This window comes from Mesocricetus auratus, unplaced genomic scaffold (genome assembly GCF_017639785.1).
Source record: "Mesocricetus auratus isolate SY011 unplaced genomic scaffold, BCM_Maur_2.0 Super-Scaffold_100018, whole genome shotgun sequence".
Classification (NCBI taxonomy): Eukaryota; Metazoa; Chordata; class Mammalia; order Rodentia; family Cricetidae; genus Mesocricetus; species Mesocricetus auratus.
This window is the reverse complement of record NW_024429199.1, coordinates 3,530,834-3,602,158: the sequence shown is the minus strand read 5'-3', so window position 1 is coordinate 3,602,158 and position 71,325 is coordinate 3,530,834. Positions and strand designations below refer to the sequence as shown.

At 44.7% G+C, this 71,325-nt stretch overlaps 2 protein-coding genes and 1 non-coding gene across 5 annotated transcripts; 1 reads left to right on the top strand and 2 right to left on the bottom strand.

The window, feature by feature from the left end:
* Positions 1 to 13,499: 13,499 nt before the first annotated feature.
* On the bottom strand, positions 13,500 to 36,370 carry Rpf2 (ribosome production factor 2 homolog). The gene is made up of 10 exons (XM_040728161.1): positions 36,247 to 36,370; positions 34,324 to 34,456; positions 32,938 to 32,975; positions 30,966 to 31,005; positions 29,341 to 29,422; positions 27,310 to 27,386; positions 25,270 to 25,369; positions 20,035 to 20,137; positions 16,105 to 16,249; positions 13,500 to 15,127 (listed from the first exon to the last, which is right to left on the bottom strand). Exons 1-10 carry the CDS (start codon positions 36,267 to 36,269, stop codon positions 14,948 to 14,950), a joined length of 921 nt encoding a protein of 306 aa, XP_040584095.1. The 5' UTR covers positions 36,270 to 36,370; the 3' UTR covers positions 13,500 to 14,947.
* Positions 36,371 to 45,056: 8,686 nt separating this feature from the next.
* Positions 45,057 to 54,901, bottom strand: Gtf3c6 (general transcription factor IIIC subunit 6). Of its 3 annotated transcripts, XM_040728173.1 has the most exons (6): positions 54,744 to 54,901; positions 54,319 to 54,399; positions 50,749 to 50,812; positions 50,615 to 50,659; positions 47,741 to 47,854; positions 45,057 to 45,478 (listed from the first exon to the last, which is right to left on the bottom strand). In XM_040728173.1, exons 1-6 carry the CDS (start codon positions 54,891 to 54,893, stop codon positions 45,180 to 45,182), a joined length of 753 nt encoding a protein of 250 aa, XP_040584107.1. In that variant the 5' UTR covers positions 54,894 to 54,901; the 3' UTR covers positions 45,057 to 45,179. The 3 variants fall into 3 exon arrangements, with proteins under 3 accessions (XP_040584107.1, XP_012971196.3, XP_040584108.1); XM_013115742.3 differs by lacking the exon at positions 47,741 to 47,854; XM_040728174.1 differs by lacking the exon at positions 50,615 to 50,659.
* An 814-nt stretch (positions 54,902 to 55,715) lies between these two features.
* On the top strand, positions 55,716 to 55,928 carry LOC121132941. Its single transcript, XR_005869659.1, has one exon. It is a non-coding gene; the product is annotated as a small nucleolar RNA U3 (small nucleolar RNA).
* Positions 55,929 to 71,325: the final 15,397 nt, after the last annotated feature.

The window sequence follows — 71,325 nt, the reverse complement described above, 5'->3', positions numbered from 1 at the left end:
GCATGTAGTCTCTGAAGGTGCCAGAAGAAGGGGCTGGATCCCCTGCACTGGAGTTAGAGATGATTGCTAGCTGTCATGTGAGTGCTAGGAATTGAATCCCAGTCCTCCTCAAGAGCAAAAAAAAAAAAATCTTATCCCAGCACTTGGGAGGCAGAGGCAGGAGGATCTCTGTGAGTTCAAGGCCAGCCTGGTCTACAGAGTGAGTTCCAGGACAGCCAAGACTACACAGAGAAACCCTGTCTGAAAAAAAAAAAAACTAGACCACTCAAAGCCCCGGGATCAACCCCCAGCACCACCACATAAACTTGGCACAGTGCACACACCTGTAACTCCAGCTCTTGGGAGATAAGGCAGGGAGATCAGAAGGAGGGTCATCTTCAGTTACATAGCAAGTTTGGGCCCCACCTTGTCTGTGTGAGACCCTCAAAAACAGCAAAAACAAAACAGGGGGCTGCAGAGATGGCTCCGGGTTGAGAGTGCTTGTTGCTCTGGCAGAGGACCTGGGTTCTGTTCCCAGCACCACATGGTGGCTCAGTCATGTGTATCTCCAGTCCCAAGGGATCTGAGACTGTCTCTCTGACCTCTCTGGGCACCATGTGCACATACAGTGCACATGCATGCATGCAGGCAAGACGAAAAATAAAATAAAATGAATAGATGTGTTGGGGAAGTCCTGTTATTTGCCTGTGCATTTGTCAATAAAGTACTGTCTGGCCAATAGAAAACCTAGATAGGAGGGACTAGGAGTCGAGGAGGATTCTGGGAAGGGGAAACACAAGAGAGTTCGACATGTGACGCCATGGGGGTAGGACGCCGGGAACTATTCTCCGGTAAGAAACATACTTAGATTAACAATTATGGGGTAATTACTTAAGGCAGAGCTAGCCAGTAAGAGACAAACAAGGCCAACAGCTTCATAATTAATATAGCCTCCTGTGTGTTTATTTGGGACTCATGCGGATCTAGAACCAGGCTGGCTCGGCAGAGCCCAGGCGACTGGCGGGGGATAAACCAAAGCGGCTAGCAAAAGAAAAAGCTTCTCTTAACACAGATGTAATAATAAAAAACAGAACAAGCAAAAACCCAACAAGATAAAATCGTAAAATACTACTAAAAAATATAGTAGAGAGACAGAAAGGAGATGATTGTGTAGAGGAAAAAAAGAGGGGGAAATTAAAATATTATCCAACAAATTATATGAATGTATAAATAGGAGTAAAAAGATTAAAATATTTTCTTAAATACCACAGAGTAAAAACATTGTTAAAAGTGCAACAACTTTTAAAGGTGGAGAGCACAAAGCGAAGAAGATGAAGTGTTGACACGGCCGTTTTCTAGAGTCCTCAGAAATGAGAGGCTACTGTTTATACGCTCGCGTGGGAAGGTAGCTGACTTGAGCTTCTTGCCTTTCCTACAGTCTAGGCTGGCCTTGAGCCTCTATTAGGTTAAGTGTCCACAGCCGCCAGAGCAGACACTTCTTGGGTACAAGGGCCCTCTGCTGGCCATACTTAGCTTTACAGTCTGTGATCCGGGCCAGTTTTTCTCACACCCTTGAAATCCTCCACGTCGCACCCCCTGGTGGCTACTGTTGGAGCTAGCGGTGGCTCCCAATTTTGTTTCCAACATTAACAAATGCACCTGATCGTGATGTCTCCCACCTGCCATTCCGGCACTCAGGACTCTGAGGCAGGAGGAATGAGGCTAACCTGAGCTACCTGTGAGTGCTAGATCAGCCTGCTCTACAGAGTGAGATCCTACCTCAGAAAGGAAAAACAAAGCAATTCACCTTTATGCGTTTAATCTAAACATTCACTTTCTTGTTCTATCTTTGTAAACGTCAAACAGAGGGCGGCCGAGTCTGAACTTGGTGCTAGTTAAATAGTGTAAGGTGGGTGTCCTCAGCCCAGCATGAGAAGTGCGAAGGGTCACATCGACAGCTGGGACCGTCTTCCTTTGTAACACCCCCCTCCCCATCATTTTATTCGCTTTTTACAAGGTCTCACCCTGGGACAACCTTAACTTCCTTGGTTCGAGGAATCTTCCATCTGTCTTAGCCTCTCCCACCCGGACGGGCTTCACCTCGTCTTCTGTCTCCCGTAACCCACCCCCACCCCCCGGTCAGTCCTCAGACGCCAAACAGTAAAGTCTGGTGTCTGGCACGCCAGCTTGCACATCCTCACTCTACCAGAAAATAGAAGGCTCACTCCTGTGCCTCCCCTTTTTCCAAAACCTCCCATTTTTACCACCGGACAGCTGTTACTTAACTACTACCACACTGGACTTTTAACAACATCTGAGCAATGAATTCGCACCCATGTGCAAACCCTGGTGGCAATTCTGTGAATGCGTCCATGGGAGGACGTCCTGTTGAAGGCTCACCTAGCGAATTCACAGTGAGTGCACGCTAAAGGACTTACGTGTCCCACGAATTTCCCTTCGCTCCTCGCCCCACCCCAGCCCCGCTCCAGTGGAAGGAAAAAGAAAGGAAAAGCATAGAGACAAAGAGACCAGGGGAAAGGAGAACAAGGGCGAAGCAAGCGGAAGACAACATGCTTTGAGCTGAGGAGCTCAGTTGCTACCGTGTTTTTCCGGCTTGCACCAGGCTCCGGCTTCGCGCCCCAGCACTACGGGAGCTGGGATGGTGATTGACCCACGGAGGAGGCAGAGTCAGGAAGACCATGATTCAAGTTCATCCTCAGCTACATATTGCCTTAAGGTCCAGCCTGGGCTGGAGAGGGGAAGGGGACTGGACAGTGGTGCACACCTTTAATCCTGGCAGTGTTGGAAGCAGACACAAGTGGACCCCTAAATTGGAGGCCCCTAAATTGGGTCTGTAGAGGAAGCAAGTCCAGATCAGCAGGGCTACACAGGAAAAAAATCTCAAGGAAGAGGAAGAGGAGGGGGGAGGGAGGGAGGAAGGAAGGAAGGAAGGAAGGAAGGAAGGAAGGAAGGAAGGAAGGAAGGAAGGAAGGAAGGAAGGAAGGAAGGAAGAAGGAGATCCACCTACCTTTGCCTCCCATGGACTGGGTGGGATTAAAGGCATGTGCTACCACATCCAGCTTGTGCTTGTTTTAACTTTATTAATAGTTATTACATGTATTAAAGTGTGTGTGTGTGTGTGATGTTTAGGAGTCAGTTCTCTCCTTCCACCATAGGGATGCAGCTCAGGTTACCTGGCTTTGTAGCCAGTGCCATTGTTGGCTAAGCCATCATACCAACTGGTTTTTTTTTTTTGTTCTTGTTTTTCCTTTTTTAAAGAAATCTGTCATACTTCCCCCTTAGAAAAGTGATGGTGCTTGTTGCCCAAACTTAAGCGTAAATAATTTCTCCTGCCCTATTTTATTTAAGTGAATTGTAAACTCTCAATGTGTGTCCCATAAAACAATCATTCCTAGAACATCTTTTATTCCTAGAACTTGCTGCTGCTGGGAACAGGTTGTTTTCTTTCCTTATATTTCCTGCTTGCTTGCTGACATAAAAGTAAGCTATTTATTATCAGATACAGCTTTTCAGGAGGCAGAAGTAGGCGGATCTCTGAGTAAGTTCCAGGACAGCCAGGGTTACACAGGGAAACCCTGGCTCAAAAATAAATAACTTAGTTATTGTAGCTAAAGGCTGGGAATTCTAAGGCTTAGGGGCCCACATCAGGTAAGACCTTTGTGTTTCATCATCCTGGATGGAAAACAGGACAAGAAGCTGAGAGATCTAAATTTACTTTAACTCTGTTTGGCTGTTTTGTTGCTTTTGGAGATTGGCTCTTATGATTTATCCCAACCTGGCCTCAAATTCCTGATCTTCTTGTCTTGGCATCCAAATATTGGGAATTTCAGGTACGAACAACTACAGCTATCTCCCTAAGTTCACTTTCATAACAAATCCACTCTCACTATAATGAATCCATTCCTGCAAATAACGCTAGTCTAGCTCACTTCTCCACTTGGATACACTGGAGCCTAGGTTTTAACACATGAACTTTGAGGGATGCCTTGGCCATGCCATCGAAGCAGGGATATAGCTTAATGGGAGAGCACTTACCCAGCATGCACAAGACCCTGAGTTTAATTTCCAGTACCAAAAAATAAAAGTCAGAGATGGAGAGACGGCTCAGTGGCTAAGAGCACTGGCTGCTCTTCCAGGGCTCCTGAGTTCAATTCCCAGCAACCACATGATGGCTCACGGCCATTTATAGTACGATCTGATACCTCTTCTGTCATAAAGGTGTACATGCAGATAGAAAACTTGTACATAAAATAAATAAATCTCTCTTAAAAATAAGAATAAAAATCACAAGTCAAGACCTTGTTAATCAGATAAATGGATAAATAAGATTATGATAACTCTGAGAAGTACATGCAGTGGTGTGTTATTCAGCCCTAAAAAGGAAGGAATTTCTGACACATGGTATAATGCAGATGACCCTTGAGGACATTACACTAAGGTGAAATAAACTAATAACACAAATACTGTAGAATCCCACTTACATGAGGTGCTATTGTGGAGTTATTTAATAGATTTGCTTTTGAAAATGTGAGAGAGAGAGAGAGAGAGAGAGAGAGAGAGAGAGAGAGAGAGAGAGAGAGAGAGAGAGAGAGACAGGAGACTGGCCAGTACTTAGGGTGTAGACATAAGAGAATCAGGAGTTCAAAGCCAGCCTCAGCTATATATTGAGTTTGAGACCAGTCTGGGCTATATGAGGCCTCAAAAAAAAATTATCACCATCAACAACAAAAACCCACAAATGCCCCAGAAGATGCAAGCAAATAATACCAAGACCTTCATCCCAGCTGAAGCTGTCAAACTCTTGAAAGGCCAAAGTAGTTAAGCACAAATCCCAATAAATCCCAGTTAACAGCTTGCTAGACTTGCCAAAAAACTCTAGATACATGTGCATGCCAAAGACCAGGCCCTGGCTCAAACCCCAAAAGTAAAAGAAAAGAAAAAGACACAATTCCAAAACAAGCCAAGTGTTAACTGGGGAGGTAGCGGATGCCTGTATCCCAGCACTCAGGAGACAAAGGCAGAATCCAAGTTCATCCTTGGCTACATAGCTGGCTCAAGACCAGTCTAAACTACATGGGACTTTACCTTTTAAAAAGAAAGTATTCCCCATGGAAGATATATGAATGGTTAACTAGAAATTAACATCACTAGTCATCAGAGAAATGAAACCCCACCCCACAGTGAACCATTTCCACCTCCTAGAAAGGGTTAATAGCAGCTGGGGAATAAGTGGACAAGTTAGACCCTCATACATGGCTGTGAGAATCTCACCTAATGCAGTCACTGCAGAAAACTGGTTCCCTGCTGCTCAAAAGGCCAGACACAGAACTGCCCAGTGACACAGACATCCTGCCCCCTTGTACATCCCCCAAGAATTAAACCTCATTCACACAATGCTCATGAAAGATCAAAGTTCACCTCTCACAGTAGGAAACGGAAACAATCCAGGAGCTCATCAAGAAGATGAGGCTAATCCATACAGTGGGGTTCAACCGAGCCCTAAAAACAGTGAAGTCGCACAAAGCGGAAGACTCTTGCAAACACGCTGTTTTCGTTTGGTTTCCGTTGCTGGGATAAACACGGAGACCAAGAGCAGCTTGGGTAGGAAAGGGCTTGTTTCGTCTTCCAGCCCTCGGGTCACACTCCATCACTGAGGAAAGTCAGGGCAGGAGCCTGGAGGCAGGAGCTGGAGCAGAGGTGATGGCGCCGCCCACTGGCTGCTCCCAGGTCATGTTCAGTTACCTTTCTAATATAACCCGGAGCCACCTGCCCGAGGGGGGGGGGCGCACAACCCACAGTAGGTGCGCCCTCCCCCATCAGTCTTTAATTAGTAAAATGCCCCAGAGACTTGCCTACAGACAGTCTGATGGAGGCAGTTTCTTTTCTTTATTTATTTGTTTTTGTTTTTGTTTTGTTTTGTTTGTTTGTTTTTTTTTTGGTTTTTTTTCGAGACAGGGTTTCTCTGTAGCTTTGGAGGCTGTCCTGGAACTCACTTGGTAGTCCAGGCTGGCCTCGAACTCACAGAGATCCGCCTGCCTCTGCCTCCCGAGTGCTGGGCGTGCGCCACCAACGCCCGGCTGTATTTTTTTTAATTTAACTTTTTGCACATGTTTCTCCTGATTCCCTCTCCCTCCCCTCCTCCCCCAGCCCCCCAGTCACCCCAACATCCCACCCCATTCCATGCCCCCTCTGCTCCCCAGGGAAGGCAAGGGTTTCCATGAGGGATTTTCAGAGTCTGTCATATCATCCCAGGCAGGGCCTAGGCCCTCCCCCATGTGTCCAGACTGAGAGAGCATCCCTCCATGTGGAATGGGCTCCCAGAGTCTATTTGTATGACAGGAATAAATACTGCTCTAGGCCGGGCGTTGGTGGCGCACGCCTTTAATCCCAGCACTCGGGAGGCAGAGGCAGGCGGATCTCTGTGAGTTCGAGGCCAGCCTGGTCTACAAAGTGAGTTCCAGGACAGCTTCCAAAGCCACAGAGAAACCCTGTCTCAAAAAAAAAAAAAAAAAATACTGCTCTACTCTCCAAGGTCCCATAGATTGCCGAGGCCTCCTCTCTGACACCCAGGTTGTGAGGGGGGAGGGGGTGTCTGGATCAGTCCCATGCTGGCCTCTCAGTCATCAGTTTGGGGTCCATGTGTTCCCCCTTGTTTAGGTCAGCTGCCTCTATAGGTTTTGCCAGCAGGGTCTTGATGCCTTTGCTCATCCCTCCTCTTTGCAACTGGGTTCCAGGAGTACAGATAGGTTTTTAGGTGTGGGTGTCTGTCTCTGCTTCCGTCAGCCACTGAATGAGGGTTCTAGGATGGCATATAAAATAGTCATCAATCTCATTATCAGGGGGAGGGCATTTAAGGTAGCCTTAATGCCCATTGGTGTCATTCTTGTAGACCTCTGAAAATCTCACAGTGCCAGATCTCTCCTCCAACCTATAATGGCTCCCGCTATTATGGTATCTCTCATTGTTCTCTCCTCTATTCTTACCCTGACTCAACCTTCCTGCTTCCCCATGTCCTCCTCTCCCCTCCTCTTCTCCCCCTCTCTTTCTCCCATCTCCCTGAGGGAGGCAGTTTCTAACTGAGGTGCCTTTTCCCAGATAACTGTATCTGTGTCAGATTGACAAAAAAGAAGCTAATCACAGATGACCAGATATTTTACCATACAGTCTGTGAAAAGGAAATATTCAGATTAGGAAAAACCCTAAGAAATAGAAAGTAGGTTAGTGGGTGTCTAGTTTAGAAAAACTGGAAGATGATAGATAAGGGGATGTGTTAGACAACTTTCTGTTGCTGTGACAAAACAGCAAAGATAAATAACTTAACAGGAAGAATTTATTGAGAGGTTTCCACTCAAGGTCATCCGGCCTTTGTCTGGGTCTGGACGGACCAGCTTGTTGTGGTGGGAGCATACAATGAAGGGGACCTATTCCCTTCATGGTCCCCAGGAAACACAAGAGAGAAAAGAGGGGAGGTCAGGGTCTCAACAGCCGCTTCAGCATCATGCCCTCAATGGCTTATCTCCCACTAGAACTCAACCTCTCACAGGCTTCACAACCAAGTCTCCAAACACACAAGCCTTTGGGAGACATTCCAGCCATAATAGAGAAGAGAGCAATGAAAATGTTATAACAATGTTAGAAGAACTGACTGTGGAGACTGGAGACAGTTATGAGTACTGCCTGCTCTTCTAGAGGGCCCAGGCTTAATTCTCAGCACCCACAAGGTACTCACAACCATGCGTAAGCAGTCCAAGGGGATCCCATGCCTTCTTCTGGCCTCCAAATCTACTACACAAATGTGGTACACAGACATACATTCAGTCAAAACACCCGTAAACATAGAATCATTCTTTTATTTTAAAAAGAAGCAAACATACTTTTAAAAACAGTGGTTTTGGTAAAAGTTATGCAGTTTTGCAAATATACTAAATGTCACCAACTTATACTCTTTTAATAGATGAACTGTGTGCTATGAAAGTTATAGCTCAAAATGTGTTTTGAAGACTGACTTCAAACACTTTTTAAAAAACCAAATATTATCATACAAAAATATTGTAATTACTTCTGGTACCGAAACCAGAGGTACTCCCACTGCCAATATTCCTGAAGAAGGAAGACAGTCCTGACGCAGCAATAAATTAACCAGAGACCTTCTTAGAGTTCCTCAATACAAGCAATGTGCCAAAGGAAACACAGCTTACGCCCAGAAAGACAGCAGATGGCTAGAGCAGGCGGCCCACATTCACCAGCAGCAACAAGAGCAGCTTTCATCAATTAGCTCTTCGCTCTAGAGACATAACTCACCCCCCACCCCAAGTGGGACTGGCCCTTTTGAACATCCACAGGTGGGTTCTGTAAACTCACAGCTGTGCAGCTCTCAACACTATTTTTGGTTTTGTTTTTTTTTGTTGTTTTTTGTTTTTTTTTACGAGACAGGGTTTCTCTGTATTGTTTTGGAGGCTGTCGTCTCAACACTATTTTTAAGAATATTTTCATCCCAAAGGAAATCCTATGCCCAGTTGTCTTTTGGCATAAATTGAGGACCCCAGGGGTCAAGGGCTGAAGTGAGCAGACCATCTTCCCCAGGGGTGACTGGGTCACGGGTTGAGGAACACCTGAGTCTTACCCCGTTCTGGCTGTGACACACATCTCTCATGATGAAGACTGTGTCAATAAGTTCCTCTTGCTGAGAACCCTAAATATCCTGCATTTTACATAAAAAGAAATCAGTAAAGACTCCCTTGAGTTAATATACCTTGAAGTTATACAATATGAAAACTGTCAGTACGTTAGCCAGGCGGTGGTGGCTTTAATCCTTTAATCCCAGCACTTAGAGAGGCAGAGGCAAGCAGATCTTTGTGAGTTCAAGGTAAACCTGGTTTACAAAGCAAGTGCCAGGATAGGCTCCAACGCTACACAGAGAAACCCTGTCTCAAAAACAAAGCAAAACTGTCAGCATTTTGACATGACAACTACTGAAACATTAAGGCAAGTACCAAGGGAGTCATGGAAGAATGGAGTGACAGGTATCTCATGATGGCAAAACTGCACAGCTTTCCACCCGACTTTCTCCTTTTCTTACATTATTGTTCTCTTTTCAGGAACTTTTTAAAACTTTTTTAAAATAATTTATTTTTTAACACTCCAATCCCAGTTCCCCCTGCCTCCTCTCCTCCCGCTCCCCCCAAATCCCCCATCTCCCATCTGCTCCTTGGAGAATTGCCCACCCCTACGAAGAAGACTACTAAGTCTGTCCCATCATCTCGTTGAGGCAGGACCATGGCACCTCTCCACCCCCACATCCCTGTGTCTAGGCTGAGCAAGGTATCTCTGCATATAGAATGGGCTCCACTAAGTCAGCTTGTGCATTAGAGTTGGATCTTGGAGACAGGACCTCGTGTGTACCAGGCTCACCTTGAACTCCTATACCGCAGAAGACACCCTTGTACTTCTCTAATCCTCCTGCTCTACGCCTGCGAGCTGGAATTATAGGCGTTTGTTACCATGCCTGGTTCATGTAGCACATGGGATCAAAACCAGGACCTCATGTACACTTGACAGGTGCTCTACCCAACGGATTATCTTGAGCTTGCCTAATAATTATAAATTGTTATAAAATCAGATATAATTCAGTCTTCTAGTACATGTTCTAGTTTGTTTTTGTTTTGCTTTGGTTTTCAAGACATTCTCTCCTCGAAACTCAGGCTGAGCTTCAACTTGTCACCCTCCTGTCTCAATCTCTGAGAACGCAAATTACAGGTATGTACTGCTATGTGTAGCTCCTAGCATATATGCATTGTGTAATTACACAATTAGCCTTGTATCTGATTGATGAAATTAAATGATACCTACCAAGGATTGACACCTTGGTGTTTATCACTTAATTTTATGCTATTATTATTGTTAACATCATTTTAATTTCATGGTGCTGGAGACTAAATTCAGGGCTTCATGTACTCAAGGAAAAGTGACCACTATAAGGTACAACCACTGTGAACCACAGCCTCATCTTTTATTTTTTAGAAAGATTTTATTTTTTTATGCATGTATGAGTATTTTGTCTGCATGTATGTCTGTGCACCACATGCCTTCAAGGCCAGAGAGGGCATTGGACACCCAGAAACTAGAGTTTTTGGGGGGTTTTTTGGTTTGTGTTTTGGTTTTTCCAGACAGGGTTTCTCTGTGGCTATGGAGGCTGCCCTGGAACTAGCTCTTGTAGACCAGGCTGGTCTCGAACTCACAGAGATCTGCCTACCTCTGCCTCCCGAGTGCTGGAAGTAAAGGCGTGTGCCATAATTGTGAGACCGTGTGGGTACTGGGAACTGAACCTGAGCCTCTACAAGAGCAACTGGTACTCTTAACCACTGAGCTATTTCTCTAGATCCCATTTTTATTTTTAATTTTTTTATTATACTTTTTGGTGTTTTTCGAGACAGGGTTTCTCTGTATTGCTTTGCAGCCTGTCCTGGCACTCACTCTGTAGACCAGGCTGGCCTCAAGCTCACAGAGATCCACCCGCCTCTGCTCCCGAGTACTGGAATTAAAGGTGTGTGCCACCAACACCCCGAGCATTTTTATTTTTAGATGAACAGGTTAGGTAAATTCCAAAGGATCATACCCTGGGTTTTAAATTTTACTTTTTAAAAACTGACATAAAATTATACTATTCATAGGGTCTTTAAATGACTATTTTATGTCTGTGGGTGATTTTCCTGCACGTGTGTGTGTATGTCATTTGCATGCCTGGTATGAAGGAATGCCAGAAGAGGGCACTGGATTCCCTGAAATTAGAGTTACAGGTGGTTGTAAGCTGCCATGTGGCTGAGAATAAAACCCGGGTCCTCTGGAAGAGCAGTCAGTGTTCTTAACCACTAAGCTATCTCCAGTCCATGATATACACACATATCTTAATGTTCAAATCTACCTAAACACAACTATCTCCTACCTTCTGGTTTTGCAAAAAGTGCAGTATATCATCTACAGTCAGCACACTGTGGGGCTAGGACACCAGAACCACTGACTCCTTTCATTCAATACCCATTAAGCAACTTTTCCCAAGTCCCTCTCTTTTCCTTGCCCTACAGAAAGAAGCTGCAGTCTGTCAGAGATTGCATACACTGTCATGACTAGGATTACAAATGTGCATGGCCACCTTTTCCCAAGGATGCTGGACACTGAAGACAGGTCCTTATGCTTCCTACTTTCCAGACTGAGCTATCCCCCAAGCCCCTCCTTTATTTTGAGAGAAGGTCTCAATTCTGTAGCTCTGGCTGGCCTTGAACCCATGACAATCCTCGTACCTCAGCTTCCACGATATACTGGGGCTAACAGCATAGGCCTTCTAGGAAAAGGCTGTTAGCTGTGATGCTGCTGTCTCAACTCCATGTCATCCGCTGGCGTTGCCCATGGTTGTGTTCTTCTCTTGGGTTTGTGTCTTAGCTTTGCTCTGAGAAAGAGGGTGTGTTGCCTGCACTCCTCTCCGTGTGCTGGACAGCCCACCGCTCCCCACACCCACACATTCCCTGGGCCACATTGAGATTGTCTTTGCGGAACTTTTATCTCACCAGAGCGTTACTGCCTTCAAGACTGCCTAACGTGGTGTGCCCCTAATTGAGAAGGTGCTGGAGACAAAGTCAGCATTCCTTTAGTAAAGGTAAATGAGGAATGGGTAGAAATAAGGAACTATAAACAATTCTTACTCTGATCTAGATGCAACGACCTCAAGGATACCTCTAAAAGGCCCAGCTAGAAGTGATGGTGCAAATTGGCATCTAAAGAGATGTCCCTACTCAGTCTTCCACCATTGCTGTCAAGTAAGTGACCAAGACGTGGGACTATAGGATGTGGTAGTTTGAAAGAAAATGGCCCCTATAGGGAGTGGCACTATTGGGAGGTATGACCTTGTTGGAGGAAGTATGTCACTGTAGGGGGTGGGCTTTGAGGTCTTCTTTTTTTTTTGTTTGTTTGTTTTGTTTTTTTGTTTTACGAGACAGGGTTTCTCTGTATTGTTTTGGAGGCTGTCGGTCCAGCCCGGCCTCAAACTCACAGAGATCCGCCTGCCTCTGCCTCCCGAGTGCTGGGATTAAAGGCGTGCCTCACTTCCTGTTGCCTTCAGATCAAGATGCAGGACTCTCAGCTCCTTCTCCAGCAATGTGCCTGCACATCACCATGGCCCCATGGGCCACCCCATTCAATGTTTCCCTTTGTAAGAGTTGCCCGTGGTCATGTCACCACACAGCAATGAAAACCCTAACTAAGGCATAGGAGATGGGGGAAATAAACTCCAATTGGTGCGTGTGAATCTTCAAGGACTATTTTTGATTGCAGTAATTACACAGGAGCCGGTTCCTATGTGGTTCACCTTTAGTATTTGGTAGGCAAAGGGACTCCCAAGGTCAAGGACGATCCTTAGCCTTGGCTGTGACTCTGGTTCACCAGAGGAAAGACACAGAGGGAAGCACAGCGTCCAGCATTTGCTTTGCCAGCACTGCTGACCTGTAGCTGAGCACAGACACATAGGGATGGGGGGGTGGGAAGCTGGACATGAGACTGCAAACATGCCTTGTGTCTCATGTACATACAGATGTGCACACACACCTAAGCTTTTTTGTTTGGGTTTTAAAGACAGGGTCTTGTTTTGTAACCCAAAACTTGCTGTGCAGACCAGGCTGGCCTCAGTGAACAGCCCCTGCTTTTCTGATGCTGGGCTTACAGCAGCCAATCACAATGCCCAGTTGCTTTTTTGTTCTTTTGCAGTGCTGAGGATTGCTCAGCTTTTTTTTTTTTTTTTTCTTCACAACAGAACCAGCTTGTATGTCTAAGGAGAGCTTACTGGGCTCAGTGGTTAGAGCAAAAAACAAAAAACCAAAAATACTGTTCTTCCAGAGAAACTGAGTTTAGTACTAGAATCTATCCATATCCAGCAGCTCACACACAACTCCAGAGAAGCTGACATTCTCTTCTGGCTTCCACTGATACCTGCAGTCATATGCATATGCTCTCGCTCTCTCTCTCTTTCTCTCTGTCTGTCTCTGTCTCTCTCTCTCACACACACACAATAATGAATGAATAATAAATGTGTGGTGGCATATACCACTGATCACAGTACTTTGGAGCCAGAGGCAAGTGGACCTCACAATACGTAAATCCTTTTGGGCAGAGAGAGAAAGGAACAGACTCTATACTTCCTTTGTTAAGGACTAACTTGAGGAACCTAAGTTTACTGTTCCCTGGAAACAGATAACACTAGGAGGCGGTGGCAGTGCCTTCTATCTTCTCACTGACGGGGCTGATTTACTTCCTCTTCTATCTACAAATACCCAGGTTCTCCAGGCAGCCTTTCACTTCCTGAGGAGTCTTTCACCTTAACTTGCCAGTTCTGGGCTCTACCCTTCTCAAAGGTACCCTGCTGAATTCCTTTGTGGGCTGGGAATGGCTCAATGGTGAAGCCCAGCACATCATCCGAAGCTCAGGGATAAAATAGGACAGCGCAGGACCACATCAACGGTCACAGAGTCACTTTAATAACCTGCTTTAAACCACGAATCCAGATTCTTTTGAGATGGGGTCTCACTGCATAGCCCCTCCAATTCACAGGCATCTGCCTGCCTCTGCCTCCCTAGCGGTGGAATCAAAGCCATGCATAACCAATCCAACCCTGATAAATCTTCTAGTTAGTAAGATTTCTAGCAAAACAGTAAGAGTAAAACCAGGTCAAGCTGCAGCTGTGTATTGGAGTAGGGCACGCATTCCCTGGGATTCACACTGCTGCCTAATATCTAATGTGAGGCAGGGACCAGCACAGGAGGTCAGGGCTGGAAAGCTCTCGGTCTGGATCCACCACCTGTTGTTACTAGAAAGTGTGCCTGTCTTTCCCTCCCGTCCACTCTCGTCAGTGTGTGGTGCCATTCCCTACTTGAGTGATGTATGGCTGTCCTCAACCCCCACTATATAAGGACCAGCTCCACCATCAAGAGCAGGTGTACTATACTGTAAGGACCCCAGGGGCATCATGTCTCCCAGGACAAACTGGCCACTGACTGGCATCTTACACAAGGCAGCTCCTCCTAAGAATACACACTACACCACAGTTACAACCAGTGGCGTGCGTGCGTGCGTGCGTGTGTGTGTGTGTGTCCATCCCCATCTCTAACAGCCTCTCAGCTCCTCCTAAGAATACACACTACACCAGTTACGACCAGTGTTGTGTGTGTGTGTGTGTGTGTGTGTGTGTGTGCGCGCGCGCGCGCGGTCGGGGTCAGCCTGATCACTCGGTGTGGTAAGCCCTCTCAGGAGCCCCCCTCCCCCATTAAAGCCCTGCCAAGCACTCACACCGACTCCACCTCACTTCTCCTATTGCCCAAGTTACTGCAGTCAGCACCACCTGTCCACAGATGGGGTGGCCCCCGGTTCTCACACAGTCAAAAAGAAGTACTTGGAGAGAGGGCTATCACCCCAAGCACAGGCAGCAAGTACACTGGGACCCAATGGCACAGGTAAAGAAGCCTGTTTTAAACTTGCAGTGTTACCGTTCATAACGATAAGTAATAAATTGGGCCAGTGGAGAAACTCAGTGGATTAAGGTACTTACTGCGGAGCCTGACAAACTGAGTGACCAAGTTCAATGCCCACGGGGACAACCGAGTCCCCAGCTGGCTTCTGACCACACACAAACCATGACATACGTGCTCCCACACGCATATTAATTAATTTTGTATAAAATTTAAGTAATAAATTATGTTACAGAAATATACAATCTGCTGAGTATGGTGGTACACGCCTGTAATTGCAGCACTCAAGTGCTGGGGCTAGCCTGGGCTACAGTGTGAGGTCTTGTCACACCTCCACCCCTCCAAATAAACACCAATTCCTATGAGGAAACTGAACAGACTCAGTTGAACAATTCTCAGTAAGCAACCACAAGAAAGTGGTCACTCTCAGTTAGGTTCCACTAGTTTTTCTTCATTCTCTTTGATTTTTTCCCCTGGTCTTCTGTCCCTGTCTCTGCAGGTCGCTTCTTCAACCCCTTCATTTTCCTGGTCTGTAGTTTGCTTAGGTCTTGCTTCTGCATATGAATCCTTCCAAACGTTGTACCAAAAGTATCCTGGGAGATATTCTTTCTCTTCTTTGGCTGTAAACAAGAGAAAAAAGATGTATGGGGTTTGATTTCTTAGTGGCCTTTTACCATATAACTGGTAAAAACCTAGCATACACCTCTTAGTAACATTCCCACTGTGAAGACTCAATGGCACAAAGGACACAGCTTTACACACCTTTCCTCTCTAGGGATCATGGGACTTCTTTAAAGTGCAAATTCTCATTCAGAGTCAACCACTAGCCCCTCCCCCATGTCCTACAACACTGCCATCTGGGAAAAATGTCAGGTCATCACACTGACCACTGTCACGTATGAAGACAGTGTCCTATGCTTAGCCTTAGATGTTTTAATTGTTAGTTCAATCTACACTAGCAGTCCAGAGTCAAGGTGTCTATTTGCGATGACATTTCTTTTATTTCATTGTTAACTATGTGTATGTATGCAGGAGCCCATGGAGGCCACAAGAGGAAGGTACAGCTGGTTGTGAATCACTGGCATGACGGATGCTAGGACTCAATCTCTGGTCCTCTGTAATAGTCGCAAGTGCTCTTAAACCACTAAGTCATCTTCTAGCCTTTCTAGCTGTTTTTGAAACAATTTAAAGTCAAAACAAAGCTGGGCCTGGTAGTGCATGCTTATAATCCAGCACTTGAGGGTCTGAGACAGAAGAATCCTGAGCAAGGCCAGACTAGGCCACAAGTCAATACACATTTAACGCATACATCACTCTGAAAACAGCTTTCAACCCAGTCTTCATGATGCCCACAATGTTCTGGTTGTGCCAAAAATGGCAATCCTGGCTATGAGAAAATTATCAGTCAAACTAGACTCCTGGATTCTGCAACTCTGTATTACCCTTACGTCTTACGTCTACATATGCTCTTTTTCTGGCTCTGAGCCTAACTTTTTATTCATTTTTTTCATGTATATTTTTAATATAATGTCCCACAAATTCTTCCTGGCAAGAGTAGAATAGAAATAAACACAGTACCACATCACAGGTTACGTACCTTGAGAGCTTTGGGCATTTTCATGGACAATTTATAAAGGTCATCTGATGCTAAGTGTGTCCTCCTCAGAACCAGGTCCATCGATGGTCCCATCTCTTCCAGTTCAATTCGTGGTGTCCTGCAACCAGATTTCTTCAGCAGCAGCCTGTAAGAATAGAGAGGAAATGCTCTGCTAATTTTTTAAAGTCCTCCTCTGAAATATCTTTGTTAAAAGGGTTTTGTAGTTTTAAATAGGTACAGAAATAACTGCAAAGGCCACCTCAGACATTCATACCAAGTGCCCTTTGGTTAGTTTTTAAAAATCAGAAATGAAATGGCACAATATTGCTGGGAAACAAGTATAAAAATTACTTCTAAGTAATTCTATGGTAGAGCATGTGAATGTTTGCACAAGGCCCTAAGTTTGACACCTAGCACCAAATAATAATTGTAACTGAGTTTTAAAACAGCAATGTTTGGTAGGGTGCAGTGGTGCACACCTTTAATCCCAACACTTGAGAGGCAGAAGCAGGTAGATGTCTGTGAGTCTGAGGGCAGCCCAGTGAGTTCCAGGACAGCCATAGCAACACAGTGAGACTTTGTCTCAGGGGGAAGAAAAAGAAACAAAAGAAGAAAGGAAGAGTATGTTTAAAAGATTAACAAATTCTCATCTCCAACATTGTATGAGTTGTCAACCCATTCAAAATCAACTTTCCCCTACAGCACATTAATGATTTCGGTAACTTGTAGTAAATCTAAAAATCCGAATAAAATTACAACTTCTTCAACATTCTATGTCAAATAACTCCAGATCTGGAAATACCTGGGAGAGCAGGAGGGGAAGGAAGAATGAGGAGCTGGTGAGGGGGTTGGGGTGGGGGGGTGGTAATTTTCTTTGTATTATTAACATATTAATAACAAGTTCGCTCGGCGTTGGTGGCGCACGCCTTTACTCCCAGCACTCAGGAGGCAGAGGCAGGCGGATCTCTGTGAATTCGAGGCCAGCCTGGTCTACAGAGTGAGTTCCAGGACAGCCTCCAAAACAATACAGAGAAACCCTGTCTCGGGGGGAAAAAAAAACAAGTTCATCACTATCTTCTGCACTCATAATGTGCACCCACTTTTCTCCTACATGCCCACTTCCCTGTCACTAATCTCCCTTTCTACTCTCAGGTCCAAGTGCTTTATGAGTGGTACCCTAAAAAGAGCTGGCAGATCTGCAAAGGAGCAGGTGCGAGCCCGCACTTGGGAAGTGGAGGCCTGAGGACCAGTAAGAAGCCACTCTCAGCCACACAGTGACCTCAGACCAGTCTGGGCTATGTGAACCCTGCCTCAATAAAAACATTTAAAAAAATCAACAAAACACCCAATCCAAAATCTGAACCACGTTTGATGTTCCCACGGGTAAAAAAGTATTGGGGAAAAGGGGCGGCAAGGAGATATTAACTGACTAGCATTGCACAAAAAGCCACAGAGGCAACAGAGAACATGGGTAATGAGAAGAAACAGAACAATTAAGGAAGGTTCAAGAAAGCAAAGAGCAGGAAGCTGGTATGCATGTGCCAGGCACACTAGCAGAAACTCTGGGCCCTAAGTACACTTGCAAGATAGCCAACCAAGACTGCACACTCACGGGAGCACAGCTGCTGGTCACAGCAAGAATCACAAGAGCAGACAAGGCAAGCAATCACCTACTCTCAATTAAATGAAACAAACAGCCTGTGACACATAAAGGCCAGAGGGTTCAACAACAGTGCTATAGAAACACAGAAAGACAAAATGAGTCAGGCATGGTGACCCACACCTTTAATCCCGGCTCTCAGGAAGCAGAGGCAGGCAGATCTGAGTTCAAGGCCAGCCTGGTCTACAGAGTTCCAAAATCCCCAGGCTACACAGACAAACCTTGTCTCACTCCTTCCAGAAGAGAAAGATAAAATGAATGCTAAACACACTGACATGAGTCTGCCATCCCAGCCCTAGGAGGGCAAAATATGGCTTAAACATGAGTCCAGCCTGGGCTACAAAGAAAGGGAATGTCAAAGTTACAGTACCACTCCATGCCAATGATCCTCTCTCTCCCCTCTACTTTCCCTCAGCTGACACTGTTTTCACTGTGCAGTCTCTCTTACTGGAAGCTTACAGGAGGTGTTTTGAGGTAAACACCTCCTGTCTGGCATCTTTCTCTGAATATACCCTAACCAACACTCCAGCACATGTGGCATTTGAGACTCTACCATCAGAGTGGTCCTGGGAGTCCATCCCTTTAATTCCAGCTACTTGGGAAGCTGAAGCAGGAGGATCACTACAAGTTCAAGTACTGCACAGTCAGAGGGACACTAGATCTTACAAAACTGCATCACTACAGTGGTTCTGCCCATTAGCAGAATAAAACTGGCAAAGGAAAGCAAATGATGCTCACATATGACAAAAAACAGAATGTACAGAGCGAAGCCAGAAACACTATGACTGACCAGTAACCAAAAAAGCATTACACAGAATGTACTAACGTAGTTTCATATTCCAACTGGGCATGGTAGTCATTGTCTGTGATCACAACAGTTAGGAGGCAGAGGAAAGGGGGAATCATGATTTGAGGCCAGCCTGGGCTACATAGTGAGTACGAGACTACACTGGCAGACTGCCTTGTCAAAAACAACCAGACATCTGCTAATTCATGTGCAGAGCTGCCTTCCTTCGAAAAGGACATAATCACTTAAGGAGCACGGGTGTGAACGCCAGCAGCTACAACATTTTGCACTGAGGCAGCAAGGACAAAGACACAGCAACACAGCCACAAGCAACCCTTTAACTTCAGAGCTGGGGAGGGAAGCAAGAGGTCAGAATGAAGGGCCAGCTGGGCTATGCAGAAAGTTCAAAGCTAGCCTGGGCTACATGAAACCTTGTCCCCCCAAAATGAAAACAGAAGTTTACACTAGGGGTTCTGACTTTAAAATTAAAACACTGTTCCATGAATGACTGCCAGGCTAACCCTAAAAGTGACTCAGCAATCATATTCTCTGGCGGATCCACCTGCCTCTGCCCTCCAAATGCTGGATAAAAGATGTACTGCCATGATGTCCTTACGGTTTACCCTTGCTCTTACGTCTGAGGCATGTGCATGTGTGCACGAGCACACATGTGTGCATGTGGAAGAGGCCAAAGGTCAACCAACCTTCATGTTATCTGCAGTGGCAGTGAGAAGGGCAGAGTGACCAAGGCCACGAGGAAAGGACTGAGCCTGCCCAGCTTGTCCATCAGTGAACCTGTATACCGCTGGGGCACAGAAGGACTAACTGACAAGAAGAGCAAAATTACAAGGAGTAATTTTAGCATGTCAGTATCTCATCAATAAAATAAGAATCTGACTGGGAGTACTGGTTCCAGCCTGTAATGCCAGCACTGACAAGGTTGAGGCAGGAGGACTCCAAGTCTGAGGTCCACCCAGACGACACAATGAGTACAAGGCCAGACTTAAGCTATATAGATAGCGTTCCAAAACCTCAAACCAAACAACAGAACCATCTGCTTGTTGGGTTTATACTCAGGTTGATATTGCACTGGGCTATGACAGAAACCTATGCTGGAGGAGAAATTAATGTAGTCTGTCCTTGGTACTTTCTACCTGCTTATGTTGTAGCTTTCAAATCTAAAATTGTGAAAACTGCCTTGTCTGGCTTGACTGTGGCTTGGTGCTCTCAATCTAGTCAGGAATAATAATGAGACACCACAGAAGGAAGATTACTGAACATACTAGGCTCACGAGAGATGATCAGGGACCCTGGAAAAGTGAGTTTCTCAGACCAAGGTTAGCAGAGAGGACGGATGAAGAGAGGGTCAGGGCACAGCTCCTGCCATTGCTAACTAAAAATTCCCCACACCCAATGGGCAGGAACCAACTATGAGTTAGAATGAAGCGTGAGGATTCTGAACAACACCGGGAAATGTACTTACTTATAGCTTCGAAAGTAAACCTTCCCGTTCAGAGCAGTGAAGTGCAGAACATACTCCAATCCAGCCAGTCGGACATTGGACACTGTGGGGCCTCTGAAGAAATCTGAAAGCACACATTCAGTTGTTAGGAAAAATAACTAGCCAGCGGTGGTGGTGCACACCTTTAATCCAGCGCTTAGGAGGCAGGAGCAGGCGGACCTCTGTGAGTTCAAGATGAGTCTAAATTCAGTTACAGGGGCTGGAGAGGTGGCTCAGCCATTAAGAGCACTGGCTACTCTTCCAGAGGACCCAGGTTCAACACCCAGAACCACATGACAGCTAATCCTCATGATACCCTCACACAGACATACATGCAGGCAAAATGCCAATGTACATAAAATAAAAATAAATAAATCACTTTTTAAAAAAAATTAGTTACAGCCGGGTAGTGGTGGTGCATGCCTTTAATCCCAGCACTCGGGAGGCAGAGGCAGGGGGATCTCTGTGAGTTCGAGGCCAGCCTGGTCTACAGAGCGAGGTCCAGGACAGCCTCCAAAGCAATACAGAGAAACCCTGTCTCGAAAAACAAAACAAAACAAAAAAGTTTCAAAGTGCTATCTTTACAGGTTACAAGTGTGTGTGTGTGTGTGTGTGTGTGCATACACATGGAGGGGGTGTGAGGGGAATATATGCAAATTCTCATTGAGGCCAGAGGGCAATCTCCAGTTCTGTTCCCAGGAGCAGGCTTTCCCTGGTACCCTTGGCTAGGCTCCCCCAGGGTCAGCAAGACTGTCTCTACCCCGCCAGCATTGGGACTATAACCAAAGTCAAGCATGTAATTAGCCCTACTTTAGTTTGTTCTGAGATATGTTAATAACTAGTAATGCCAGTCCATCCTCAAACTCCTCACCACGAGGGTGACTCTGAACTCGCTGAACCCTGACCCTACCTCCCAATGCATGCACCAAAACATGCCTAGTCTTTGTTCACTGTCCTCTTTCTCTGTGTAACAGTCCTGGAACTCGCTCTGTAGGAATCTAGATAGGTGGGACTAGGAGTCCAGGAGAACTCTGGGAAGGAGAAACACAGAGAGTCGAGATGTAACGCCATGGGGTAGGAAACCCGGAAACCTCTCCGGTAAGAGAAATACTTAGATTAACAATTATGGGGTAACTACTTAAGGCAGAGCTAGCCAGTAAGAAACAAGCAAAGCCAACAGCTTCATAATTAATATAGCCTATGTGTTTATTTGGGACTGATGCAGCTCTAGAACGAGGCTGGCGGGAAGGCTTCTCTCAAGGAAAAGGTTTCCCTTTACACATTATACTGGGTTCTCATGAAGAAAAGCAGTCCCAAGTAGGTAAGATGGCACGGTGAGTAGGTGTACATGCTAGCAAGCCTGGAGACCCAAGTTCAATCCCCAGGACCCAAAGAGGAAGGAGAGTCAATGCCACAAAGTTGTCCTTTGGCCTCCACACACATGCACACCCACATACGTATCAGACCCACATAATAATTTTTTAAATAGCAATTGAGTGTATAATCCAATGATAGAAGGCTTGCCTAGCATATATATGGTTCATTCCCAGTAGATTCACTGTGCTGTTTAAGAGACCAGAAAAGGAATCTGCAGGAGAGGGTCCTCTATGAGCCTTTCCCTACTGACTTTCCTGTCACACACTGCATAAGGACACATCCTAAAGTTACTTCCCCTGTGGTGTCACAGCCACTTTACAATGTAAATATGGTGTTCACAGACTGAGATCATGTGATGACTCTCTCTATAGTACAGGGCTGCTGTACTGTATTTCATTTGAACACATAACATAAACCAAGCAGCGGCCTGACTTATTTATACTTAAACCTAGCCTCCCCTGACCAACAACACTTTCACTGCATTTCTGCTTCTGTCCCAAGTTTCTTTTCCATTCCACTCCCTTCCCTTATCACAGTCTTATGTAGTCTTTCATGCCATCTAGTGGAAGTCCAAGTTAATGAGAAATCCAGTTAGCCCTCGAGTAGTTGCACATGTTTGTACTTCTGTGAAATCCCAGTACTTAGAAGAAACAGATAAAAGGAATGTTGCACACTGGTACCAGCCTAGGTACAAACCCGTTTCAAGAGACACAATGCACACGTATGCATGCACAAAAAGAAAAAGGGACCTGGTGGTGGCACATGCTTTAATCCCAGCACCCAGGAGGCAGGGGCAGACTGATCTCTGAGTTCAAGGTCAACCTGGTCTACAGAGCAAATTCCAGGATAGCCAGGGCTACACAGAGAAACCCTGTCTCGAAGCAAAAAGGAAAGTTAAGAAAAAAGAAAAGGAGCCGGGCGGTGGTGGCACATGCCTTTAATCCCAGCACTCGGGAGGCAGAGGCAGGTGAATCCCTGTCTACCGAGGGAGTTCCAGGACAGGCTCCAAAACAATACAGAGAAACCCTGCCTCAAAAAAAAAAAAGGAAAGGAAAAAAAAAAGAAAAAAAGAAAAGGAAGAGGGAGAGAGAAGACACAAAGCCATGAGTAACAGAGCAAGAGTATAATCCTAAAACTCAAAAGACTGAATGGAAGACTGCATGGCTAGTTTGAAGCAGCTTGAGACACAGCAAGACCCTTCTCAAAAACACTGGGTGTGTCGCACACCTTTAATCCCAGTACTTGGGAGGCAGAGGCAGGTGGATCTCTGAGTTTGAGGCCAGCCTGGTCTACAGAGAGAGTTCCAGGATAGCATCCAAAACAATACAGAGAAACCCTGTCTCGAAAACAAACAAACAAACAAACAAACCAAAACAAAAAAAACCCACTGGGTGTGGTGGCTTATATCTATATCTCAGCATTTGGAAGGCTGGGACAGGAGAATGGCTGTAAGTTCAAGGCCAGCTTGGGTTTCACACTGAGTCTCAGGTTACTCTCAAGTACAGAGTGAGACGGTGTCACAAATAACCAAGAGTGCAAATGACTCGGCTCAGCAGGTAAAGGTGCTTTACTCATAAACCTGAAGATGTGAGTTCCATCTCTAGGAACTATGTAATGATGGAAAGAGAACCAACTACACAAAGTTGTCCTCTGACTTCCCAGTGTACACTGTGGCATGCACAGACACACTCAGATATAAATAAATCTTAAGGTCTGGAGTAGTGGGAGGTGGAGCATTTGACCAGCAGTCTAAGGCTCTGGGGTTCAATACTCAGCACAACAAAAAAATAATAAAAATAGTTATTATTATTGACTGAGTTCTGAACATTATAATCCCAGTAATACAAGTATAAACGATTGCAAGTTAATATGAGAGCTTTTTGTGTCTTAACATGTCTATTATGATAACCATCCTTTGATGACCTCCTGTTTTTAAAGTCAAGTACACAACTTATATGCAACCAATTTTTCAAAAATGGCATAGGGCAAAGACCACAAAAAGTTTTAAAAATACACATGCCTTTAATCCCAGCACTTGGGAGGCAGAGGCAGGCAGATCTCTGTGAGTTCGAGGCCAGCCTGGTCTACAGAGTGTCAGGATAGGCTTCAAAGCTACACAAAGAAATCCTGTCTCGAAAAAACAAACAAACAAATAAATGGATAAATAAAAAGATATTCCCTCACCTTAAATAACACAGGTTACTGCGCTGCTGACAGCTGCCCACCAGAACTAGATAAAACACCATTGCTGAAGACGCAAGCTTTGGTCACAGCACAGAGAAATCAAGGTGTGACTAAGCTAGAAGCTTTCTCCCTCCTGGATTGCTGGCTTGTTGTGGAACATCAGTTAAATATGTGTTACATGCTTTTATATTGTGGAATATTTCTTTAACGATGCAAAGATGTACTGCATTCTTTATGTTGTTTAACTCTGAAGCTGTGTTACTTTGCCTGAAACACCTTATTGTTTTAATAAAGAGCTGAATGGCAATGGCTAGGCAGGAGAGAAAAACAGGTGTACCTGGTGGGCACAGAGAATAAATAGAAGAGAAGAGAAAAGGAGGAGAGGAGGATGCCAAGGGCCAGCCACCCAGCTGCATAGCCAGACATGGAATAAGAAGGAAAAAAGATATACAGAAATAGGGAAAGGTAAAGCCCAGAGGCAAAAGGCAGATGAACTAATTTAAGAAAAGCTTACTAGAAACAAGCCAAGCATTTATAAGTAACAGTAAGTCTCCATGTGATTATTTGAAAGCTGGGTGCCACCCCCAAGAGTAAAGAGTTAAAAAAATAAAAATAAAAAATACAGTCTTAACTCAGCTGTGGTTCCTGCATGCTACACTATTGACCCACAAGGCAAGATTCGCTCCCTGATGCAACAATGCATGACTGTCATGAGTATAAACAACTTGTTTCTCACTAGCTTTGAGGTCCCCTCTGCAGGAGAAAATTCACATCTGATACTGTAAACTTGGTCAAAAGCCTGTGACTGAGGTTACACGCCCCGATGGAGACGCAACTCTGGTGTTTAGCTAACTGGACATGACATTACTGTCGAACTGCCCTGCTTCTACATTTGTGTGTACACCACAGATCAGTGTTGCCCTCGGTTTCACCGCTGGAGAAGCATCCTTTGTAGAGGGCAGCAGTTACTGCAGACTCACAACTGGTCAAAGTAACGAAAGTAAGTAAGTGCTGGATTAGCTTCAAATCCGAGGATCAGGGAAGTGAGGAGGGGGGCAGGAAGACCCAAAGAGCTGGAAGGGAGGAGTGCCGTGAACTCTACCGTCCAGGCATGACACGGCGGCTGTCATCAGCTGGGATTCTTGTACCAGGTGCCATCGCTGGGTAGGTAAACAGGCTAAGCAAGCTGTGAGGAGCACGCCAGCAGGAGGCACTCCTCTGTGGCTTCTTCCACTTCAGCTCCTGTCTAGTCTTCCCTCAATTGACTGAGACACGGAGTATGTAAGCCAGACAAATCCTTTTCCTCCCCAAGTTGCTGTGGTAGGTGCTTTATCACAGCAATAGAAACATAACTAAAACATGGGGAAGGGACTAAAGAGGTCCCAAACAGCCTTTGCAGGAATTGTTGCTGGAGAAGAGAGAAATTTCTTTAACACAGCCACTGGTAATTTGCCTGTGTCCCTGTAAACCTCCACCACCTCTCCCTATGCTTATGAATGCAACCCTTACTAAGCTCAGTAGGACAAAAAGAACGGAGCAAAAGATATGAGTATTGTACAGTTTGGTGAAGGAATGTGAACAAGTTTAATCTTACAGAAAACGTAAGTCTCAAAAGTAGCTGTAATTGTTAATGAGATGAGTTCCGTTAACACTTACCAATAAGAAGATTTTTTAATCTTCTATAGTCTTCTGTTACATCAAAATCATCACCAGCGAATATCAACATGGGTTTTGTTCCCTCAGGGCACTTACTAGTCTGTGAGATTTAAAAAAAAAAAGTACTGTAATTATATAATTTCCAAAATCCAAAGAACTTATATGACAATTTTTAAGATCACCAATACATGTTAACATAATCTCAACATTTTTACACATACTACCTCACTTACTGTTGCTACATCCACAATTGAGGATCAAGAAAATCACAAATATCATTTAAATGGCAAGACATGCCTTGAACCCACAGGTCCACTTGAGGTCGCTATTCTACTCTGAACCCAAGGAAGCTGGAGTTACTGACTACACAGGAGCCAGCAAAAGCCTTTCTGCAAAGCCATGAGAAGGATATTTAGTTTAATCATTCTACTAACCCTTCGAGATCTGTCCCCTTTTTAAAGGAGAGCTGAAGAAATGAGCAAGACACACATTTACTATCATTTAAGCATACCATGCGCCTCAAGTCCCACCAGCTCAGTTGCACACAGCGGAGCATGCCGGCAAACCCAGCGTGTTTGGAACATGGAAACAGGAAGACCAGAAGCTCAAGATCAGCCTTGGTTACCCAGCAAGTCTGAGGCCAGCCTGGGTTATTCAAAACCCTACATCAAAGCAACACACAAACCCCACTACGTTATACAGCCTCCACTACAAACCATATTCTTTCTCTCTAAACGCTTAAATCCTAATCTTGGTTTTATCTACCACATGCATGACTCTAAGGTTAAACAATTAAACCCCTTTGGGTTCCAATCACCAAATCTAAATGGAAAACTGGGCCTGGTGTGGTGGTGAATGCCTTTAATCCCAACACTCAAATAGCAGAGGCAGTCGGTCTCTGAGTTCAAGACCACCGTCTACATTGGAAGTTCCAGGTCAGCCAAAGTGCACAGTGAACCCTGCCTCAAAAGCAAACAAAGACCCCACCAGCCAGGGGAAACTGCCTTGATCTCACACCTCTAAGATCCAAGTGAAATAATGTATCTGATGGGACAATCTGAAGTAAGACACTTCCTGCCTTTCTCGGGCTGTTTTGGCTATACTTTACTACTTCCTGTTTCATAATCCCATTCAAACAAAGCAGGTAGTTGCAGGTTCCTGAAGAGGAGTTATGCTGGTAATTCAATAGCTAAGAGACAAAATATCACAGGGGCAGTCAGAGCTTTTTTTCTTTTCTTTTTTTTTTTTTTTCTTTTTTGGTTTTTCAAGACAGGGTTTCTCTGTATTATTTTGGAGGCTGTCCTGGAACTCACTTTGTAGACCAGGCTGGCCTCGAACTCACAGAGATCCACCTGCCTCTGCCTCCCGAGTGCTGGGATTAAAGGCTTGCGCCACCAATGCCCGGCAGAGCTTTTTAATTGTAGAGCAATGTTCTACCAGAAATCTTTGGATTGTCTGTAAATGTTATCACTTAGGAAAGACAGCGTTTACATCACAGGCCTAACCAGGACTGGTCATCACTCTGAAGTTTAGCCTTTATAAGATCCACATGTATTGTATGTTATAAATACACTCCTCTTTTGTTGTTGTTGCTTGTTTGTTTTGATACAAGATTTCTTCCTGGAGCTCCCTCTGTAGACCAGGCTGGCCTCAAACTCACAGAGATCCTCCTGCCTCTGCCTTCTGAGAACTGGGTGTACCACCACCACACAGTCCACATTTTTTTTCTTCTTTTTGGTTTTTTTGAGACAGGGTTTCTCTTTGGCTTTGGAGGTTGTCCTGGAACTAGCTCTTGTAAACCAGGGTGGCCTCGAACTCACAGAGATCCGCCTGCCTCTGCCTCCCGAGTGCTGGGATTAAAGTTGTGTACCACCAATGCCCGGCTCACCTTTCTCTTTTTAAATAAAGGTAAAATTGTATTTCTGCATGAGGTTCTTTTTCTATAAAATTCTATCAGTACTTTTTTACCACAAGATGCCAGTATTGGATTGGCCAAGAACATTACTAAAATGCTATTAAGTTTTATGATCAATATCTTACCTTAATATCTTTTAGAGACACAAATTTCTCAATACCTAGTTCGATCATATCCAGCACATGGTAGTCATACATACGACCTAAAAGGAAATGCATTTTTAAACATAAAGATTTCACAAACAGCCACCCAATATAACTATATGCCCCCAATGATCCGTGTCTTCTCTGCCTCTCCAAACTCACACACTCCTTTCTTTTCTTTTCTTTTCTTTTTTTTTTTTTTTTTTTTTTTGGTTTTTTCGAGACAGGGTTTCTCTGTGGCTTTGAAGGCTGTCCTAGAACTCGCTTTGTAGACCAGGCTGGCCTTGAACTCACAGAGATCCGCCTGCCTCTGCCTCCCGAGTGCTGGGATTAAAGGCATGCGCCACCAACGCCCAGCCCACACACTCCTTTCTTAAACTTGGACATTACTATTAAGTTGTATTGTTAGGATACTAGTCAAGGAAAACCTCTACACTCTCACATTGAGCCCAACTCCTTTACTTTATGGGATAAATGGGGAGCTGGGTGTGACAGTGAGCATCTACAATTCCAACACTGGGGAGGCAAGAGGATGAGCTCAAGACCAATCTGGGCTACATATCAAGTCTGGGGATAAATAGACTCTACTAAAAAATGATTAAACAAGAGGCTGGAGAGATGACTCAGAGGTTAAGAGCACTGACTGCTCTTCCAGAGGATGCGGGTTCAATTCCCAGCACCCACATGGCAGTCAACAACTGTCTGTAACGCCAAGATCTGACACCCACACACAGACAGACACACATGCAGGCAAAACACCAATGCACATAAAATAAAAACAAATAAATTACAAAACAGTAATAACAATTAAATAAAATGAGTTATAAGAGTAGTTCAGCAATACCAGGAGTGGTCAGCATATATCAGGATTGGGATAAAACCTTAACAATAACATCCACCCTCAAAAAAACAAGATATATGAAGACCACAGAGTGTAAAGGGGTTGCCTATGACTAAACATGTTTGATAGAAACTCTATATATCAGGGCTAGAGAGAAGTCTCAGTGGATAATAGCACTTCCTTCTCTTCCAGAGGACTTTGGTTCTCAGCACCCATGTCATGACTTCCTGTAACTCCATGTGGTTTGTATATATACAAAAACATACATAAAATAAATAAATAGATAAACAGAGCACCAGGGGGGCTGGAGAGATGTCTCAGCAGTTAAGAGCTCCGACTGCTCTTCCAGAGGACCCAGGTTCAATTCCCAGCACCCACATGGCAGCTAACAACTGTTTGTAACTCCACAATCTGATACCCTCACGCAAACATACATGCAGGCAAAACACCAATGCACATAATTTAAAAAAAAAAAAGAGCACCAGGAACCCACATTTCCTGTTAAAACGTGCTTTCCAAGATGTTTGCAATGGTGTCCTAAGATTATTAACCAAGAATTACTCACGCCAGGCATTGGTGGTGAACGCCTTTAATCCCAGGACTTGGGAGGCAGAGGCAGGTGAATCCCTGTGAGTTAGAGACCAGCCTGGTCTACTGAGCCCATGACAGGCTCCAAAACAATACAGAGAAACCCTGCCTCAAAAAACAAAAAACAAACAAACAAAAAAGAATTACTTCACATTCTTTTTCACTTCCCTAGGCTGGAAGGCAATACTGATGTCACTGGTGGATAGAAAGTTTCGGTGGTGATGCTAGGATTCCAAACTTAGCTTTCAAAAGGCTGGGCAAAGGGTCTACCACTGAGGTAGACTCCAACCAAAAAAAAAAGTATCCAGTGTCACAAGGTTACAGCAGTCCTCCAAAACAATACAGAGAAACTCTGTCTCAAAAAAAAAAAAAAACAATAACAAGGTTACAGCAGCAACAGAAACTACTCTGAGCTTTCATATTGACAGTGAATCCTGGAAACAGTCATATGAGGCATGGAGCTGACTCTATGAGTAAAAACATTAAAGAGTGGTGTCATATGCCATCGATTCCAGCACTCGAGGCAGGGGATCTCTGTAAGTTCTAGGCCAGCCATCTCAAACAACAAAGAATATGATACTTACCTATTACTAGATTATTCGGCCTCTTCTTATTATGGGAGCCAAACATGAATAAAGAACAGTCTGACTTCTTTGAAAAGAACTCCTATAAAGAACAAAAGAAAGACCATTGGAGAATCTTAGGCTGGCTTGCTGTGGTGGCTCATGCATTTGGGAGGCTGACACAGAAGCAATGCAGCAAATTCAAGCCAGCCAAAGCTACACAGCAAGAGCCTGTCTTCAAACAAACCAAACATATTACCTGCACACACAAACACACATGCACACACCACATGTGCACAAATTAGATTCAGCTAGAAACCCTTCAAAATCAATGAAAAAGATCAAAGAACAGGCAAAACAGGATCAATCCATAAATTCTCCACCCCACAACCCATCCCTTGCCACACACATTGGCTATTACTCCCTGAGGGGTGAGCTCCTAATTTGATTATCATTCAGTAAGTTTCTTTTTTTTTTTTTTTTTTTTTTTTTTGGTTTTTCGAGACAGGGTTTCTCTGTATTGTTTTGGAGCCTGTCCTGGAACTCACTCGGTAGACCAGGCTGGTCTCGAACTCACAGTGATCCGCCTGTCTGCCTCCCGAGTGCTGGGATTAAAGGCGTGCGCCACCAACGCCCGGCTCATTCAGTAAGTTTCTATGCAGAAGAAAATGGGGCAAAGAACTGCCTGCCCATCCACTTCCAGTGTGAAGGAGTTAGAAAAGTCAAGAATTCAGGCTAGACAGAGTGTGACGGTGCACACCTCTAATTGAAGCACTCAGGAGGCAGAGGCGGGTAGATCTCTGTAAGTTCAAAACCAGTTTGGTCTACACAGTGAGTTCTAGAACAGCCAGGGTACATGGAGACTCTTATCTCAAAAAGAAAGAATTCAGGCTGTGAACCTTACAATGTCCTAGAAATTAACTTTCCTGAGAATTAATTTATCAGAAATAATAAGTCTTGCAAAACCCCAAGGTTACGAGATGTCATTTGATGGCACTCTACACAAGCGCTCAAAAATATTTATAGTCAGAATACAGCTTAGACTCCTTGGTCCTGGTCTTCTAGAGGACCTGAATTCAATTCCTAGCACTCTCATCTCCAAGGGATCAAATGCTTCTGGTGTCTGCACACACTGGCTTGCATGTGCACAGACTCATGCACATATGCACATATAATTAAAAATAAAAACTCTGTAAAATGGATTCACGGTCTAAGTCGATGGGAATGCATTTTCTAAAATGTGTTCTGTAAAAAGCTCCTGACAGGTGTGTTGCTAAATGTCTTTAATACCAGTACTTGTGAAGTAGAGGAAGGGGGACCATACATTCAGTCATCCTCTGCAGATTAAGTCATTATTTGGGAGCTGGCACTCCAACACTTCTCTTTCTAGACGTTAAGTTTTTGTTTTCATTAAAACTACCAGGAGTGGTGGGGATGTGGCTCAGTTAGCAGACTCCTTGCCTGGCATGAACAAAGCCCTTAGTCTGGAGTCATTTTTACACAGCTATTTCTGTTATTTCTGAATGCTGGGGATGAAACGAGACTCAGGCATGCTAGGCAAGCACGAGCCAGCACCATTACCGCTCACTCCCAAGCCATACACCAGTGCTGCCCATATGAACTCTCGTAAAGAGGCTTGAACTTACCAGTGATGTCTGATCCTCAAATGGTCTTGTAATATTTTTCCTAAGAATATTAAAAAGAAGGTAAGAGGTCAGTCTAGACTATACACAACCTTGTCTCAAAATCCAAAACCAGCCGGGCATTGGTGGCCCACGCCTTTAATCCCAGCCTTCGGGAGGCAGAGGCAGGTGGATCTCTGTGAATTCCAGGCCAGCCTGGTCTACAGAGCCAGTTCCAGGACAGCCTCCAAAACAATACAGAGAAATCCTGTCTTAAAAAAAAAAAACAAAAAACAAAACCAAACAAATAACATTATCAGTAAAAGAATACAGACTATATACAGAAGGAATAATGGAAAAGTGATCTGCTAAGCCATCTCTGCTGTTTCTTTTCTGTTTTAAATTTTCTTATTAAAAGGCTATTGTATTCTGAGACTGAATTTGACTGGGATCCAATAGCAGCATGTATTATAACCCTCAAGAGTATATTGAACACACACTGACTTAAGTAACTTAAAAATAAAAGGATAGACAACTTTTTACTTCAGAATTCCAACCATTCTGACTACACACACAGACACACAGACAGGACACTAAAGCATCACAGCATCCTGACTGCACACACAGACACACAGACAGAACACGAGAGTATCACAGCATCCTGACTACACACACAGACAGGACGACACTAGAGTATCACAGCATCCTGACTGCACAAACAGACAGGCCACAAGAACACCACAACCGTTCTGACCGCACACATAGACACTGCAGACAGGATGGGTAACAGCTTCCAGAAAGGAAGGAGACAGAGTCCTCAGAATTTGTGTGTTTAGCACCCACAGATTCATGCAACTGTGTGTAGGAATTATTGGGGGGGGGGGGTGCTGCATCTGCACTCAACACTGGAAGACCTTTGTTTCTTAGCATTCTTCCCTAAGCAATATAGCACAACTGTGCACCCAGTACTCACACAGTAAGTAATGTAGGGACAACTGAACGTATACAGGAAGCTGTGCATATGTTATGAAACTACCATGCCATTTTATACTCGGGACTGTAGTACCCACAAATTGTATATTCCTGGGAAGTCATAGTTCCACTTCCAAGAAATAATGAGTGATAACTATATTTGCATAGTTTCAAAGTATCTCCCTAAATATTTACTAGCTACAAAGGGAAAAATAATAACTTTATGAAGAAACCAGAGACAAAGCCAATAAGACTTTCACAATGGCACTTCCTTGAAAGCCTAACAGCCTGAGTTCAATCCTCAGAGCCTCCAGGAAGACGGAAGAACCAACCGCACAAGACGGTCCTCTGACCTCTACACCTGCATGGGACATGAGAGCTGCACATGCGCATCATACACACAACAACAGAAGATAATGGCTGGGGACTGGAGACTGGGGACCGACATCCCTGAGTGGCAGAGCACTTGCCCAGAATGTACAAGGCCCTGGGTTCAATCCCCAGAACTGCCAAGAGGGGGAAAAAATCAAGACTAGAGAAACAACTAAAAACAGTGTGGAAACTAGAAAGAGAAAAGAGCCAAGTAAATAAATCAATACTTTACTCCGTATTACCACAGCAATGTCAATTCCCCACTTAGAGTAATTGCACTATAATAATTCAAGATGTCACACTGGAGGAGCTGGGTGAAGGACACACAGGAGTTCTAGTAAGTCTTACAACTTTCCTGTGCATATGTAATTATTTCAAAGTAAGGCATGGGCATATTACAGTTACACAAGGATATTCTGAGCAGGGCCTGGTGGCACTTGGGAGGAAGAGGCAGGAGTTTGCCAGGTCGAGTTCCAGGACAGCCAAGGCTGTTAACACACAGAAACCCTGTCTCAAAAAACTTTAAAATAACCATTCAATCAAATATTAATTTGACTGATCAAATACTTTTTTCTTCCAATCTTCCATAAAGCAATTGTTACTTTTACAGCTAAACAAATAAGTAATAATAATAATAATAATACCAACTTACTTTTTATACAGAACTCCATATGGTTTCTTCAGTGCATACTGTAAAACATAATTTAAAACTTTCTCAACAAAGCATTCAAAAACAGAGTGATGGCAATCTTCCTGCTTCAGTCATTCAAATACTGGAATTATACTAATGAGCCATCACATCAGATTTCAATTCAGGGGTGTGGGCAGGATCTCACTATGAAGCGTGGGCTGCCTTGACGGCCAATCTGTCTCCTCTGACTCCTGAGTTCTGGGCTTACAGGTATGTGGCACCATGTTTAGTAAAGCATTTGATGATTCTCAGCTAAGTGTTTCCCCTGTCTTGGTGTAATGAGCACTGCCACCTTTTTCTGACAACAGAGGCCATCATGTAATATTGCACTGCACTGTAACATTGCTCTGTAATACTGCACTGTTCTTAGAACGTACTTAACTGTGTAGGGTCACTGGAAAGGAGAGGCTGTTTCCTCTCAGTACAACATTCAGAATAAACATTTCAGAAAAAGATGAACAAGCCAGGCCAGACATGGTAGCTCACATCTGTAATCCCAGGGCTCGGAAAGTGAAGACAAAGGGCTGAGAGTTCAAAGACAAGTGGTGTGGCTCGGGCGGGCGGTACGGTGCTTGCCAGCAAGCCTGCTGACCTGGGTTGAAGTCCCATAGCCTACATGGTTAAAGAGGAAACAAATGACATCCTAATACCACATGATAACTCACAACTCTGTAATTCCAGTTCCAGAGGATCTGAAGCCATCTTCTGGACTCTAATGGCATCAGGCACATCGGTGGTGCACAGACATACAGGCAAGCACAATACCCATACACAATTTTTTTTTAATGCCCATAAACCGCCAGGTGTTGGTGGCGCACGCCTTTAATCCCAGCACTCGGGAGACAGAGGCAGGTGGATCTCTGTGAATTCGAGGCCAGCCTGGGCTACAGAGCGAGTGGTAGGAAACCCTGTCTCGAAGAAAACAAAAGACGTCACAATCCTAATCACATCTGACACAAGTCAGTATGCTCAAAAGTTCCTAAATAGCTTAACCTTACTTTAAAAGAATACTCAACGTCAGCCTGGACTACATAGTAAGACCCTGTGTGCTGTTGTTTTGGTTTTTTGAGATAGGGTTTCTCTGTGTATCCCTGGCTATCCTGGAAGTCCCTCTGTACACCAGGATAGGATAAAAGGTGTGTGCCACCAAGCATGACTTTTTTTTAAAGCAAGTTAACCTGGCTAGAAAGATGATGAGGCATTCCTCTTGTAGAGAGTTCCTACCACATCGGGAGGCTCACAGGCACCTGTAACTCCAGCTACAGATGATGCAGGGCCTTTGGCCTCCCTGGACATCCACGCAGATACTTAGTTTAAAGAAAGGAAAGAGCAAGTCAATGTACCTACCACATCTCTGAGCACTTGAGTCACGGTTGCATTTGCATTTCCCCCTTTAATCAGCATGGCATTCTTAATGTTTTCACTGACTTTTGGTTCTCTCTTCTCAAGGAATCTCTTAGCCCTTTTTGTTTTAGGCTTTCTGTCCAAAAAAAAAGCACAATTCATAACAATTTACACAGTTTCCTCCCATGACACACCTACAACTTGACTGATGACCTAAAAATAATCAGCATCTATCAAGTAGGATTCCATCATTAATAACAACATAAAAATGCTCACCTTTTCAGAGATATTATTAGCAAAGGTATCTTATCATTACTGTTAAATGCGTGTTTTGCCAGTTTTTGGTTCCTTACAAAAACTCTTTGGATATTTCCACATTGTTTTAGCACTTGTTTTTCCCAAACCTCTTATTATCAAACAATAAAGAATTTTGGGGCTAAGGGACTAAGTTAAGAATTAGGTTTGGAAAGCCGGGCGGTGGTGGCGCACGCCTTTAATCCCAGCACTCGGGAGGCAGAGGCAGGCGGATCTCTGTGAGTTCGAGACCAGCCTGGACTACCAACCAAGTTCCAGGACAACCTCCAAAGCCACAGAGAAACCCTGTCTCGAAAAACCAAAAAAAAAAAAAGAAAAGAATTCATCTATGGCCAGGCGGTGATGGCGCACACATTTAATCCCAGCACTCGGGAGGCAGAGGCAGGCGGATCTCTGTGAGTTCGAGGCCAGCCTGGTTTACAGATTGAGTTCCAGGTCAGCCTCCAAAACAATACAGAGAAACCCTGTCTCGAAAAACCAAAAAAAAAAAAAAAAAAAAAAAAGAATTCATCTACAAATCTACAACCACCTACAACCACTATAAGAAACAAAAAGAATTTATTCTGCTTTTATGGTGGGACAATAATAGGATGTTATTATACATTTCTGTTTAAAAGAAAGGATTCAACTCTGCCTCCTATTTCATTTCATCTATTAACAAAATGTCTCCTCTCTTAATATAACCTTCCATCTTCCAGTACTGGGACAGGGAGGGAGAGAGGGAAAAGGCAATATACATACACCTTAGTTTCCCACATAGTCAAAAAATTGTCCTCCAATGAAATGCCATTCGTAAAACCATGTAGTTAGTCACTGGTCACTGAAGATGCATTTTTTATTAAATCAAATCAAGGCACGCACTGCGTTTATACAGCGGTAACGGCCATACACTCTATAGTCCATGTCTTTTTCAGTCTCACTAACCAGTAGTCAATGTAAACAGCACCTTACTGGCTTTATTGGTGAGGCACGGTGGGTGCACAAAATCTGACTAAGAACAAACTGTCATTTACATGGCACGATTATCTAAAAAGCAAAAAACTGAGCCGGGCGGCGGTGGCGCACGACTTAAATCCCAGCACTCTGCAGGCCAGCCAGCGCGATCCTCAGAGCGAGTTCCAGGACAGCCAGAGTTACAAAGAAAACCCTGTACCGAAAAACCGGGCGGGGGCGGCGGAAAACTCTAACTGCCAATGCAGTAACATTCGGCAACTCGGTAAGTATTTTGAACAAACGTAACCATCAGTCAGCGATAAGCAAGCAGAGGTGTACAAATTTGAACGGAAAAGGAAGATGAAAACTTTGCGCTGTTATGGCAAACACTGCTCCCTACAGTTGTACGACACAAAGCTATCATGACAGCTATTTTACAGGGTAAATTGATTAAGGGCCTGGACTCCTAACTCCATCCACCGCCAGGCTCACACTTGAGAATCCATCAGCGGCTCCAGGCCGCAGCTCGGTCTCCTGCACCGCTTCACCGGCAAGGACGCGGGCTGGAGACGCGGCCGGCTCCTTCCCAGAGCGCGATAACGGGACGAGACCACGGCGGAGGCAACATCCCAGTCACCGAGACTCCCTCCCAAGACTTCGCGTCCCACACACACTTACATGACTTTATCCAAGGCGTCCATCGCTACCGGACCCCTAGCAAACACACGTGTGCCGCTCACTTCCGCGAAGCCGCCGCTAGCGCCGGAAGAGGCGGTACCGGAAGTACAAAACGCAGCTTCCTTAGACAGCCTGGCGGTCCTCGCTGGCGGCCATTTTGGGAGGGCATAGCGTTTTGTTCCCTTGGTTACGGAGTGTTGTTTGGGCTGTTTTCTGGAAAGTAAGCATTTTGAGTGACTTGTTGTGGAGTCGAGTTTTGGGGAACCAAATGTTCATCTTCAAGGAAGTAACCAGGATTCTAGAAAGGTTGGATGCACGGTACTCAGATAATTACAAAAAAACTTTATTGGTTTAACTGAGAGATCAGTTGAAACCGGTCGATAACTCAGTTGCTTTTTACATAAAAGATGTAACAGCCGGGCGGTGGTGGAGCACACCTTTAATCCTAGCACTTGGGAGGCAGAGGCAGATGGATCTCTGAGTTCAAGGCCTGGACTACAGAGCGAGTCCCAGAACAGACTCCAAAGCTACAGAAAAATCCTGTCTCAAAAAAAAAAAAATACTGCTGATTGTGATGTCCCCTCAAATTTTAGTCATATAATTTGCATATAGTCATATATGTATAATTCAGTGGTATAGGGTGAATCCAATACAGCCTTGTAAAACAGTAATTCCGGCATTGGGAGAGTAGTGCAGAATTGAAAGTTGAAGTCCATCCTAGGCTCCACAGTGGGGTGCTGTCTCATGCTCATCAAAGAGGTCAACACTGGGGTGCAGGCCTGGCATTTCAGTACTTTGAAAATGAAAGCAAGAGGATCAGGTTATGTGGGCCTCTAGATGCCAGCCTAAGCTACAGGAGACCTGTCTCAAGAAAGAAAAAAATGCAACCCATAACCACTATATAATTTCAACATACTTTTTTTTATTTCAAAGAGCTCCCCTACCCATCCACCCAGTGGCAATGTCTGTAGGGGAAAAGGGTCAGTCAAAGAAACACACCCTCAGCAGAGCCAAAAGAAATACACTTTGTTTGGCCCTGCAACCAGAACCAAATAAATGCACCCTGGCCCTGAAACTAGTGCCAAATAAATATACTTTGACTCTAGAATCAGAGTCAGTAAAAGAAATATGCCCTGGCCGGGCGGTGGTGGCGCATGCCTTTAATCCCAGCACTCGGGAGGCAGAGGCAGGCGGATCTCTGTGAGTTCGAGACCAGCCTGGACTACCAAGTGAATTCCAGGACAGCCTCCAAAGCCACAGAGAAACCCTGTCTCGAAAAAAACAAAACAAAAAACAAAAAACAAAAAAAAAGAAATATGCCCTGTCCCTAAAATTAGAGCCAAATCTGACACTGAACCTGAGCAGAAAACCAATTCCTAAGCATGGTATCTAGCCAACCTGAGTTCAGGGATTGAAATCTGACCAATCCCCACCCTGGAAATCTCCCCAGAAAAACTCTGTGCGCTAAGAAGTCCTATATAAACCCTGTCCCTGTTCAGCTTGTGGCTCTCCTGTGGCTGTACTCTGCCACCCTCGCTGAGGCAGCCACTCTCCTGGATTCCTCCCTCTCAATAAATCTCTTGAAGGAGATTTGGGTTTGATCTTCTTTCACCAGGGTGGAGAGAAGTAACGTTTTGCCTGAGCCAGAGCAGACTGTAACACTTTCACTGGGAAATCTTTCCCCTAGCAAGGTGGAGTTGTTATACACTGGGAAAGCCCTCCCCTGCCAGAGCAGAGCTATAAGCTGCCAAGCTTCCTGTGACCTGTGGTAGTCCTTGGCTCCCGATTGCTAGAATACCTTTCCATCTGAGCTGTAACATGCAATATTCTGTGGCTCCCAAGAGTCAGAATACCTTTGCATCTGAGCACACAACACTCACAGCTCACACTGTCAACCTTTAATCCAGTTTTATGTACTTGCCTATTCTGAATGTACATAGTATGAATTGATTCTCACAGTGTGCTCTCTCGTGTCTAACTTTAACTTACTAGGCTTTGGGTTTTGTCGTAAGACACAGTTTCCCTACATTGCTTTGCCTGGCCTGTAAGTTACTATGCAGACCACAGGACCTTGAATTCAATCCTTTGGTTTCTGCATTTTGAGTGACAAGATTATGGGCATTTGCCACCATACCTGGCTAATTTACCAGTTTTTCTTCTTTTGCTTTTGGTTTGAGGCAGAGTTTCTCTATTTAGTCCTGGACCTCTCTCTTGGTAGACCAGGCCGGCCTCAAACCCAGAGATCTGCCTGCCTCTGCCTCTGCCTCTCAAGTGCTGGGATTAAAGGCATGTGCCACCACTACCTGGCACCTAATTTACTGTATTAAGGTCTGTGCTTTTGTGTTCTTTGTTGGGGGAAAGATCGTGAAATGCAACCAAAGCTGACGTAGAGCTCTTGTAATGCTGCCTTTCCTTATGGCCAGTCGAGATTAAATGTATATGTCCTGCCACTCCAGGAAATCTTTTTGCATATTGGGGTAAATGATGGCAGGTGGTGCTGACATCCTGGCTTCTACCTCTTCGACCTCTCCCTGGGTCCTGGGAAACCTGGCCCTGTTCCTGCTCCCAACTCCTCTCCTTCTCTGGCCTTGTGGTTTCTCCTCAACACCTGCCTGTCACTCCATGCCAGCCCTCTCCTGGGTCTGTGCCTTCTCCTTAGGGAACCTTTCCTGATTGCAGGGTCGCTCTAATTCTCAGGCTCTCTACCTGCCCAGGATAGCTCTTCTCCAGGCTACCTTCCCTTGCCCAGGGATCCATCTTTGACAGAGGATCCCTCCTCACTGACAGCTGTCAAAGGCTGCATGGCTGCATCGTGCATCCCTTAGGTGGCTGCATAAGGACTCTGCGTGCAGAAATGTGGAACTGGGGTGCGCAGAGCTGGGTCAACAGCAGCTCCATGTCTCCATTTTCAACTCCTGGACTGTTCTTTTTTTTTTTAATTTTATTATATATGCATACAGTGTTCTATGCTTGGACAACAGAAGAGGGCACTAGATGTCACTAGAGATGGTTGTGAGCCACCATGTGGTTGCTGGGAATTGAACTCAGGCAGCGCTCTTAACCTCTGAGCCATCTCTCCAGCCCCCCTCCCGGACTGTTCCCTTTCCCTACATAAGGAAGCGCCTCCTGCCTGTTCTCTTTTCTTTCCATTTCTGCTCCCCTCCCTCGGCTCCCTTTCCCAATAGACTCCATGTGGATTTGTTGAGTTTGGCGAGATCGTGTTTCATTGCCGAAGCTGCAGCAAAGAACAACAGGTGGGAGCCTGGCTTCAAAATATGTTCAGGTTAGGGTGCTATCTGGTCTGTGTCAGTGACACAGCACTTACTACGAAACACAGGGTCCTAGGCTCAAACTCCTGCACTGAATTAAAGAAACAGCGAGGAGCTCTCCACCTCACTTTGACTTACCATCAGCAATGGTAAGAGGACTGGAGCTGCTGTAATGTGCCCAGTGACTTACTCAACCATGCTTAATAATGAAGCGGCTATAAAAGCTCCACGACAGGACTTTGTGAGTTTGTATTGATTATATGGAGGCTCTGGGAGGATGGCTTTGAAAGAATCTGATCTCTCCATCTGGCTGTTTCCAAAGAGGATCAGTTAAAGGTTATCCTCAGTAGACAACAGACTGGACTATATAAGAAACTACCTCAAAACAGATAAGTAATAAATCTAGTAAACAAACTTCTCCAGGTCCTTTTCCTAAATTCTATGAGCTATTTTAACGGCAAGTGGTTGAAAATGAGGAAAGGATTGTGGGAACATGCAGTTTGTAGCCAAGTGGTAAGCTGTTGGTAACTTGGGGGAACTCACTACTTGAGACTAGCATGTAAAGCAGAGATGGGACAATCCCACAGTACTGAGCCCTTTTAACCTGCAAGAGCTGACAGGTCCAGGTTGACAGTATCAGAAGTGGATTAAGATGGAGGACACTGCATAGGTGTCCTTCAGGGAACTGATCTTCGATAGAAGCTCCATGTATCTGACTTAAGAAGTTAAGTTCTGGGCTGGAGAGATGGCTCAGAGGTTAAGAGCACTGACTGCTCTTCCAGAGGTCCTGAGTTCAATTCCCAGCAACCACATGGTGGCTCACAACCATCTACAATTCAATATGGTGCCCTCTTCTGGCATGTAGGCAGAACACTGTATATGTAATAAATAAATAAATAAAAATTAAAAAAAAAAGTTCTGAGGGAAGTAAGACTAGAAGAAACCGATTAGTTTCACTCCAGTGGCATAACTAGCTTTTAAAAAGACAAAACAAAATACAAATGACAGAGTTGGTAGTATTTCACAGCTTCTAGTCTTGGGAGAAATAATGGGTTTTGGGTTTTTGTCCTTTTTTAGGGGACAGGATCTCACACTGTAATCCAGCCTGGTCTCAAACTTGCAGCAATCTTCCTGATTCAGCCTCCCATGTGCTGGGGTGATAGGCAGGAACCACCAAGCAGGGGTTTGTTGTTTTGCTAACTCTGGACCTGCTTTATCTAGGTCTGTACATCCATTCTAATTAACAACAGACTGCCAGCCAGGTGTTGGTGGTCCATGCCTTTGTTCCTAGCACTCAAGACCAGCCTGCTGTACCAAGCAAGTTCCAGGACAGACTCCAAAACAATACAGAGAAACCTGGTCTCAAAAAATCAACAACAGCCGGGCATTGGTGGTGCACGCCTTTAATCCCAGCACTCGGGAGGCAGAGGCAGGCGGATCTCTGTGAGTTCGAGGCTAGCCTGGTCTACAGAATGAGTTCCAGGACAGCCTCCAAAGCCACAGAGAAACCTTGTCTGGAAAAACCAAACAAATAAAAATAAATAAATAAATCAATCAATCAACAACAGGCTGGAGAGATGGCTCAGTGGTTAAGATCACTGGTTGTTCTTCCAGAGGTCCTGAGTTCAATTTCCAGCAATCACATGGTGGCTCACAACCATCTATAATGAAATCTGGTGCCCTCTTCTGTCATGCAGGCATACATGCAGACAGAATGCTGTATACATAATAAATAAGTCTTAACAAAACAAAACAATAGACTATCAGAAGACTTTCTCTTCAGTCTAAAGCTGATTTTCAGCCTTCAAAAATGTTTGGTTGGTTTTTTTGTTTTTATTTGGTTTTTGGCGGGGGCATGGTTGAGACAGGGTTTCTGTGTATAGCCTCGACTGTTCTGGAACTCAACCTGTAGATCAAGCTGCCCTCAAGCTCAGAGATCCTCCTGCCTCTGCAGGGATTAGAGGCATGTGCCGGCCCCACCAGGCTCAAAAAGGCTTTTTTATCCCTGCATATTATTTATTAACTGCTTACTATGTGATACATAATTTTGCAATAAACTAAAAATGGAAACCAAACATGAAATGTTAAAGTAATGGAGGCTGGGCTGGGGAGATGGCTCGGTGGGTATAGGTGCTTCTTGCCACACCTAGCGATCTGAGGTCAGCAGTTATGAGTGCTTGGGCTCTCCCAGAGAACCTGAGTTTGGTTCCCAGCATTGATAGCACATCGGGTGGCTCACACCCATGAGTTGTCCCCACACACAATACACGTTTGTGCTTCTTTTGAGACCCCACTATGTCTCCCTGGCTGGCACCGAAGTTGTTATATAGACTAGGCAGGCAATGAATTCAGAGATGTCCTTCCTCTGCCTGCACCACCAGGCCCTGACCAGCTCTTCTTTCTGATAACTATTTTCCTGCCTTGGTGGTACTGGAGATTCAACCTAGGGCTTCAAGCATGGTAGGCAAGTGCTTTACCAGTTAGCTACATCCTTAATCCTTTTATAGGGACTTTGACAGAACCTCATCAAGCCTCACTAAGTTTCCAGGCTTAATTTGAACTCATTTTGTAACGGAGGCAGGCCTTGAATTCTCATCAGTCTTCTTCCCTCTGCCTCCCAAGCATCTGAGATTATAGATCACAGTACCAGGCTTCCAAAGCCTATCATGTTGTTGTTTTTTCAAAATTTACAAAAGCCAGGTGGTAGCAGTGCACACCTTTAATCCCAATACTTGGGAAGCAGAGGCAAGAAGATCTCCTAGTTCGTGATCAACCTGGTCTACAGAGCAAGTGCCAGGACAAGCTCCAAAGCTACACAGAGAAACCCTGGTGGGGGGTAGTTTTAAACCGGGTGGTGGTGCATGCCTTTAATCCCAGCACTAGGGAAACAGAGGCAAGTGGAGCTCTGTGAGTTTGAGGTCAACCTGAGCTGTTACACAGAGAAACCCTGTCTGGGACAGGGGACACACAGACACACAACTTACAAATGTGAACGTATGTCCAAGGGGTCCCAAAAAGAGGGCTTTGGCTCTCCTAGAGCTGGAGTTGTATAGGCATTTGTGAACTGCCTGTTATGTGTGCTGGGAACTGAACTTGGATCCTCTCCAAAAGCACCATGCACTCTTAAGCCAAGTCAGCTCTCCAGACCATGGGTCTTTTGTTGTTTTTTTTTAGACAGGGTTTTTCTGTGTCACACCTAGCTGTCCCAGAAACTGCTTTATAGACCAAACTGGCCTCAAACCCTTCCTTTATAGACCAAGCTGGCCTCAAACCCTTAGAGACCGCTTGCCTCTGCCTTCCAAGTGCAGGGATTAAAAGTGTGCACCACCCTTTAATCCCAGCACTCAGGAGGCCGAGGCAGGTGGGTCTCTGTGAGTTCGAAACCAGCCTGGTCTACAAGAGGGAGTTCCAGGACAGCCTCCAAAGCCATAGAGAAACCCTGTCTTGAAAAACCAAAAAAAAAAAAAAAAAGTGTGCACCACCACCACCCGGACAGACCATATTGTCTAATTGATAATACCTACCCATCTTCCTTATCAGGTATCTTTTGGTTTGGGTGGTGCTGAGCATCCAAACCCAGAGACTCACGAATGCTAGATAACCAATCACTCTACCACTGAGCTATACCTCCCACAGATGTTAGGTAATGACTCTACCACTGAGCTACACCTCCCACAGATGTTAGGTAATGACTCTACCACTGAGCTACACCTCCCACAGATGTTAGGTAATGACTCTACCACTGTGCTATACCTCTGGGCAAGGGGCCTTTTTTTTTATCATAATATTGCTAGAATCACACTTGACATTCCATTATTTTCTTGAAGTACTGAAAGGAAAACTCAAGATCAGCCGGGCATGTGTCAGTTGTTGAATCCCAGCACTCAAGAGAGAGACAGAAGCAGGCGGATCGCTATTGGTTTGATGCCTGCCTAGTTTACATAACAAGTGCCAGGCCAGCCAGGATTATATCCTGACACCCAAGCTAAAAAAAAAAAAAAAAAAAAAAAAAAACACCACAAGGTCTTTTTTCCAGGTAGTAGTTTTGCTGACCTCTGCCTGATAGCAGTCCAGGGCATCACTGGTTTTCAGAATCCAACCTACTGTCTTGTTGCTTCTGCCCTTCATAGCTTCTTTGTGCAAGATGACTTTTAAACACAAGAACACTTGTTCAATTCCCAGCAACCACATAGTGGCTCACAACCATCTACAATGAGATCTGGTGCCCTCTTCTGGCCTGCAGGGACACATGCAGGCAGAACACTAATACAAAATAAATACATAAATACATCTTTTTTTTTCTTCTCCCCCGAAAACAGGGCTTCTCTGTAGCTTGAAGCCTGTCCAGGAACTCCCTCTGTAGACCAGGCTGGCCTCAAACTCAGAGATTTGTCTGCCTCTGCCTCCTGAGTGCTGGGATCAAAGGCGTGCACCATCACACCACCACTGCCTGGCAATGAATCTTAAAAAAAGAAAGGAACTCGGGCATCAGTGGCTCACGTCGTTAATCCCAGCACTCGGGAGGCAGAGGCAGGTAGATCTCTGTGACGTCGAGACCAGCCTGGTCTACAAGAGCTAGTTCCAGGACAGGCTCCAAAGCTACACAGGGAAACCCTGTTTCGGAAAAAAAAAAAAAAAAGAGGAAGAGAAAACAAAAGGAGGGTGGGGATAGGAAGAATGGCAAGTGATGGTTCAGCAGTTAAGAGGACTTACTGCTCTTAAAGAGGGCTGGGCTTTGACTCCCAGCATCCACACGGCTCATGACCATCTCTAACTCCAGTTCTTTTTTTTTTTTTTGGTTTTTCGAGACAGGGTTTCTCTGTGGCTTTTGGAGGCTGTCCTGGAAAACTCTCTGTAGACCAGGCTGGTCTCGAATTCATAGTGATCCGCCTGCCTCTGCCTCCCGAGTGCTGGGATTAAGACATGCACCACCAACGCCCAGCTTCTAACTCCAGTTCTAAGAAACAAAAATTTGGCTAGGTGTTGGTGGCGCATGTCTTAATCCCAGCACTAGGGAGACAGAGGCAGGTGGATCTCTGTGAGTTCAAGGCCAGCCTGGTCTACAGAGAGTTTTCCAGGACAGCCTCCAAAACAATACAGAGAAACCGTGTGTCGAAAAACCAAAAAAAAAGAAAAAAGAAAAAAGAAAAAAAAAAAAAAAAACAAAAGTGGCTCTTCTGGCCTCCTAGGGACCAGGTCAGATTATGGTGAACACAATCCTCACTCACACAGACATAAACAAACACTTTTAAATGGGACCTGTAGGTAGATAGACAGAGAGCTGTGAGATGACCCACCAGGGAAAGCATTAGCTGCAGTAGTTCTGATGACCTGAGTTTGATTCCCAGAACCCACAGACAGGTAGGAGAGAACTTGGTGCCAATGGAGGCCAGGAACTGAAGCTATAGACGGCTGTGAGCTGCCTTGTAAGCACTGGGAATCACATCCAGTCCTCTGGAAGAGCAGCCAGTGCCCTTAACTACCTCTCCAGCCCCTTGAGTGATAGTTTTAAAAATTGGATTCCTGTCTGATCCTGCATGATTCTAGTATACTATATTGTATTGTAACTGGAAATATGCACACTGCCAACGGCAACAACAGAATGGTGAACCAACTGCAAGCTACACAGCAATTATTGTACACAAGACCTTTTCTTTTCTAAGTTCATGACTGGCTGTCTTGAGAAACATCTCCATCTTGAATTCCCATGAAAACAGAACTGTCCATCTCAGCAGGGGTATCTCCAGGAGGACCAGGCTCCCCTGCTTCCAGGAGCTGCCCTGTCTCCTGCTCGTGCGTCTGCTCTGTGCTGCCTTTCATTTGGGTCTCTTGGTCTTCCAACTCCACGGGTTTCTCGGGGGCCGGCGCTACAGCTTCATCTTCATTTTCATGCAGAAAGCTGCAAATCATGTTGGGTCTATAGGAGAAATCATTATCCTTCATCTGTAGCCATTCTACGCCATCTAATTGGGCGAGAGGTAAGAAACAGAAATTTCAGTTAAGTATATATTTTTTCTTAAGTGACAACAAATGGGGCGCAGATGAAGAGCTGTTACTCAGGGCTGGTGGGTTTGTAAATCTGTATAACCACTACAGAAATCAGTATGACAATGCCTTATGAAAAAGAGGCCACTAGATGGTCTAGCTGTCCCACTCCCAGATACACACTAGGAGTATGTATGTTGCTAAAGATACATCAACAGGATAAACAAATGCAGGGAGGATATAGCTTTGCATGCCTCAAGTTCATTCTGAAGTATCTTTACTCCAAGCCAAGCACCTCCAAAATTATTTTATCTTACATTATCTTCAACTGAGACAGGGTCTCACTATGTAGTCCTCATTGTGTAGATCAAACTGGCCCCAAACTCACAAAGATCTGTCTGCATCTGTCTCCTGAGTGCTGAGATTAGAGGCAAGGGCCATTATGCCATACCTATTCACCTACCTACCTACCTACCTACCTACCTACCTACCTATCTATCTATCTATCTATCTATCTATCTATCTATCTATCTATCTATCTAAGGACATCAAGAAAGCTCAGCGGGTAAATGCACTTGCCAAGGAAGCCTGAAGTACGTTTGATTCCCCAGACCCAGACAGTGCGATGACCGAACTCATCCCCCAGAGCTGTCCTCTGATATCCTTGTTTGCACGACCCCCTGGCTGCCAATAACAATTTAAAAAATTTTAAACTTTTATTTCTTTGTATGTGCATACACATCGCATGTGTGTATAAAAGCCAAAAGCAGCCCGGCATTGGTGTCGCACGCCTTTAATCCCAGCACTAGGGAGACAGAGGCAGGCGGATCTCTGTGAGTTTAAGGCCAGCCTGGTCTACAGAGCAAGTTCCAGGACAGCCTCCAAAACAATACAGAGAAACCCTGCCTCGAAAAATCAAAACAAAAGTCAAAAAAACAAAACAAAACAAAACAAAAAAAACACCAAAAGTAGACATGGACATCTTCCCTAATCACTCTGTACCTGATTTTGTGAGAAGGGGGTCTCTCTCTGAGTCTGGGACTCATTGGTTCAGCTAGACTGACTGTCCAGCAAGCCTGTCCTCCTGTGTCCACCTCCCCAGGCCACTGCAAAGGTGCTGAGGATTGGGCTTTGCCTACTGAGACATTACCCAGCACCTAGAAAGGGAGAGGCAGTACCCGCCTGTTATTCCAGAACTAAGGCGGTAGCCATAGGAGGAGGAGGAGAAATTCACCCAGTCCAGGCTGTAAGAAATCCTGTCTTTAAAAAAAAGTGGTACATATACAATACCCAATATAATTTATTTAGCTACAAATAAGAATTAAATTGACAGGTGTAGGAAAATGGATGCAACTAGAACTCACTGTTAAACAAAACAGGCCGGATGAGAAAGACAGTATTGCATGCTTTCGCGCGTATGTGGAATCCACATTTAAATGTGTATGTAGGATATGAAGTAGAAAGGGGACGGTGGGAGAGGCATGAACAGAAGGGTGGGGGGACATCAGAAGGCAATGGGAGTCTGTGGCATGAAGGCACAAGGAAGAACTCTCGGCCTGGCCTGATCTCCCATGTCCTAGGACTGTACCACACACCCAGGCCAGGCGGTGGTGGTGCACACCTTTAATCCCAGACCTCCGGAGGCAGAGGCAGGCGGATCTCTGTGAGTTCGAGGCCAGTCTGATCTACTGAGTGAGTTCCATGACAGCCTCCAAAACAACACAGAGAAACCCTGTCTCCAAAAACCAAAAAGAACCACACACCTAGAGGAATGCTCAATTTTAATATATTCTAGTTTATGAATATAGTCATCTCTATAAAGCCCAAGGAATATCCTGATCACCCATTGCCAAAGCCTACACTAAGATTACCTAACTTCTTTTGTGTGTATGTGTGTGTGTGTGAGAGAGAGAGAGAAAGAGACAGACAGACACACACACACACACACACACTCACTCACTCACTCAGGACTTTTTTGTTTTTGTGACAGAGTGTTTGAACTACTATCTTCTTTTCACTTCTTTTCACTTGCCAAGCAGCTGAATCTGCCCTTGAACTCCTGGTCTTCAGCTGCCTTCCCCCAACCCGCAAAGCACTGGGATTACAAGCATATGCCACCACATCTGGCTAGTACTAGGCATTGATCCAAGGGCCTTACAAACACGAGGCAAATGCTCCTGACCACTTGGCTACATTCCCAGCCAAAGAGCACCCATCTTCAAAGAATGGAGCGAACAAACCTATGTTTTCTTCGCCTTCCTTCTTTTCTGTCAGAAGAGTCCTCGTCATGCTGAGTTTCTTCATCGTGTGGCATTTGTATTTCAGCACTGTTTTGTCATTCCCTTCCGGATCCACTAGGATATAAAGTGATCTTATTATATTGCTCCATGCCATCAAATCAAGCACTCAAGTTGAGGGAGTCAGTCTCAACTATTTCCTATGGAGACAGCACAGGAAGTTTACACTGTAATTTATCATTCCTGTCCCACACACAAAGAATGATAGATGACATTGTCACTTGAAGGAACAATAGACTCAGACAAACAGCTCCAAGAACAGAAACATGAAAACAAAGAGATTAAAGGAACAGCAGGGTAGACTCAAGCCCCAACGTGGGAAGTAGGGGTCAGGAGTTGCCCTGCAGGGCCGTCTACAATTCCATCACCCAAATGAAGGACCAGAATCAAATGCTCTAACTGAAGCTAGAGGTTTCAGCGGGGGTGCTCCCAATTACAAAACCAGTGAAAAAAAAACCTGCTCTCATTGCTGCCTAGAACTACAACTTTTAAAAGACTGTGGACCCAGGCAGTTAAACAATGAGACTCTGGACCAAAGACAGGGAACTCCAGAAACTTCCACACACTGCTCTGCCAAGTGTGAACTCTTGCTACCCGTCAAGAGAGAACATGACGACATCTATCCGTTTGAACCCTATGAAGCCCAGCTATTGTTAATATTTAATATTTCACCTGGCTCAAGCTGCTCTTTTAGTTGAAGATACCACACATTCCATTTTTATTCTCCTCCAACTCTCCTTTTATGTTTATTTTCTAGGGCTGGATAATTGTGGCTAAGGCCTCACACATGGTAAGCAAATGTTCTGGGAGAGTTACAACCCCACCCTCTTACTAAATCTCTTTCTTTCCCTAGCTCTTCAGTCTAGTTCTAGGTATAAAGTTTGGAGGCAGCTTTACCTATACACACAAAGATACACATAAAAAATGTATGGTGGCAGTTTTATGGCGAGGTATTCAGTAGAGTTAAGACTATTAAGATAGTCATAGTTGTAGAGCAAAGTGCTCAGAAGGCTGAGACAGGAGCATCACAAATCTGAGGTCAGCCAGTTAGAAGATGTGCATAGCTCCTTAGCATATGCAAAGCTATAGATAAATTCCCAACGTCACCAAGAGAAAATTAGCCAAGCTATATACAAACCCTGGCCCTGTCACTCACTCCCATGAGTCTGAGAGTGTTACTGACCCCTATACTTCCACCAACTATGAACGAACATGAAAGCAGTACCTATCCTGTCACCTGGAGGATAAGACAACAGCAGAATTTAAGTCCAGCCTAGGATACACAGAGGAATTCCAAGTGACCCTGTACCGAGGCTACTTCCAAACACAGAAAAAAGTGTCTTGCTCACTGAACTGTGGTAAGGATTAAATGACTATATCCTTTGGAACATTACCTAACATATAGAAGATTATTCAGGAGGCAAAGGCAGAAAGATCCCTGAGTTCAAGGCCAGCCTGGTCTACAAGAGCTAGTTGCAGGACAGCCTCCAAAGCCACAGAGAAACCCTGTCTCGAAAAACAAAAACAAACAAAACAAAAAAAAAAAAAAAAAGAAAAAAGAAAAAAATAGAAGCTATTAACTATTGGTGGATTTTACACAGTTGAACTGGGAAGCAACATTATACTCACACTAGGAACAAACTACAGAATATACTAGTCTCCAAAAGGAGTACTATGCAACAGGAAAATAAACTCGCACTATATATCATCAGGTGTAAACCTGAAAATATAGCTAAATTAAAAAAAACTACATAATATCTTGTACGGTATGTTATAATTTATATAAACTTTTTGGTTTCTGTTTTGTTTTACGGTATTAGTGATTAAATTCATGCCGGTAGGCAAGACACCACAAAGCTAAACCCCAGCCTCACGTCTGAAAATGCATATATATGCAATATAAAATGAGGTACAGGAAAGAAAACATCCAATTCAAAGCAGTAATTATTTCTAGAGACAAAGTTAGGGAACTGAGCACATGGGGGCTTGCTCGTATGCTGGGGACTTTTCTGAGGTACTAGGGACTGAACACAGATTCCCCACAGGGGGCACCAGCATCCTCCCATTAAGATGGAACTTTCTGATTCTGAGGCAGAATCTCACTGTGTAGCTCAGTCAGGCCTTGAACTCCCAACCCTCCTGCCTTGGCCTCCTGAGTAACTGGGATCATAAGCCTATGTTACCAGATCCAGCTCCTGTAACACTCTACACTATATTTCAAGTCAATTGACAAGATGGGAGGATTTAATACAATTACATAGTGGGTACATGATACTTAGCTTGGTTTTTTCATTACATTTTTTATGTGTTTGTATGTGCACAGGAGTGCACACCGTGAGTCGGTATTCTCCTTCTACTGTGTGGTTCCCAGGGATTGAACTTATGCTGTCAGGCTTGGCAACAAGCACTTTAACCACTAAGCCGCCTCATAAGCCTGATGTATTATCTATTATTGTTATTACTAGTGTTTTGAGACAGGGTCTTACCATAATGCTGACTGATCTGAAGCCACTCTATAAACCAGGCTGCCCTCGAATTCAGAGATCCACCAGTCTCTGCCTTTTAAGTGCTGGGATAAAGGTATGCACCACCATGCCCAGCCTGAGATATTCAATCTTAATATTTATTACACATAATGTATTTTTAAAAGAATTTTTTTGGAAGAACAGTCAGTGCTCTTAACCGCTGAGCCATCTCTCCAGCCCCCAAAGCCACAGAGAAACCCTGTGTCCTAAAAACAAACAAACCAAAAGCAAAATACACAGTAAATTTGAAATAATCTGTAGAAAAAGTCAGTCTAGCATAGCAACAACTTACCACGTTCAACACCTTCTTCAAATATAACACAGGTCCCAAGAGTATCTGCAGGAAAGTGTGAAGGTGAATTAGGGAAGAGCAGAGATGCTCTGAAAGCCATATGAAAAGGGTTTGTGTGTCTGGCATTCTCCTACCTTCATATTCGCCAGCAAACACATAGCTGTCCACCTGCAGGATGGGCTTCTCGGTGTCAATTCCCTACAACAGATCAAAGGGCATAAAATGTGACCTTTAGAAAATGCCCTTGGAGCAGGGAGGTGGTGGGGCATGCCTTTAATCCCAGCATCTGGAAAGCAAGGAGGCAGGCCATCTGTGAGTTTGATGCCAAGTTAGTCTACATAGAAGACAGGCTAGCCCAGGCTACATATGAGACTCTCTGCTCAAAAATCAAAGCAAACAACAAACCCTTAAGGGCCATCAAGATCACTCAGCAGATAGGGATGCTTGCTATCAAACCGGGTGGCCTGAGTTCAATCCCCAGAAGCTACATGGTGGAAGCAGAAAACTGACTCCTACAGGTTGTCCTCTTACCTCAATGGAACGCCATGATATGCACACAGCCACACACAAAAATAAGTAAAATAAATGTAATTTTTAAAAAAGAGAAAGGAGGGGCTGGAGAGATGGCTCAGAGGTTAAGAGCACTGACTGCTCTTCCAGAGGTCCTGAGTTCAATTCCCAGCAACCACATGGTGGCTCACAACCATCTGTAATGAGATCTGGCGCACTCTTCTGGCGTGCAGACATACATGGAGGCAGGATGTTGTATTAATAAATAAATAAATCTTATTAAAAAAAAAGAGAAAGGAAAGGAGGGAAGGACGGAGGGAGGGAGGGAAGGAGGGAGAAGAGCAATGTCCAGTATGGTGGCCATAGCTGTAATCCCAGCACTCAAGAGGTAGAGGTAGGAGAATCATGAGTTCAGGAACAGCCTTAGCTAGGAATTGAGTTCAAGGCTATCCTGGGGAAAAGGAAGGCAGAGGGGAGAAGGATGAATGGGATCAAGTATATTATGTGCATGTATAAGATTATCAGAGTGAAACCCATTGTGTACACAATTATTCTACTCTTTCTTTTGTTTTTTGTCACATCTGGTTTTCCTCCCCCCTCTTTTTTTTTTTTTTTGGTTTATTTTTACTGTGTATATGTGTGTGCCTGTATGAGTTTATGTGTACCATATGTGTAAATACCTATAGAGGTCCAGGCTGTTGGAGGCTCTGGAACTGAAGTTACAGGTGGTTGTGAGAAACTTGATGTAGTGCTGGGAACTGAACCTGGGACTTCTGGAAGAGTAAGCACTCTTTAAAGATGACCTCTCTCCCCAGCCCCAGGAGAAGATTTATTTAAAAGTCTCGTGGACAAATGCCAAATGACTGAGCCCCAGACACTCTAACAGCCTGGTAAAAGGCCAATCATGTCCCTTCCATTGGGTACCATGAATCTATCTCATCAATGCTGTCTCCTCTCCTCAACCTAAATGTTCTTCCTTCAGTTAAAGCTTCTGCCTGAAAGTCTGTGCTTCTCACCTCAGATGTCTTTGTTCCCATGGGGATGGAGGCTCCTCCTGGCCTTACCAATTTCTTAGTAGGTAACTTCCCCTCTCCTCCAGTTTAGCTTTTTCTGAGGATTTCTGGTAAATTCTTTCACCCCATTCCCTTCCCATCTCACTTTCCAAAACAACATACATTCCCAATATGCCCTAATAATTCTATAGGTGGCACCACACACTGTCCTAACTCCATTTTGTCCATCTCTGGTTCTACCCTGGCCTCTTTAACTTTTCTCTGATGTCATTTACTTTCTTCTGCAATTACCTGGGATTGATCAATAAACAGTTTTATGACAAGGGACCTGAACTAACCCCAAACAACATAAACCTTGAATGACCACTGACCAAATGAGGGAAGTTACCCATGACAGAATGTAAAGGTAGACCCAAGAGCAGGAACAGTAATCGCACGGCAACCATATTGCCCCCCCCCCTCCCTTTCAGGTGACAATGATGACAACTTCTCTAGAACCCTTTCCAGAAAAACAAAGTAATGATCAACTGGACCACAGGCCTGGCCAAGGTCACCTGTTCTACTATGGAACTTCAAAGTTCTTGTCCTTCCAACCTGACCACAATGGTTAAATCTCCCTTCACTGCCCTTATCCACTACTCGTCTCTGTTTGGTTTTGGTTTTACAAGGTTATTTTTGGGGGGGGGGGGTTGGTATCTGAGACAGGGTTTCTGTGTTTCTCTGGCTGTCCTGGAACTTACTATGTAGACCAGGCTGTCCTCAAACTCATAGAGATCGTTGTATGGGTGAGATTAAGAGTATGTACCATCATTCCTGGATGGGGTTTTTGTTGTTGTTGTTGTATTTGTTTTGAGACAGGTTCTCTCTATATAGGCCTGTCTGTTCTAGAACTTGCTATGTAGACCACATAACTCATCTCTTACTGGCATGTTGGGGTGGGTGGCAGAAAGTAGCTGGTTGGAAATTTTGGAGACAGGAATCTTGCCAAAAAACTCTGATAACAATAATTCCATCTTTAATTTGTGTCTTCTTTTTATTATTGTTTGGTTGCTTGACTGAATTTTTTTGTTTGTTTGTTTGCTTGTTTGTTTTGTTTTGTTGGTTTTTTCTCTGTGTAGCCCCCACTCTCCTGGAACCCACTCTGTAGAACAGGCTTAATCCTCGACGGGATTAAAGGCGTGAGTTACCACTACTCAGCTTCTTTATGTTTTTTAAAGACAGGGATTCCTGCAGCTCAAACTGGCCTGGAATTTTCTTTGTCATTAAGGATGACATTGAACTTCTGATCTGCCTGCCTTAGGCTCTCCAGTGCTAGCAATATGGGGTGTACCCGGACAGTCTGCTCTGACAATGTTCCTTGTAGTCTGATGGGGGAGACATGAGTGAGCAATTAAGACACTCCAAGACACTGCCTGCAGTGATGGGCAGACCCTTGAGTGAGGCATGAGATGTGGGTGCCGGGCACACTTAGACCAGAGTCTGGGTCCAGACTAGTACTCTTGACTGTGGGACCACTGGAGGACGGAGAGACTATGCCCACTAGAAAAGACAGGCTCCGCTTAGGGATAGCACTTAGCACTTGATGAGGCTTCTGTCCTAAAACTCCCCAAAAGTTCCATACAAAATGTCATCTTTTGTTTTTTTTTTTTTTTTTTTTTTTTGGTTTTTCGAGATAGGGTTTCTCTGTATTGTTTTAGAGGCTGTCCTGGAACTAGCTCTTGTAGACCAGGCTGACCTCGAACTCACAGAGATCCGCCTACCTCTGCCTCCCGAGTGCTGGGATTAAAGGCAAGCGCAGCCAACACCTGGCTATTTTTTGCTCTTTACTTTGCTCGGGCAAGGAAGCAGGCATTTTCTCTACTCCCATAGAATCACCCATTACCCTGTTCTTCTGGAATGATCCTTGAGCTTTGTAAGGTGGAATGAGCATGTCTTTGTGGACAAATGTATCACCTTTATTTGTGTTTTAACTTTAAGAAAAACTCCAGGTAATGGTGGCACTCACATTTAATCCCAGCACTCAGGAGGCAGAGGTAAGCAGATTTCTTAGTTCCAAGGTCAGCCTGGTCTATAGAGAGAGTTCCAGGAGAGCCTGGGCCTCACAGAGAAACGGAAACGAAAAAAAAAAAGGAAAGAGAGAGCAAAGAAAATCTACAACATTCCCCAAATTCTAACACTCACCAAAATCTTGCATTTATTCTCACATTTGGAGAGAAAGTCTGAATCAATAATTCCTGACAATTCTACCAGAACAAACTGCTCCTGATGGAAGAAAGAAAAGTTAACATGGTACTCGGCCAGTGAGTAAGAGACAATACACAGAAATGCCCCAAATCCCGATTTAATGATGCCGCCTCTGCGAAAACTTGATCTAGTTTCTGGTGGAAGCAGACGACCCTCAGAACCCCCCAGACCATATCTACTCTTTCTAGAATGGGTAGACGAGAACTGGGGTTCGACCTCCCCCACTTCTCGTGCCCCAGCGTCGGAAAGCGAGCGCGCTGTCTCCGGGCCTCCCTCCCGCCGTCTGCATCCGGACTCCCTTCCCCACCCGGGGCTGGCACAGCCATGACCGCCGATGCTGCAGGCCTTCGACCCACGCTTACAGCCTCCTCTATCTCTTCTTCCTCGTCCTCCTCCTCGTTCTCCCAACTGGGATCCATTGCAGACGCCATTGCCCGCACACTCGGAGAAGCCATCACCGGCCACGCCCACCCTCGGGCGCCATCTTGAATACGGGCAGCGGCGTCCAACATCCGGCTTTTGCGGTTCACGACGCACAGACGCCTCGCCAGAAAGCAAGATGGCGGCGGCGCCAGACTTCCGCCGGAGAACCACGTGAAGATTCTGCCCACCTTTCGAGTTTGGGGAATTTAGATATATTCCCCTTTAGAGAAAGTGGCTGCCCTGAACTCAGCTAAGTAGCTGAAGATGCACGCAACCATCTGCCTCCACCTCCCAACTGACTGAAATTCTCAATTCTAGAAACAAAACCTCATATACATTGCATGCCGCACTTAAGACTACAGAATCAATTCGAGCTCTCTGGAATGGTTTGCCTATACCGACCACTCTTAGCAGGGGTGTGTGGGGGTGTTAAAACAGGATTATTAATGCAAATTCAAGGCCGGCTACACAGTATCAGATGTATGCGTGATGAATCCAACACTGATGGCACCGCATGTGCCACTGGAGAGACTGGGGTGGATTTCGGACAGCAAAGGTTATCAAGCAACACCAGTTTCAAAGAACAAAATACAATCTGAGAAGCCACACACATCCTTTATCTTTAAACTGGACCGGAAGTGGTTTTGTTAGGGCTTCTGAAGACACTAGCGTCTGATTGGCTGTTATCCGTAATATGTTAATTAACTTAAATATGAATTACTTTACAATTCATAATGTTTAGGATTTTTTTCAAAGTAACACACAAACACATCTTTGTAAATGCATGCATGTGTTGTTTCTTACTAGGGAATGTTACCGGCGTTGGGAGGGCGAATGTATTGATGTAATGTCACCATTAGTAAAAAATGAGCTCGGGAATGTGACTTGTCAGCGGTTGGCGATGCAGAGTTAAGACTATACTTTCAGGGATCATTTCTATAGTTCGTTACTAGAGAAGTTTCTCTGACTGTGTAGAGCACCCGAAACCACGAGGAGGAGACGGAGCTTTCTCCCCTGAGCGTGAAGCCGGCTCTTAGTGTTGCTTCTGCAACCGCTATTTGCCATTGATGATCGTTCTTCTCTCCCTCGGGAGAGTGAGAGGGGGAGAAAGCAGTCTGAGTGGTTTCCTTTTTATTGGTGGTTCAATATCAGTAAAACCTTTTTGTTTTTCCTTACTTGGTGTTTTTGAATACTGCTGGGTCATGTGGCCTATCGATAAAGTGTTTCTCTGTGCCTTTTGTATATATTAAACTGGTGCTATTTTTGTTTTTCTCTGGCTTTTGAGACTGTCCGGCAGCTCACTCTGTAGGCCAAGCTGTTCTCGAACCCACAGAGATCCGCGTGCCATTGCCTCCTGATAGGAGTATTTTTAGATATGCTACTGGGCGACATGTTAGACTTGCCACGCGGGGGCGACGAGTGACCTACCGGTCTGCTCCATATTGCTCTTAAGCCTATATGAAAGTTATATTCCATAGCGTTAGGGTTGAAGTCTTCTTCCAGAAAACAACGTTTTTCACTTATGTAAGAGTTTTACATTCAGCCTGGCGTTGGTGGCGCACGCCTTTAATCCCAGCACTTGGGAGGCAGAGGCAGGCGGATCTCTGTGAGTTCGAGGCCAGCCTGCTCTACAAGAGCTAGTTCCAGGACAGCCTCCAAAGCCACAGAGAAACCCTGTCTCGAAAAACCAAAAAAGAAAAAAAAAAGAGTTTTGCATTCAGGGACAGAACGTTTTTGTTTTAAACGTGTACCTTACTTGGATGAGAAAACGCGAGTGTGTAAGGCTGGGAATGTAGCTCAGTGGTAGAGTATTCGCCTGGTTCAGGGGCAGGGCGGGGCGACTACTAAGTAAGTACTGGATAACTAAAACATCTTCAATTTTCAGCTGCATCACAGTAAACTGGAAGGCTTCTCCAGATAATAAATGCGCTTTTCTACCAGTTCCCAAGTATTGATGCCCTGGTCTAAGGAACCGAGCTGAAACTACTCTACTAGGTCATCTACTAGAGCCATTTGCTCACAGCCATGCACAACAAAATACTGAGATCATGCTAAGCATTCCAGCTTTCTAAAAAGTAGTCATAGTTGGTGGCACACGCCTTTAATCCCAGCACTCAAGAGGCAGAGACAGGCAGGTCTCTGTGAGTCTGAGGCCCAGCCTGATCTACAAGAAGGAGTTCCAGAACAGTCAGGGCTACACCGAGAAACCCTGTTTCAAGGGGTGCAGAGGGAGTGGGGGTGGGTTATCCTCGGCTACATAGAATGTGCTACACGAGACGCTCCCTTAAAATAAAAATGTTCCCTGCTATGTGAAGACAAGAACCTCAGGCTGCTTCCAGGGGCTGGAAAAGTAGTTCTTTTGGTAGAGTTCTTTGGCATGCACAAAGCCCTGAGTTTGATTTTCAGCGTCTCAGAAACTGGCCGATGTGGCACGTGCCTATAATCTAGCACTCAGGAAAGGTGGAGGCCCACTGTGCCCTATGAGAAAGAAGAGAGAAAACACCTGTGGGTTCCAAAGATTTTAATGATCTCCACATAATCGGGTCACTCGCTGATCAATAATGGTCACAGAACAAGGACTCGGGGGCCTTGTTTCTCCTGGCAGCCCCAAGCAGGGGCAGAAGCAGCGTTTACAAGCACAAAAATAATAGATATTTGTTGCCAGTTACAGTTTTCATCAATCAGGAATCAAAAGTCAGGGACTTTCCTTGTGTATTCCATCATTGTCAATAGACATAGAATGTAAGCCTTCAGTCCAACCAATCGGATCCATTTGTTCTTTCTGCTGTTAGGAACAACCATATTTCTAGAGAACTAAAGATGCATAATGACTACTTCTGTGGTTTAAGGAGGAGGTTAGTCAGCTATTGGAAAGTTCTCAGCTTCCCTGAGATTTGGAAACCTGAGCTTATTTCACTCTACAGGTAAAATGGAGTCTGGAGTCAAAATGGCCGTACTTAGGCCAACGTGATTTTGCCTGCTCCCTTCGTAGGAAATTCATGCACATGTATTCTACGTCACTGCCTAGGGATGGTACTGCCCAAGGATAGACCTTCCCACATCAATCAAATAACCAAGACAATCTTCCATGAACATGTCCACTGGACAACCAATCTCCACAATCCCTTTATCTATGTGATTCTATATTATATTAAGCTGACAATTGAAACTGACTGTTCCATTGGAACCTCCAGCTCACCCCTGCATGATCCGGGAAGCCCCATTCCTGTCTCTCTCTCTCTCTCTGAATCCTGCCCACTCAGTCTCCGAACAAAGGCAAGGCGCCAAAAAGCCTAGTTCCTAATTCTTGGCAGTACTGCGGCTTCCTCCCCTGAAGTTGCCACCCAAGTCTTTGTCTAAAGAGACTTTTGACCATACTTGGGCACAAACCCAGCTTGTGGCTAAAACATCATCACCCCATGTCTACAATCTATAAAAGTCTCCCTGCTCTTATTTGAGGGTGTGGCTTCTCCAGCCTACATTCTCTGGGACTGGACAACCTGCCCGGGAGTTGCTTTGTTCAAATGAACCTGTTGTTTCACTTTTTCAATCTGGCTTGGTCTGGCTTGCTGCTTTGGTGGAGAAATCTATGTGGGAGGGGGCAAAAGACTTATTACTAACCACCACAGAGCTATATTCCATAAGTGCATTCTCCTGCACCCCTTTTAAACTTGTCTCCTTTGTTAGAGGCACTTCTGTGAAAAAGTTTGAGAAATACTGCAATATTGCTTAAAAATATATGGTGCAGGGGACTGGAGAAATGGCTCAGCAGTTGAGACCTCTGGCTGCTTTTCCAGAGGACCTGGGTTCAATTCCCAGCACCCACATGGCGGCTCACAACTGTCTGTAACTCCGTTTCCAGGGAATCTGATACTTTCACACCAAAGCACATAAAATAAACTTAAGTAATTAAAAAATAAATGGCGGGGTGTTGTTGGTACATGCCTTTAATCCCAGCACTAGGGAGGCAGAGGCAGCCGGATCTCCTTGAGTTCAAGGCCAGCGAGTTCCAGGACAGCCTCCAAAACAATACAGAGAAACCCTGTCTCAAAACGCCAATAATTAAGTAAGTAAATAAATAAATAAATAAAGCAGGCTTTGTAATTGGGCCTGGTAGTGAAGGGCTCAGTACTCAGAATATGGGGCAGGAGAATCCAAAGTTCAAGGTCTGTCTGGGCACCTCAAGGTCAGCCAGGTGACTTAGTTAGACCCTGTCTCAAATGTACAATGAGATGCAGCTCAGAGGAGGAAATAGCCTAGCATGTGTGGAGACCTGGTTCAATCATCAGAAAAACAAACTAAATAAATTACAGGTATATAAATGTTTTATTTCATTTATTACCAGTGTGTATGTGCACATGTGTTAGGTACACACCTGAAACAATCCAAATGTGGGTGTCAGAAGATAACCTTGTGGAGCAGTTTCTCTCCTACATTTACATGGATTCCAGGAATAGACCTCAGGTCATCAATTATTCACAGTATTTCCTTTCTGAGTAGAGGTCATGACCCCTTTGGGGGTGATTATCAGGTATCCTGTATATTAGATATTTATATTATAATTCATAACAGTAGAAAAATTGCAGTTATTATGTAGCAACAAAATAATTTTACGGTTGGGGGTCACCACAACTGTATTAAATGGTCACAGCACACCTTTAATCCCCGCACTGGGGAGGCACAGGCAAATGGATTTCTTGAGTTTGAGGCCAACCTGGTCTACAGAACTAATTCCAGGACAACCAGGGCTACCCAGAGAAACCCTGTCTTGAAAAAACAATGATAAAACTGGGCAGTGGTGGTGCTTCCAGCCCTCAGGAAGCAGAGGCATGCTCCAGGCCAGCCTGGTCTACAGAGCTAGTTCCAGAACAGCCAGAGATGTTACACAGAGAAACCCTGTCTCAACAAAACCAAAATAATAATAATAATGATAAACCTTTATTTTATTATTTATTTATTTATTTTGCTTTTTTTGAGACAGGGTTTCTCTGTGGCTTTGGAGGCTGTCCTGGAACTAACTCTTGTAGAGATCGGCCTGCCTCTGCCTCCTGAGTACTGGGTACTGGTATTAAAGGCATGCACCACCACCGCCCCACTAAACCTTTGTTTTAAAAAGTAAACTAAGGGACCGGTAACGTGGCCTGTAGCAGGCTTTCTTGTTCCACCAGCCCCCAGATCATGACACAGAGACTTAATAACTATGAATGCTCAGTATTAGACCTGTTTCTAGCTAGCTTTTTAAATTTTAATTAACCTATTTCTATTCACCTATGTGTTGCCCTGAGGCTTGTTTACTTCCTCTACATACCGTCCATCCTGCTTCCCTGCTTCCTCTGTGTCTGGATAACTGGCCCCCAGCTGGCTGGCCTCCCCTTCCCTCTATGCCCACTAGTCCTGCCTAACCCTCCTCTGCCTAAGCTATTGGTTGATCTATTACACCGGTCAGGTGCCTTAGTCAGGCAAGGTGAAACAGCAACACAGAGTTAAACAAGTGCAGCATGAACAAAAGCAACACACCTTTACATAGTTAAACAATCGTTCTGCACTGTAAGTAACGGTTGGTTTACATAGTTAATATCCACAGCAGGGGCTCAACAGGTAGAGACACTTACCATTGCAAACCTAGCTAACAGAGTTCAATCCTGGAATGAAGTGGAAGGAAAGGACTGACCCACAGGATTGCCCCCTGGCTTCTAGACATGTCAGCTTTTAAAGACTAAGAGCTCAGTGGGTAAGAGCACCAAGTTAGGACCCCACCAGTCATACATATCAGGTGGCTCACGGCCACCTGCAGCTCCAGCTCAGTGGCTATGATACCATCTGGGCTCCGAGGACATTTGAATGCACAAGATACACATAAACTCACTCAGGCACAAGGACATTTGCATGCAGAAGGTACGCATAAACAGCTATAAATCAAAAATGAATATTTTATAAGTCAAATAAAATAACAAAAGCAAAATGTGTTGCTTATTTGTATTCTGTAAGTCATAAAGCATGAGGGCTGCCAGTGGAGGAGACACCACTGGCAGTGGTGTGTGGGGTGACTCAGCACAGGAAGCCTCCCCGAGTATAGTCAGGTATGGGGAGGTCCAGAGGACCCTGGGTGACGAGGCAACGACCAAGGATCAGAAAAGATGTGTCAGAGACACACCTACTCAAACAGTAAGGCACAGGGACTACCTACATGATGAGACCAGTAAAAGAAGGAAGGACTCATTTCACGTTTGCTAATGGAGTTTGGACTTCCATCTTTCCCAGTACTAAGCAGTGCTAATTGGAGCTAGTTTTGAGGCTTCTGCCCATCCATTGCCGTGGAGCCATGGGAGATGTTTGACTCAAGTGTGACCCGGGGATCTCAAGTGAACTATGAACAAGAGTCCTCTGATGATTCAGAAGCCAGACATGTCAGCAAAGGATCTAAGAAAGCTGACCTTACCCTAGTACCAAGAAGCTTTTTTCCACTCGACCAGGACATTGTCGCAGGGGTGAGAGCACAAGGTTGAGAACAGAAGTGAGAAACTCTTTTTTTTTTTTTTTTTTTTTTTTTTTTTTGGTTTTTTGAGACAGGGTTTCTCTGTGGCTTTGGAGGCTGTCCTGGAACTCACTCTGTAGACCAGGCTGGCCTCGAACTCACAGAGATCCGCCTGCCTCTGCCTCCCGAGGGCTGGGATTAAAGGCGTGGGCCACCAACGCCCGGCAGAGAACAAAAGTGAGAAACTCTTGAGGGAGGTTCAACGTGCCTTCCCCAAGACAAGGGTCCAGGCATTACTGTCAGTGCAGACTGATCCTATAGCAAAGCTGAAAATAGTTATTCGGACTGAAGAAAAACTACGAAGCCTTAGTGGGCCGGGTGGTAACAGAGCATGCCTGTTTCAGGGCTGTTACACAGAGAAACCGTATCTCCAAAAACAACAAACTAACAAAAAACCCGACCAAACAAACAAAAAAGAAGTCTTGATGGAAATGAGTATGAGGAAAAGAGTAGGTCCTTTCTGCGTGTATCATGAATCCTTCTGAGAATGCTAGAATAGGGGAAAAATAGGACAGTCAATTTAGACCTAAACTGATAATGCCTTACAGCAAACATGAAAGCTATCCCTTGAGGTTAAACCGTCCAGCAGTCATTATGAATAATCTCTACAGGAATTCTGTGATGTTACAGTTCTTTCATTTTTCTGGTGTTGGGGAAACTCTTCCAAACTTGTCTGCATGTAATGTGAAATGTGAATGCATGTGGATGACTTCATTACATCATTGTTTAACTTGACCTAAAGAAGCAAGGATCAGCCGGGCGGTGGTGGCGCACGCCTTTAATCCCAGCACTCGGGAGGCAGAGGCAGGCGGATCTCTGTGAGTTCAAGGCTGGGCTGGACCAACAGCCTCCAAAACAATACAGAGAAACCCTGTCTCGTAAAAACCAAAAAAAAAAAAAGAAAGAAAAAAAGAAGCAAGGGTGAGGGGATGGATCTGCTCAGCAGTTAAGAGCACTAGTGGCTCTCCCAGAGGTCCTGATTTCAATTCCCAGAAACCACATGGTGGCTCACAGCCATCCATAATGAGATCTTGTGCCCTGCATATGCATATTTGAAGGCAGAACACAGTATACATAAGTAAATAAATCTTTAAAAAAAATCAAGGGTGAGCCTCAGGTATTGTGAGAGCTTTAGAAGCCTCAAGTCTGAGATTAAATGCGGTAACTTGAAAGAATCTAAGTAAAATCTGGGGTTGTCTGGTTAGAAGGCAGTAATTGGTTGTCTAGCTCACAAGAAATTTGTAATAAAGGCAACCTTGTCTTAATATTTAGTAATAAATGCACAGAATAGATTAAGGGGGGGGAGGAATTGAAAAGCTCTAACTATGAATCTGAGAGTCAGCTCAGATGAACAGCACTGGTAACTAACATGAGGTAGCTTGCCCTAGTTGTCTGTCTAAACAGATAAAAAGATGATTAACCAGGCCAGTGGTTTGCAAGGGTGGTTCCCAGGACATTATATTCAACATTAGCTGGGATTATGTCAAAAATGCAAATTTTCAGGCCTTACCCAAGAATACTAAATAACAGATCCTGGGAAGGCTTGAATTGGTGGCTTAAAATCTCCAGGACATTTAAATTTTAAAACTGGCTCAGGCCTAGTCAGATTCATTTTTTTCCTCTGACAAGAATTTGGACTGGGCCATATAAGAGTCAGTCTGCTGTGGGGCGGGGAGTTCAAACCCTGGCTAAAAGGAGAGGATGAGTCAGCTGAGTTTATGAGAAAGCCTAAGGTATGAGTAAAGGGTTGTTGGCTCGTTGTCATAGAGACAGCGAGGGATGGCAGCACACACCCTCATGTGAGGAGCACTACCAACCTGTGCCAGTCAAGAGGAACACAGAAGCCCACGTTGTAAATGTGCGTGGAACTTGCTAGTTCCCATCCACTCCCAGCCATATTGCTGCTGTTCCTTTCTTCTGGCAATCTGATCTCGTTTACGGCCTTAAAATACACTTTCCATTACTGGAGCTAGCCTAATCTAATCTTTGTTCTTAAATATGTTTTCCAAGTTTGAATTGTGTGTGTGTGTGTGTGTGTGTGTGTGTGTGTGTGTGTGTGTGTGTTGGGTATGTGCATGTGAGTGCTGGTGCCTAAGGACACCAGAAGAGGGCATCAGAGGACCTGGAACTGGAGTCATAGGTATTGTGAAGGGCCTAGCATGGGTGTTCGGAATTGAGTTTGGATCTTCTACAAGAGCTGCTTTCTCTCCAGCCCCTGAATCTATGCTCTTAAAACACACACTCACACACACACACACACACACACACAAAGATGATATAGCTCTAAAGCCGGCTGAGCAGAAGTAGAAGTTAATTTAAAAATATGACTAATTTTGGGGGTTGGGGGACTGGTAGAGGAGCAAGGGAGGAGGGGTGGGAGAGGGAGCTGGGATCAACATGTGAAGCAAGCATGTTTCTAATTTAAATAAAAAATATATTGAGAAAAAATATGACTAATTTTTAAGCATAAAATTTTGTGTTTTTTGCTTTTAACCGTTTATTTATTATTTTGAAACAGGGTCTCACCTAGCTATATTGTTGAGGTTGATCTTGAGCTTCTGATCCTCCTGCTTCCAGGTGTTCTGGGATTACCAGTGTGTTCCAGCACTCCAGGGCTTCACATATACCAGGCAAGCATTCTAGGAACTGAAACACACCCCCAGCTCTGTGTGCGCGTGTGTCAACACTGCAGCCAGCGGTCAGCCTTGTGATGTTTCTCAGGAAGCCTGTCCACCTTGGTTATGCTTAGTTTTCATTACATTTTATTATTTGTTTGGGCAGGGGGCATATACCACAGCACAGGTGTGGAGGTCAGAAGTCATCTTGCCGGAGTCACTGCTCTATTTTTGGGACATGCATCCCAGAAATCAAACTCAGCCTGTCAGCTTTGGCAGCAGGTGCCATTACCTGCTGAGCCATCTTGCCAGCTCCACTCATTTTGTGTGTTTGAGGCAGAATCTCACTAGGACCCAGGGCTCATCAATTGCAGTAGGGTGGTTTGCCAGTGAGCCCCAGAAATCCTATGTCTCACTCCCCAGCACTGAGATTACAAGAACATACCACTATGCACAGTTTTTTGCTTTGTTTTTGTCTTTGACATAGGGTCTCTCTATGTAGCCCTGGCTGGCCTAGAACTTTCTGTGTAGACTGACAGAAATCCACCTCCCTCTGCCTCCAGAGTTCTGTACAAAAGGCTTGTGCTACTGCACCTGGCTCATGCCAGCTTTTATTTGTTCTTTCTTTTTTCTTTGTGTGTGTGTGTGTGTGTGAGAGAGAGAGAGAGAGAGAGAGAGAGAGAGAGAGAGAGAGAGAGAGAGAGAGAGAGAGAGAGAGAGAGAGAGAGAGAGAGAGAAACCTAGCTGACCTGGAACTCAGAGATCTGTCACCGCTAGCTTTGATTTCCTCTTTTTTTTTTCTCAAAGTTTTTGTTTGTTTGTTTGTTTGTTTCTGGGTTTTTTTTTTTTTTTTGTTCTTTTGAGACAGGGTTTCTCTGTATAATAGCCCTACCTTTCCTGGAACTAGGTCTGTAGACCAGGATGGCCTGGAACTCACAGAGATCTGACAGCCTTTACCTCCTGAGTTTAAAAGTATGCATTACCACCACCTGGCTCAAGATTTTTATTTAAATTTTATGTTATGTGCTTTGGTGTGAAGCTATCAGATCACCTGGCACTGAACTTACAAACTTACAAACAGTTGTGATCTGTCATGTGGGTACTGGGAATTGAACTCGGGTACTCCTAACTACTGAGTCATTTCTCCAGACCTTACCAACTAAGCTGTCTTCCTAGAACAATTTTTGTTGTTGTTTGGTTTTGGTTTTTTGTTTGCTTGTTTGTTTTGGTTTGGTTTTTTGAGACAGGGTGTTACCATATAGCTGTTGGTTGGTCTGAAACTTACTATATAGACCAGGCTGTCTTTGTTTGTTTGTTTGTTTTTTCAAGGCAGGGTTTCTCTTGGCTTTGGAGGCTGTCCTGGAACTAGCTCTTGTAGAGCAGGCTGGCCTTGAACTCACAGAGATCCGCCTGCCTCTGCCTTCCGAGTGCTGGGATTAAAGGCGTGCGCCACCACCGCCTGGCATTATTGTTATTACTAACACAGGGTCGCTCTGTAGTCCTTACTATGAAATCCAAACTGACTTGGAACTATCAACAATTCCCTTGTATCTATCTCCCTAGTACTGAGATTATGTGTGTTATTTCTCATGCCTGACCAATATCACCAGTAGTTTGCCCTGGGCCTTGTGTGGTGCTAGTCAGAGGCAGATGGATCTAATCTCCATGGATTCGAGGCCAGCCTGGTTTACTTAATGAGTTTCAGGCTAACCAGGGCTACACAGAGAGATCCTGTCTCAAACAGATAGATACACAGACAGACAGAAAGACAGATAGTTTGGTCTTATAGAATTGGTGTTTTATTATAAACATATTTCAAAAAATGAAGTCAAAGTTATAAGAACAACGTTGGGGCTGAGTGCATAGCTCAGTGATAGAACATGCGTACTGAGGCCCTGGGCTCATCCCTCCATAGCACCAAAAGGAAGAAAAGGCTGGCGTGGTGGCACACACTTTTTAATCCCAGCACCCAGGAGGCAGGCAGACAGATCTCTGTGAGTTTGAGGCCAGGTTGGTCTACAGACAGTTCCAGGACAGCCAGAGCTACGTAGAGAAACCCTGTCTTGAAAAAATAAATAAATAAGAGGAGGAGGAGGAGGAGGAGGGAGACAACCTTTGTGCTTAGACTGCTAGAAGCTTTAACTGCTGATGACGAGTCGCCTGGTTATCAGAGCCTCAAACGCCGTATCAAAGTTCACACCCTTCCTTTTCAGCCAGTGCCAGCTCCTTCCTAACCACGGAGCTGACGGTTGCCCTGCCTTGCTCTCTGTGGTCACTGTCGTCTGCCAGTCTTTCCTCCGCGCTCGCCGCTGCTCTTGCTCCAGGAGCCTCTTCCTGCTAGCTGATCCTAGCCTAACCCCCTGAGCCACAGCTTTGAGCCACATTGCTCGCATTGTTTTATGTTTGCTAGTTCTTGTGGGTGTGTTTCCTTGTCCTCATTTTAAATGTCTTGAGTCAGTGTTCTTTTCTGCCTCTGCTGTGTTATCTCTGTGTTACTGAACTGATGAGTGGGTGGTTGTCTTGGTTATAGGATATGGAATCTGCTTAACGAAGAGGAACATTTTTATACTTATTAATTGTGTTTGTATGAGTATTTTGCTCACATGTATGTCTGTGTATCCTGTGCTTCCTGGAGTTGGATTTATGGATGACTGTAAATTGACTTGTGGGTGCTGGGAATTGAACTCAGGTCTTCACAAGCACAGCAAGTGCTCTAAAACACTGAATGATCTCTCCAGCTCCCAGAATCTTAGTATGTGTGATGCCAAAGCAAGCTCAAGCCTCCAGAATCTTTAAAAAAATATTTTTTTTGTGATAGTGGCATTGCAGAGGGTTTGTTTCACTGAGTGGTGACAACTTTCTTTTCACTCCCTATTAATGGTTGAGGTGATTCGTTTTTTGACCCTTGTTCAAGTTATTCTTCCCTAGAGAAGTAAGCTGATTCTGACTGGACATATTAATGTCTTTGAATTATTATTATTATTAATTGGTTTTTCGAGGCAGGGTTTCTCATTGTAGCCCTGGGTGTCCTGAAACTCTGTAGACAGAGATCCACCTGCCTCTGACTCCCAAGTGCTGGGACTAAAGATAATGTCACCACCACCCACTGTATCTTTGAATTATTAAAGTAATTGTGTTTATCCTCTACATTAAAAGCAGAAATTCTGCAGATCAGGGTCCAATATCTGAAGTAAATGTGTGTGTGTGTGTCTGCATGTATATTATATGTGTGTACGTGTGTTTGTGTATGTCTGTGTGTGTATCTGTATGTGTGTCTATGTGTTTGTGTGTGTATCTATGTATGAGTGTGTCTGTATATGTGTGTGTGTGCTTATATGTCTGTGGGTGTATCTATGTATCTGTGTGTGTGTGTGTGTGTGTGTGTGTGATGCTGAGACTCCAATACTGCTTTGCTGGCCTAGTGTTGTATCTGCCTTTGCCAGAATTTTTTCTGTACAGTCCTCCACGAGCCTGACTTGAAGACAACTTGAAGACTGTGGTATCTGTGCTTCTTCTGCTTCAGAGTCGGAGATAGCTCAGACCAGGGTTCCTTATACCAGAGAAACTATACAAAGGCCCAGTCATTACCATCTGTTGAGCCAGAGGATCCCTGTTCACACTCAGCCCTTCCTACTGCTTCCCCATAATTAAAACTCACATAAAAAGGGCAGGGATTGAGGTGAGTCTAACTTTGTTTCTTATTTCCCAGAAAGGGTTTGAATAGCTACAAGGAATAATAAAAAAACAAAGCCTATTGGGGCAATGATCCTTTGGCCACGTCATTGTCTCCTGTCCAAGTCTCTGTAGAGCTGGTATTAGCTCCCAGGCTTTTTCTTCCTTCTCCTCCCATCTCCAGGAGGTTTTGCTTGACTCTCAGATGAATAGCGTGCCAAAAGCAACTGACCACTTGAAACCATGTGGGTGTTCCTGAAGGAGGTGTGATCTCAGACTGGATTGGATGTGATAACTCTTTTTTTGTTGTTGTTGGTTTCTCTGTGGCTTTAGAGGCTGTCCTGGAACTCTGTAGACCAGTCTGGCCTCGAACTCACAGAGTTCTGCCTACCTCTGCCTCCCAAGTGCTGAGATTAAAGACGTGCACCACCAATGCCCAGCTGGATATGATAACTTTTTTTTTTTAGAAATGTAACACATCTTTTTTTTAGATTTATTTATATATTTCATATACAGTAGTCTGCCTACATGCCAGAAGAGGGCACCAGATTGAAATGTAGATGGTTGTGAGCCACCATGTGGTTGCTGGGAATTGAACTCAGGACCTCTGGAAGAGCAGTCAGTGCTCTTAACCTCTGAGCCATCTCTCCAGCCCCGATAACTCTTAAAATTATATTTTATCATGTGTTTCCTGAAAATTACCTACCATTAGAATCCCAGCACTCGGGAGGCAGAGACAGATGGATCTCTGTGAATTCAGGGCCAGCCTGGTCTGCAGAGCTAGCCACCACAGCCAGAGCTGTTACACAGAGAAACCCTGTCTCAAAAACCCACAGAACAAACAAAAAGCTTCTATTTCCTTATTTGTAAAAAGGAACTTTTGTAGCCGGGCTTTGGTGGCGCATGCCTATAATCCCAGCACTCAGGAGGCAGAGGCAGGCGGATCTCTGTGAGTTGGAGACCAGCATGGTCTACAGAGCTAGTTCCAGGACAGCCTCCAAAACTATACAGACAGAGAAACCCTGTCTTGAAAAACCAAAAAAAAAAGAAAAAAGAAAAAAGGAACTTTAGGGATTGGCCCAGATGCCCCATGTTAGTGGTGGTGGCTGGAGGGTTGGAAAGGTCTGGTACAGCCCAGGACATCCTTGAGCTGGCCATGTATCTAAAACAAACTTTGACCTTTGGATCCCTTTGACTACACTGAAGTGTAGGGATTATAAATGTGAGTCACCTCGTCTAGCCAGCCCTAACTTCTTAGCTGGAAAATGTATTCTGTGCTGGGTAACTGTAATCTAGTATCGGTCTTTTCAGCAACACCTACTCAGACAGATAATAATCACTGTCGATAGCATCATTTTCAGGTTGTTGTAACTTCTGACTTGAACAATGGTAGATAAAAATCTAGCTGCATGAACCATGCAGACAGCCAGTAGATACTTCCCAGGGAGTGGAGTGGTGTCTGGTGGATGCAGAAGGCACGAAGATCCATGCTTGGCTCATTCTGGAGCTGCTGGCCCAACAAAGACGCTTTTCCTTCCCAAGCCCCACACGAAAGGGTGTTCTTTCAGAGTGGGAAGAATTAAACTACAGTCATCGCTTTACTGTAAGTGAAGGATCTAAGGACCAATCCAGAATTCTAAAATGACCACTTCTGGAGCCAGAAAGAAGGCGCAGCAGAGGAAAGCATTTGCTGCCAAGCCTGGTGATCTGGAGTTTGCCTCCTGGGACCCACAATGTAGAATTATAGACTCCACAGAGTTGTGCTCTGATCGCCATATGAGTGCTAGGGAACAAACACACACACATATGCACACACACAGTTCATTTATTATTATTATTATTATTTTGGTTTTTCAAGACAGGGTTTCTCTGTGGCTTTGGAGGCTGTCCTGGAACTAGCTCTTGTAGACCACTTGAGCACTTGAAACCATGTGGGTGTTCCTGAAGGAGGTGTGATCTCAGACTGGATTGGATATGCTGCCTCTGCCTCCTGAGTGCTGGGATTAAAGGCGTGTGCCACCACCGCTGGACTGAACCATTCATTCTTATCATCTACGCTTTCATTGCCAGGTTGTTTTCCCAGCCATTTCCTATTCTGCTGAAGCTGTATCTTTGAGTGTGTATCAGATATGCACGTACAAAGTTCAACTTGTCTCTGGGATGATTCTTGGGTGCTTATCTCCCGACGATGTTCGCATTCACTAGCATCTGCTGCGACTGCCTGCAGGGCTTTAGGGACTGACCTAGCTGGGGCAACAGAAACTGAAGAAAAAGATAGACACAGGTACAGAAGAGCTGTGACCACGGGAGCTGTATGCTCTGATGAAGACGCAACATCAGCAGCAAACAAAAACCCCAGAACGTTGATACATCTGAACCAAGGAGATGGGTTTATCCTATGCAGCTGGAAAAGGAGATAGGCATAGCTAATCATCATAGGAAGTCTCTATAGGAGAGGAGTCTCAGGCTGTATTCATCCTGGAAGAGGAAGCTGTGGTTCATAACTCATAGCTTCTCTGGTCAATTATAAAAACTCACATGCGGACCATAGGAAGGCTTCCCCATCCCTTTGAGCCTTCCCTGGGGTGTGAGGCTATGCTCATGTCAACAACGCACATCCACTCAAAGCTTCTTCCACTCCCCACAGACTAGTCTGTTTCACAGGATGCTCAGAGTTCCTGTCAGAAATCCATCTAGCCAAGCAGGGTGTTGGTGGCACACGCCTTTAATCCCAGCACTCAGGAGGCAGAGACAGGCAGATCACTGTGAGTTCAAGACCAGCCTGGTCTACCGAGTGAGTTCCAGGACAGGCTCCAAAACAATACAGAGAAACCCTGTCTTGGAAAACCCCCCCAAAAAAATCCATCTAGCCAGATCTCAATGCAAATCCGCATTCTCTGCTGTCAATAACTAGAAGCCTTGGGGCTGGAGAGATGCTTCAGCAGTTAAGACCAATTGCTAATCTGCTAAAGGACCCGGGTTTGATTCACAGCAGCCACATGACAGATCACAACCATCTATAACTCCTGTTCCTGGGTTTTGGTTTGTTTTGGTTTGGTTTTTCAAGACAGGGTTTCTCTGTGGCTTTGGAGGCTGTCCTGGAAATAGCTCTTGTAGACCAGGCTGGTCTCGAACTCACAGAGATCTGTCTGCCTCTGCCTCCCGAGTGCTGGGATCAAAGGTGTGCACCACCACCACCCTGTTGTTCCAGGGGTTTTGAGAACTTCTGTGACCACCAGGCACACACACACACACACAGTATTCATTCATACAAGCAAGTAAAACATTCACACATCAAAAAAACAAAACTAAACTAAAAAACATTCACACACACAAAAATATTTTAAAACCCATAAGCCTTGATAGAGCCTATTAAGGATACATGGGGTGATCAACGCAGATGCCCTGTATTAAAAATGTCATAGTCATGAGCTCTGGATAGCAAATGTAGGAGGATAGTCAGGGACAATGACACCTGTTAAGGCTCTGTGAACCTAGTCCCCATGTAGGAGGTTACTCCCTGTCTCTGTACAGATCTGTGTGATGGAATCAGCTAGCAAGATGACTTGCTGCAAACCAAGCCCATTTCTGTGTGCAAGAGTTTCATTGCAACAACCAAACTCTGTTTCTAAGCATCAATCTTTGGAACACACCTCTTTTTCATATTTAACAGGGCAAACCTGAGCATACACCTAAACC

Excerpts from the sequence above, each read along its gene's own strand:
- Rpf2 (XM_040728161.1), bottom strand. The coding sequence starts at position 36,269 with ATGGACGCCTTGGATAAAGTCAT. Across the intron at positions 16,250-20,034 it reads GTTTACTTTCGAAGCTATAA|GCTGCTGCTGAAGAAATCTG; the intron begins GTAAGTACATTT and ends CTATTCTTACAG. Across the intron at positions 15,128-16,104 it reads AAATGCCCAAAGCTCTCAAG|CCAAAGAAGAGAAAGAATAT; the intron begins GTACGTAACCTG and ends TCTTGTTTACAG.
- Gtf3c6 (XM_040728173.1), bottom strand. The coding sequence starts at position 54,893 with ATGTTGGACGCCGCTGCCCGTATTCAAGATGGCGCCCGAGGGTGGGCG. Across the intron at positions 54,400-54,743 it reads AAGAAGAGATAGAGGAGGCT|GAGCAGTTTGTTCTGGTAGA; the intron begins GTAAGCGTGGGT and ends TTCTTCCATCAG. Across the intron at positions 50,813-54,318 it reads AGAATAAATGCAAGATTTTG|GGAATTGACACCGAGAAGCC; the intron begins GTGAGTGTTAGA and ends GATCTGTTGTAG.